Raw genomic sequence first — 60,948 nt, 5'->3', positions numbered from 1 at the left:
TCAGCGAGTTTCCAAAAGACTCAGCTTCAAAGTCATCTAGTTAACTTGACTCAGCCAAGTTATTGAGTCCACTCACCGAGTTTTACTCCGTGACTCGGACCAACTTGTTCCTCTCAAGTTGAGCTGGGTTCATATTGGCCTGATTCAGCCAAGTTGGCAATGACTTGTCCAAGTAATTCATGGTGTCCAATCAGATCAGTCCGTCTTAGCCTTTTCAAAAAGCGGTTGCCATTGCGTTCAAAAACACGGGCAATGTCAAATATAGCCGGTGCGTGTGAGATGCGCAGGACTTATTGTGAATCCACCATGCGCGGTCATTTGCCCATCAAGTTCTGAGTTAGGCTGGGCTTGTAAGGGTCACATGGTGAAAGTATAGGCCCAATTGCTGCAGGGATGAATGTGATGAGGTCGATCACCATCTTCTTCAAGGATAACTACTCCGAATCAGAATCAACGCAGCTTCTCTGACTCCTTGCGGAGACTTCTTGAATCTGCGAGATAAAAACAGGGAAGATAGAAAATAAATTCTATAAAATTCTTAATTTGATTGATTTATAAATAAATGGGTTTACACCCCTTTAAATAGGGATATTAAGTTTTAGAATTAAATTACAACTGAAAATCTTAAAATTCACAACTTACTTTTTATAAATGGTCGTGATTCCTATTAGCGCGCATGGTTTTCGGCTAAAAATAGTATCTTATTTGGCCAAATTATGATGTTCTCCTGGTTATTCTAATCACTTTTAATGTTGGGTGAACTCGTAAAATTCAACGGATGAAGAATTAAACTAAAACTTACTATAAATAGAGAAAATGAAATTAAAATAGGATTCGACTGTCCATCTAATGGTATTTGGAAAACTCGGCACATGCAACCCAATATCATATATGGTATGTCCGATAGTTTATTTTAATTTGCGAGATACGTCCATTTTAGGTTATGACAGTTTGGATCACCTCCCCTTTTGATTGGGCCTTTTCTGATCCATTTTGGTCATGAAACTGTCCGCGAACTGCTCTACATTACTCTTGAGTCAAGTTGGTGTTAGATTGGCCTGGTTAAGATGAGTTAGTGGTGAATCATGATGGTGTCGAATCGGATCTGGGTCAACTTGAGTCTTAAAACCATGGGTGGCATCAGCCTGGCTGGGCCATCAAGTGTAAGCTCCGGCCGTGGTCCAATATGAGTAAGGTCTAGGCGTGTAAGAGGCACACGGTCAAAGTATAGACTTGATTCTAAAGTAAGCGGGTATATCAAGCCCGACCCGAAACCCCGAGAAGACACCTATTTATGATATTAATGATAGCAGGCTTGGGATGGGCGATGGTATACAATCTAAACCGTTGATACGATGAGAATCATGGAAGAGACATGCCCCAAAATATCACTCAGGTTGGATGATCCTAACCGTCCACCGGCGATGTATAGATAAGCTTGTCAAGAAAAAGATAATGTAAAAAACAGCCTGGAAAGAAGGCCATATGTTTGATGGCTAGAATCCTCGTATCAGATAGATATTTGGAACATCCCCCATCTATAATAAGCCCCATCATTTCAACCGTCTGGATCACCTGATTATCAGCCCCACCTGTATCAAGTAAACTCATTAGGGCAGTAGGGTGTTTCTTTGAATTTTTTGCATGGAGGATTTTTATAACACGTGGCGTGCATCTTCGCAGACCATGTCACGAGTATTGAAGTGGACGTGGATTTCGAAGTTCCTGCACTGGGAACTTAGGTGGGGCCACTGTGATGTTTGTGGGAAATCCTTCCCATCCATTCGTTTTGTGAGTTTATTTTAGTACCGTTGCCAAAAATGAATCGTATGCAAAGCTAAAGTGAGCCATATTAAAGGAAAATATGGTTAGGAAAATTTCTACTAATGGTTCAACAGTGATGTTTAGATGCCATTCATAACGTTGATAACGTCATTCTTATTTGGATGAAACGGAAACAAAAATAATAGCATGAATCAAAACTTCTGTGGCCCCACAAATATTTTAACTGTGGATGTCTAATTATCATGTTTTCGGCTCACTTGAACTATTAAAATGAACTCACAGAAGGGACGGACGGTAAGGATTTTTCACAAACATCACAGTGGGCCCCACCTGAGTTCTAATTCAGTAACTTCCTGCACAATGCTTTCGCAGGAAATCCGCGTCCTATTGAAGTCTGACACGTAAGCTCATGGCCACCACGAGGATTTCCTGCGAAAGGCTTTCGCGGCAGGTTCCTGCGCTGGAACCCAAGTGGAGCCCACCGTCATGTTTGTATGTAATTCACTCTGTCTATCCGTTTTGTGAGCTCATTTTAAGCCATGAGATCAAATTGAGCATGATCCACGACTCAAGCGGGCCGGAAAAGGAAAAGGTAGTTGGAGAAATTTCTGCCGTTGAAACCTTACTGGGTTCTACAGTGATGTTTACATGCCATCCATACCGTTAATAACGTCATTCCTAATGGTATGAACTGAAAAAAAAATATTAGAATGGTTCAGAACTCATGTGACCCATGAATGTTTCAACTGTCAAAATTCAATTCTAACATTTTCGGCCCACTTGAGAATTGGGTACCGTTCATTTTTGGTCTCATGTCCTAAAATGAACTCACAAAATGTATAGACGGATAGGATTTCTCAAAATCATCACAGTGAGCCCCACCTTAGTTGTGAAAGGCTTTCGCAGGAAATCCGCGTCCGGCCACTGTTATAATCTGAGAATTGGCCGTAGTCCGTCATCTTTGAATGTATGTATGGTTGTAAACAATTTGAAATTTAAGAGTACGTTAGCTGTCCATCGCAGTCTTTGACAACCAGCTGCATCGCACTCCCAATGGAGAATGTACCAAAACTCTTTCACACTGGAGAATCCCATCAACCAACATTGAGACTTTTTGTGCCTACGGTGGAAAATCCCAGCGGTTTACTTTTCGGTCAATCGCTTCTCTTCATGACCGTCTATTTTTTGTAAACTACAGATTGGACGGTTATGAGTGTTTTCATCAAGGAGTTCACGGACGGCAGAGAGCAGACCATCAATAGTCTGGTTTTTCGTGTAAGACTTTCTTCTAGGTGAGTCTACATGATCATTTACTTCAAATGGTCAAACCCATTCACCATTGAATTGTTTGGACTCAATACCGGTGGGCACGATAACAGCTGATGAGGTCGGGTGCGGACGTAGCTAGCGACGGACGGTCCAGGAGTTTTATGGGGCCTACTGTGATATATATGGTTTATCTAAGCCGTCCATCCATTTTTAAATATTATTTTACTATACCGAACTCAAAAAGATGCAGATCAGAGGCTCTTTGGAACACACCACACTGACAATGACCTCCACCGTTGAAACCTTCCTATGGCCCACCATGATGTTTATTTTCCATCCAACTTATTCATAAGGTCATGTGGACCTGGATGAAGGGACAACATAAATTTCAACATGATCCAAAACTTCTGTGGGCCCCATGAGGTCAGTGGTACGCATTCAATCTTTAATGTTTCCTATGGTGTGGTCCACTTGAGCATTCGATCTACCTCAATTTTGGATTCCTCAATTAAAATGAATTTTTAAAATAAATGGACAGCATGGATAAAACATATACATCACGGTGGACCCACAGAGCCCTTGACAAGATCGTCCGTCTCTAGCGAGCTCGTCGTGCGGGTAGTACTCAATCATGGAAACGGATTGGCTACTCCCCCTGCCACCAGCCAATGGCTGATGGTCGGTGCTCTGTGGGCCCCACCATGCTGTATGTGTTTCATCCATTCCGTCAATATATTTTTCTAGATCATTTTAAGTATGAGACAAAAAATGAGATATATCTCAATCTTAAGTGGACCACATTACGGTAAACAGTGTTGAATGACCGTGGACCATTAAAAACCTTCTGAGGGTGATAAAAGTTTTGGATCAAGCTGATTTTTGTTTTTTCCCTTCATCTGGGCCTTTATGACTTAATAAACAGATTGGATGTCAAATAATCAGTACATTGGGCCTTAGGAGGATTTTAATGGTGGATAACCAATCACTATTGTTTTCCTGTAGTGTGGTCGACCTGAAACTTATATCCCCTTCATTTTTTTTGTTAAAGCCCGAAAATGATCTCTAAAAATGGATGGACGGAATGGATGAAACACATACATCATTGCGGGGCCCACAGAGCACCGACCACCAGCCACCGGCTGGTGTAAGGGGGAGTAGCCAATCCGTTCCCCTCAATCACCACCCGCTCAGGTTAGATACATGGGGATAAAATGTCAAAGAGATTTACAGTAGGTCAGATATATAACATAAGGGGGCGTGCATGTGGACTTTATTACATGGGATAAAATGTCAAAGAGATTACGGTGTTACTGTAAACAGATGTACTGTTACTGTATAGAGACTTTGGAAGATTAGTTAGTTACAAGGGGTTGAACTAATGCAGCCTTCTAAAAATAAAATCTTAATCATCCACTAATGTAATATATGCATTTTGGGATGATCATATGTCAGGATTTTCCCTCAATTTTTCATGCCTTGTGACTTACTTGAGTTTTTGATTAGCCTCTTAACGTGAGAGTGAAATGGGTGACTGATACGCATCATGGAGAACCTGCTTGGCTTAGCCTAAAAGGCTGGAGAACGTTAAATGAGACCTAGACTCACCCAAGACTGCACCATTGTTGTGGGTTTTACCTTGACGTATGTATTATGTACTCACGCTGTTTATCCATTTTTCCATATCATTTTAGAGTATTATCCTAAATGATGCAAATCCAATTATCAAGTGGACCACACCATATGAAACATTGGTGATTGACTATTAATGGGCTACAAAAGTTTTAGAACAAGATGATATTTGTTTTTTTTTTACATTTATCTAGGCTCATGTGACCTTATCAACATATTGTAAGAATTCTTTAAGGTGGGCCTTATTGATCAACGATTTAGATTATCCCAAGGGTTGGATACTATTGGACTCCAATAAGTTATGATGCATCTAAATTCATATAAGGGATGCTATGCGAAACATTAAGGTATGCCCTAAGAAGTTTTTAATGATAGAACGTTTAATCACCATTGTTTCACATGATGATCTGCATTTTTATTTTTTTTTTGGGGCTCATGCCATAAAATGACTTGTAAAAATGGATCCATGGAGTGGATATGGAATACATGCATGAAGGTGGCCCTGCCCTGCTATAAGGGCCACACCCTCTCGCGTGACGCCCGGGTCTCACCTGATTCGCTCCCGTAAAAGGCAATCCACGTCCGCCAATAGTCTACCTGGGTCCCACTTATCAGAAATGGATATCGGTTTAGTGTACCAAGATGGGAAACGTGGCGGATCTTGACCACAACGATTTCCCTATTCTGGTCAAACAGCCTGGAACCAGACCCGTTCTTCTTTTTTCATAATAAACCAGACCCGTTCAATCAAAGAAAGCTTTTTACTATTCTCAGGTAGAGAGAGCTTCCACGTATTGGATTTATAAGAAAAATATCGCCTTACTTGGGATTTTGCTTAGCCATCCCATCACCCGTCCAGCGTCCGTTCCTTCAAATAAACGATCAGGATCTCAAAATCATATCAACAGTCCATCTCACTGAACAGTGCGCCCCACTCGTTTAAACCCAAACAATGGGAAACCTATTGTACAACCTTCTCTTGGGAATTGTGTATTAATACCTCTGATGTGAGATGGGAGAAGTGGGCCGAGAACCCACCTCTCTTAGGGGGGCGCGGATTGGATACTGACAAGGTCAGTAGCCAAATGGCTACTGAAGTGACGTCGCCAAGCTCTGGGGACCTCACCATGATGCATGTGTTGTATCCATACCGTCCAACCATTTTTAGAGATCATTTTATGACATTATAAAGAGAATGAGATAGATCTAAGGTTCAAGTGGACCGCACCCCGGAAAATAGTTGGGACAGTGACATCCACCGTTCAAAACTTCTTAGGGGCCACAGTAGTTTCCGATGAAGCTGATATTTTTGTTTTCGCTTCATCTATCTCTATGTTAACTTATGAATAGGATGGATCTCAAAAATACATCACTGTGGGCCCTGTAAATGTTTCAACGGTGGGTGTGACGGCTCCCACGGTTTTCTATGGTGGGTCCACTTGAAATTTAGATCTATCTAATTCTCTTTTTAATGCCATAAAACGTTCTCTAAAAATGGTTGGACGGTATGGATACAACACATGCATCATGGTGGGGTCCCAAGAGCTTGGTGACGTCACTTCAGTAGCGGTTTGGCTGCTGACCTTGTCAGTATCCAATGCGCGCCCCTCTTAGGGCCTGTTTGGACAGGAGTAGATTGGTTAGATACGCATGGTATATTCCCATGCAACTAATGTTACTCCATTAGAGATCCGTTAACGGATCTTTCTCCGTTTTCGCGGTGCACCCACTCGGCCACGAAATCAGATTGTCATACTGAGTAAATTCAGTTGGGCCCACTGTGAATTTATGTGATTTATACACACCTTTCATCCGTTTTCCATCTAATTTTAGGCATTGAGCCCAAAAGTGAAGCTTATAAAAATCTCAAGTGGCCCATACCACAGGAGACAGTGGAAATAATGATTTCCACCGTTGAGACCTTTCCAAGCCCCACATTGATGTTTATTTTTCATCCAAACTGTTCAAAGGATCAAAAAACATGTATGAAGGTAAAAAAACAAATATAGTCTTGATCCAAAACTTCTGTGACCCCCAAGAATTTTTCAACAGTATAACTTCAATTCACACTGTTTCTTTTGGTGTGGTCAATTTTTGCCTTTTATATGCTTAGGTTTTGAGCTAAGGCCCTAAAATTATCCTGTAAAATGGATGGACAGATAGATAGCATACATAAATCACGGTGATTAGGATGTAAGGCGGGTTTGCGTTGTCAGGAGACTGGATAGAGAGGAAGATAATGAGGACGCTACGGAGTGAGTAAAGTTCAGAGAGAGAGAGAGAGAGAGAGAGAGAAGAAAAAAAAAAACATGAAAATGGAGTTTACCCGTGTGTGGCTGAGTACGATCACGGCCGAAATGGAAAAACATCTGCTAATGGATATTCGTTGGAAGAGCATTCATTACAAGGCAACAGCCGATTGGTATCTAACAAATGGTGTTTTGCCACGTCACTTCAGTAACCTTTTGGCTACTGAAGCGTTCAGTATCCAATCCGCTCACTGTTTAGACAGTGGTATTAAGTTGTATTAAATAAGATTGCATTACTAATTACACTTTAAAATTCGAAAGGGCATGTTTGGAAGGAGTGTAAGATAGGATTAAAATTAACTTTATAGGCTCGGGAAAATAAGCCTTGTGTTGGAAGGTGTGAGATGGGATTACTAATCCCATGAATGATAGATTTTTGCTTCATTCAGGTTCAATCCAAATGCAATTTAAAAGTAAATATTAAGATTTATTTTTTAATGCATACATTCCAAATATAGTATTAAAAAACATGGGATAAACCCAATCCAAGGACAGTACTTTACGCATGCATTTATTGTAACTTTTACAATTCCATCCACCTTAATCTTACCTAATGCAGTTGGCCAAACAAGCCCTTAATCAATCATCTCTCTCTCTCTCTCTCTCTCTCTCTCTCTCTCTCTCTCTCTCTCTCTCTCTCTCTTCGTATGGACTTTAATTTGGATAAGGAAAGTTGGAGTCTTATAAGATTTTATGCGGCATTAAGGCCCGTTTAGATCATAAGTTGTCTAACATAAGCTACTTATGTCATAAGTAACTTATCTTAATTTCTGTTTATTAAGAAAATAAGTGTATTTGGTAAACAACAAACTTAAAAAATTAGTCGAAATAATTAAGTACTCTTAAGTTCAAAAAATATATATATACTTATAACTCATTATAAACCGAACTTACTTATCTATTGTTGTAAGTAGAAAAAGTAACTTATTCGGTGGTATCCAAACAAGCATTAATGAGAATTTTAAAATATACACGAACATTGGTTTAATTTTGAAAATTTGTATGCTTAACTGATGGCCTGGATATCTCTCTCCAAAGCTCATTGTTTGGCATTCTTTTTCTCTGTTTTTCTGAGAAATTCTCCTGATTTTTCTCTTCGTTCTTCTCGCTCCACCTTTGCCCCACTTTGAAGTGGATTGCGGCCTACCTGCACCTGGACAACGATCCATCCATGCACTGGCTATGTGGGGCCCACCAATATGTATGGGTTTTATCCATGCCGTAAAAATGAGACAGATCTAAGACTCAAGTGGATCACAACACAGGAAGCAGCAGAGATAATGAGACTCACTGTTAAAACCTTCATAGCAGCCACCGTAATATTTATTTGCCATCCAATCTGTTTATAATGTCGTATAGATCTGGATTAAAGGAAAACAAAAATATCAACTTAATCCAAAAATTTTGCAGCACCCAAGAAGTTTTTAATGGTGGTTGTTCAATCCCTACTGTGTGGTCCACTTGAGAGGTGGATCTGCCTCCCTTTTGGGTTTATAACTTAAAATAATAGGACAAAATGGATGGACGGACTGGATAAAACCCATATATAATGTTGGGTCCCCATAGTCTTGGCTGGACGGATAATCGTATAGGGGCAGGACGCAATCCGCTTCCATTGCACTCACCACTTACCTATTACTTTGAAAAGCAGGAGACGGTGGGACACATGACACACACTTCTTCTGCTTCTTCTTTTTGTGTAGCTAATAAGGAGAAATGGTCGACTCAAGTGAACTTTCACATACAGCTGCTTTCCCAGGAACTTTTGTCACTTGAGTAGAACATCCGAGCCGTGCAAGAGGTGGGCCAGACCATGAAGATCGCCTGGGGTGAAAATCAAACAGGTCATATCATCAAGATAAATAGGTCAAATGCAGCCCATCTTTGGTACAGCTGGTGTTTCCACACATGAAAAGCTAGCAGGAAAGATGGAGCTGTATGTGGAAGTTCAAATACAAATACAATGCCTGTAAACAACAGTAGAGAATAAAATCATTAGGTAGATCCGAAAAGATAGACATTCGAAATCATTACATGTGACAAAGTAAACGCACAAAAGTCTTTCTTAAAAGTTAGGCCGACTTGAGTAATGCCTGACCTGCGTGGGACAAATATGCATCAGATCCGTCCATCATGGTGTGCCATGAAATTTTCACTAAATATCTTAAAATCAGTCAAATCCAACGGTTAGGTGGTCCACGCCATAAGGAGCAGTGCAACATCATGCCTAAAATTGTAAAATTACATGGTGTGGCCCAAAGAGTCTTGGGATGTTCTGATCTTTGGGGAATACATTCATCCTGATGTGGCTCGTCAGGTGAGCGGATTGGATAGTATATAGACATGATGGTGGAACCCGCACATAAATCTGGACGATTTTAATGGTGGGACTTCCCATCTCAAGAGGGCGGCGCACCTGATGGATGGTGTGGATCTCATCCACATGAAGTCGTTCCTTTGACATGTCAGCAAGGATAGGACACGGGTGGGTGGGCGGTGGGCCACACCGAGGACAGCAAATTTCTAACCTTGGCTATTGAATATGATTGTTGACCATTTCCACTTCAACAAATCAGTTTGTAGGCTACTGATACAAATTTCCAATTTGTGTGGCTTTTCGTCCACTGGTGTGGCCACAGGCCGAATGGTTCCTATCACTCCCCAACTTGCACACCTTTCAAATACAGATGAGAGCATGGCAAGGCACTTGCATCTACACAGGATTTGAGTGGAGCTGTACACGAACTGAGTTAGCTCGGTTGACTTGCTCGTTTCGACTCAGAAAGGCTCGTTTCGACTCGGCTCAAAACTGGATTTGAGCCAAGTCAAGCTGATTTTTTGAGCTCAAAAACGTTTTGAGCCGAGTCCAAACTAGACTGAGCTCGACTTGACTTGATTCAGATCTTGACTCAAACTTGACAAACTTTGAATTGATTCGGCTCGGATCGGGTTCACTTAAATATTTATATTTAAATAAATTATATATTATATACATTATAGTATATATTATATATTATATACATTTAAAACCCTAAAATCTAACTTCGAACTCAGCTTGTAGGTTCAAACTCGAATTCGGCTCAAAAGATCGCACTCAAGCTTAGCTCGAATTCGGCTCGAGTTGGCCCGAGCTGCTAACTGAACCAAGCTAAGTTAGCCTGTCTAGTTCAAAGATTGAGCCAAACCAAGTACTGCTCGGGCCAAGCTCAACTCATTCGACTCATGTACAGCTCTAGATTTGAACAGGTTACCAGCCTTAAGATAGATCATTCAATGGCAGAACCTACGATATGAATGCGTGAGTTAATATCAATTTAGGGCCCGTTTGGATGCACTTCCTCAAAAGGGCATTTCAATTTTCCGTGGATGCAGCGAAAACCAATTTGCTTAATCAATGTTTTAGCACCTATTTTGTCAAGTGAGAGATGAGATAGGGTTTGCTAAGTGCATAGAATGACACAACATCATCTGCCATTTGGGTGAAAATGGCATTTAGGCCTCAAACACCCCTTTGGAGGGTGCATCCAAATGGGGCCTTAGTTAATTGTAACTGTGTACTAGATATTATATTTCTTTTTTATAAGGATTAAAAATAATCGTGATAACCAACAATCATGATCTCTACCCATGATTACAATTAATACTAAAATGAGATGAACTCATTCTTAAGCGGGGCACCAAACAGTCGTGAGGGTCTGAGAAGAAAGTAAATGGGTCGATTTGGAATATTTGAAATGTTCATTCACAGATGAATTCCAGACCAAACACTTGAATGGAATTCTACGTTTCAAGGTAAGAACCATATTTCACAATTTTATTTTATTTTAATAAAAACAAACTATCCATGTTTCCTAGTTCTCCCTTCCACTTGCAGGAAAATCAGCATGCTTGCATCCCACATCAAGATACCAGTGTGTGTTTGGATGCAATCTCAATTCGCATTTCCATCATTGCTCAAATAAAGTGGAAGGTACCTAGTTGTAATTCCTCAGCATTCTGGAGCTTTTCTAATAAATTTATATTTACCCATCAAAAGAACAAAATAAATAAAAGAATGTGTCTGAACAATTGCTGTTGTTTCTTTCAATTTGGTATAAAGAAATTTGAGGGCTACTCCCTAGCTAAGCATCATTAGTTCTGTTGTCTCCAATTGACTAAACTGACCATTTGCAATTCAATTCGCTTGTCCATCCAAACATACCCCAAGATTCACATGCTTCCCTCCTAGTCTTTTTGCCAATCCCCACTATTACATTCTCGTAAGGACCCCCAAATTTTTATGTTTATTTTAAACAAAAGGGCCTCTACTTGAATGGATAATCATGATAAAGGGTCAATTGAAACCCCGTATCTCAGCTGGCATGACTGGACATGCAGTTGCCCTCTTTTCACTTTATGGAATGTATGCTTTACTAATTACAGCAGTGTCTGGAGATGCACTGAAAATATCACTGGGTTTGGCTGGCCAGAATATCCATGAGCAGCTTTTTGGAGGAGAGCGCCTGATAGCACTTCGATGAATGTGATCAATGGGCTTTCCCCATGTTCTAATTTGATGATGACCTTGGTTCTTGGACAATAAGATATAAGATCAATGGACCTGTGAACAAACAGCCAGTGAGACCAGCGGGAACTAGAAGTTTCCAAAACATACCCTAAATCAGCCACAACTGCTAAAATTGAGTGAACAAATTTCTGTAACACTCATGACAGAGTGATTCTTATTATATCAGTAGGGTCTTCTGAATAGGGATAATTTTTTGGGTCAGGAATCATTTCAGGATGGGACCCACTAGATGAACAGCCTAGATAACAAAAAGATGGGCCTCCTATACATTTTTCTGGTCAAAATAAATGCACTGTTCATTTGATCAAGCATTTTATATTTCCCCCTGGCTTCAAACCATAAAATGTCAGGTAGACAATGGAATATAACAACAATCTTTAAATGATGGATGACAGATAGGAATGAAAAACAAAAAAAGGGGGTAATATCTTACCCGAAATTTCTCACACATTAGAAGCTGTAAATGCTCCCATCCGATCCATCACCAAATTCACAACCTACATGCTCCTGTGGTGTACTACATGTTCCTCTGCATGATGGTGAGAAGAGCACTCATTGTACCTCGATAGTTTCTCACAGTTCTTTTGGATTTAGTCCAATCTTGTCCTAATCATACTTTGATCGTTTCTCACCTCCTCCCCTATCCCGGCCTCGTTTTAGATTTTGTTCTGTCTCATACTTTCCATGCCGTTTCTCATTCTCTCCCCTATTCCAATCTTCTCTAGAATTTTGTTTGGTCTCATCCCCACCATACCTTAAAGGCTTCTCACTTCCTCCTCGCCTATTCCGGTCTTCTTTTGGATTTGTTTCTGATTCAAGCCTTCCCAACCGTTTCTCATCCACTCTCCTATCCCGATCTTCCTTTGGATTCATTAGATCTCTTTCCTCATTGTACCTTGAGCGCTTCTCACTTCCTTGCCTTTCCCGATCTTCTTTTGGATTGGGTCTGTCTTCATCCTCATTGTACCTTGAGCGTTTCTCACTTCCTTGCCTATTCCAATCGTCTTTTGGATTCGTTTTATCTCTATCCTCACTGTACCTTGAGCGCTTCTCATTTCCGAGCCTTTCCCTATCTTCTTTTGGATTGGGTTTGTCTTCATCCTGATCATACCTTGAGCGTTTATCACTTCCTTGCCTATCCCGACCTTCTTTAGCGTCTGGTTCAGTCTCATGCCTTCGTGGCCCTTTCTCATTTGCTTGCCTATCCCGGTTTTCTTTTGCATATGGTTCCTTTTCATATTTCTCCAATCGCTTCTCAATTTCTCTTCTATCCTGATCTTTTAAATTTGGTTCGCTCCGCTTTGGGTGGCTTCTCCTGTCCCCATCATTGCCCTCTGCTCTGGACCTCCATCCATCTTTATCAGCTGAACTTAACTTTGATTCCTCTTCTCTGACTTTAGTACCCGGTGCATAATCTGAGGCGACATGATCTGGTTTTCTGTTCCTCTTCGATGGACCCTCGTACTTGTCATGATCCCATCTTGAACCGCTGTCCTTGGCACCCCAACCTGTGTTTGCGCTTCTCTGGATTGCAAAAGTACAAAGCAGGATCAGCATCTTCACCGATAACTCAATTAAAATTATCACATAGTAGATTATACATTGCCTCATATAATGAAGATAAGACTGGGGATAAACCCATGAAACAGAAAAGGGAACAAAAACAAGAGTGAAGAAATCAGGTCAAATCTACAATTGCCTGCTGATGGATTATGAGAATTTGAATCCACTCAGTTGATCTTTCCCTTATATATCAATATCTAATCGAGGTATGACATCAGAGGTGCCTCCTTGGGTACCGCCATGACTTGTTGGGACAAGCTCAGTGAACTAATGTCTGCAAGTTATTGAAAGTAGTGTTACAGATTTTTAAAGATCGTGAGAAAGAGAGAGAAGGAGAGACGGATTTTTAAAGATCGCGCGCATGTGCGTGGAAGGGAGGGAGATTGGAACATAAGAAGATGCCATAAGGAAATTGTATAAACATTTGCCTTGCCCAGTGCACAGTGCAAAGCAAAAGCTCCAAAAATGGCATAGATTATGAGAAAGATCTTGTTGTTAATGTTGCTGACCCCAATTAACTGATATAAGGCTTAGATAATGATGAACTCACTGTTAATGTTGCACACATCTTACAGACGAATGTTAATTTGCAAAAAGACCTAGCATTGATTTTTCGACCAAAAGGCAGACATTAGATGATGTCAACATAAAGTTGCCTCATAAGTCATACCCTACCAATCAGGTTTGAGTTCTCTCAAACTCTACCTACTAATAACATTTTATTATTTAAGTGAATGCTGTAATGGCTTGTCACCATCCAAACAGAGATAGTGAAATTCTTAGTACTACAGACTTGGGCAGAAAATTACATAATTACAAAATGAAGAAAACCCTGAGAATCAAAACCACGAACAGGGGAAAACAAGCTGAAGAAACTATGTGAAACCTTATCCTTAAGCAGATGAATGCTTAGGTGCATGGACATTGCACATCCTGAACGCATGAGGTTGACTTCAAAAAACAGGGAAATGGAGTGTCATAGCGAATCTACCAAGTACATATTGTCTGCACATTCCAGTATCTTGACAAGTCCAGGAAGGAACGGGAACTCAAATGGATTTCTATAAGGCATACATTGACAAAGACATGAACTGCAAACACGTCTGCTGGATCAATGCAAAAATTACTTCTTTTTTTTTGGTACCTGCAACTGAAGGCCTGCATGGAAATTATGCAACAAACAATGGATTTCATGGGTATAGCAGACCAAGAGAAGTCACTCTATCCTTCTTCCCACTACTAGCTTCAAGGAGATAATGCTCCTGCAAGCATCAAGGAGATGGCACTCCAGCCAGAATAATTAAGACAATGATGGTGGTGCTGAATCATTATTCCAAATGGATAGGATATAGCGGTTTAAGGATTTAGTCTCTAGTTCCAGCTCTCATCCAACCACACAAAACACAAACACTTGTCAGATATCAGAAATTGTTTACTTATGCAAGCTTAAAGTGGATCAATCACTAAAGGTCCATGAGCCACTGAACATTCTCCCCTCAAACAATCCACCAATGGCTGCAACTCAACAGTGCTTTCAATCCATGTTCCCTCATCGCCAGCACCAGAACATTGTTAGCAATAATTGATTCAACCACAATTGTGTTTTCTTAGCCTCTTTTTTCCACTGGAGTCATTGGTGAGTTCTGTACAATATCCTATACCCCATCTTTCTTTTATTTTTCTAAAATACTTAAATGTTATGAAATATGATTTGATTCATTCAAACGATCATAGACTAGTAATCATGGTTTGATTCGTTTAAACGATTTGGAATTATGGTTTGATTCCGTTCGATGGTCTTGTCGAATTTGAGTGGTTACTTTGGAATGATTAAATTGATTCATTAGAATGTTTGAGTGAATGTGAGTTTTAAGGAGTCATGTCCTAACCATCCAAGCATTGAATATATGCAGTAACTTTAAAATTAGTTTTATTCCCTTGTATTGAAATTGGTTCTAGAAACTTTAAGTATGAGACAAATGTATTAGAAAATCAGTTTGAGTTTATGCCATGGAGGTCTACCACTAAAACGATTTTCCTACATAGACAATTGATAGAGAAATATATAGAGAGGAGAAGGATCTCCACACAGTCCCTACTCCCTAGAGAGTTAATCTAGTGGATGTTGGAAAGAAAAGGAATTTCAAGTAGACACATTGACATCCTTAAAAATAAAAATAAATAAATAAATAAAGATACATTGACATGGTTAAGGATATGTACGAGGAGCAACAACAAATTTGAGGACCACTAGTGGAGAGACAAGTGAATTCCCAATTATCGTGTAGCTTGCACAAAGGGTGGCATTGAGCCCCATACCTTTTCACATTGGTTATGGACGAGTTAACAAGGCATTTGCAAGAATAGATCCAATCGTGCATGTCGTTTGCAGATAACACAGTTTTGATTGACAAGACAAGGGAGGACGCAGACACAAAGCTAGATTTATGGAATGCTGCTTTAGAATCTAAAGGATTTAATATTACTTGGACTAAAGCAAAACATATGGAGTGCACAGGAGCGAGACACAAAATTAGTTAAGATTGTTGACCAAGAAGTTTCCCAAAATAACCACTTTTGATACCTTGGGCTGATGATTCATGAGAGCATAGAGATTGAGAAGGATGTTGCTCATAGAATTCAAGCGGGGAGGAAGAAATAGATATGTACCTCTGGAGTTTTATGTGATCTTTGTGTGCTACTCAAGCTAAAAGGGGAATTTCATAGGACGGCTATAAGACCAACCATGCTTTATGGGATAGAATGTTGGGCAGTTAAGGAACAACAAGTTCATGGGATGAGTGTAGTTGAAATGAGGATGTTGAGATGGATGAGTGACAAGCAAGGAAGAGACAAATAGCATAGAGATTGCAAACTTGGCCTTGTTGGGAAAATGGTGGTGGAGATTTGGGATAGAGGTAGAATCCTTATGGAGAGAGACGATAGCAATAAAATATGGCTGTGAGGAAGGTGGTTGGTAGACAAGAGACTCGTCTCTATACAGAGCGTCTAGTATGTGGAAATGCGTAATGAGTGTGAAAGCGAAATTCAAGGAAGGTTGGGTTCTCGATTGAAAATGGGGGGAAAGTCTAATTTTGGAAGGATGCATGGATAGGAGAGACCCCACTCTAGAATGAGTTTCCAAGATTTGCATGTATGGCAATGGACAATGACATCATTGTCTCTTGATGTTCGTCAGTAAGTGGAAACATGATGGTGTAGGCACCTCCGTGCCGAAGGGACTTGACGGAGGAAGAAATCAAAGAGCTAGTGTAGCTCTAGGCAAAATTCATCTTGAGATAATCAGAAAAGACTTAATGACCTATGGGGTCTAACTAAAGTTATGGCCCTTGATAGAGTGGAATGGCGGAACATGATTCATGTAGCCAACCCCAATTAGTTGGGATAAGGCTTAGATGATGATGATAATGATTGACATTGGTTCTAGAGCTAAAACTCTTAACAAGGTAAATCAATATGTATCTATATGTACAATGTTTGATATAAAATACATTTAAAAAGTGCGAAGAGTTCCCAGGTGTACACCTAGGCATCCCCTAGTGCCTTGGGCATTCTAAGGGTGCTTACACCTTGAGGCACCTGATCCTTTAACTGCATTGATAATATCATGATAAGAATACCAAGCTATGGAATCATGAGTTATAAATTTCTTACTTGCTCATCATGAGAAAATTTGCATGCAGCTCCACGGTTACAATCCCCTCTTTGAAAAGCACGGCATACACCACGAGCCTCCCTCTTTTGTTGTTCCTTCTCTTCATCTTCTTCCTCTTTCTTTTTGTACTTAGTAACATGATCAACCCTCACAATGCGGTCAAGAAGCTTTGCTCCATTCAAATTATCTGCAGGAGAGATCAAAATGAGCAGCTTTTTATTTTTTTGAGATCTTACAAAAGGAAAGGGAGGTGACATGGACTTCTTCCACCTTTTTTGTTAATTAATTAATAAGATATACAAAACCAGAAGAATAAATAAATATCATATGAAGACTAACCTACAGCAAGAATAGTACTCCTTTGGTCCTCATATGCAAGAAAGGCGAAGCCTTTGGATTTACCAGTGCCTTTATCTCTTACAAGATTAACATCAACTATCTCCCCATACCTGTTATTCAAAGAACGAACGGATGAAGGAAAAAAAAAAAGAACGAACGGAGGTGAGTACCCAAAAGCCCTTATCTAGTAATAGATAGTGAGATCACAACCATTTGGTTACAGATGGCAGCCTATTTGGAAACAAATAGGAAGATAACAATATAGACAATTACATCATGTGTGCTTCAGTCAGTGAAAGGATATGCAGTTTTTATAATAGATAGAGAATTGGTTAGCACTTCCTTCAGCACCATTGATATAAGATTGCACTTATAAGATGAAATGCATAACATGTGGCCCTTGACATTTATATGGTCATGAAATATGATTTTTTTTTTTTTTTCCCGATTGAATGCCCTAGACTCATTATCATGATTTTGATTCATCTGAATGGCTTTGAGTTGCAATTTAATTCCTTTTGATGGTTTTGTAGAATTTGAATGGCTTAGTTGGAATGGCTAGTTGATTCACTGGAATGTTTTAGTGGATGTGACTTTGACGGGGTGGGGTCCATTATCTATGTCTGTAACATACTCAATAACTTAAAATTAGTTCTATTTCCTTGGATTAAAATTACTTAAGGAATCTTTCAAAAGGAATTTAAAATTAGTTATGGACCGAAGAAGTTAAATCAATCAATCAATCAATATCAATCAATATGGACCTATGTGTACCATGTATGATATGAAATGCATAAAAAATAAAAAAGTGCCCAGTCCCCTAGCGCTTCAGGCAATCCAGGGCACCTTGAATGCACTTAAGTGTCTTTAACTACACTGACCCTACATGTAGCATGGAATCAACAGACGGTGAAAAGAAATATCCAATGTTCCAAATTCAATGTTAGATGTGCGGCCCACCTGCTCAGTGGACCAGCCCTATTTTGGGTTATGACCTGCCTGATGAGCAGCATTTGCAATCATCTACTATTGCTGATTGTGTTTATTTCATAGCAGAAGATTCAAAATTCCAACTTTGCCGCTGATACAATTCCGAATTCATAATCTTTCGCGATGTAAAGAAATCAAATATCTCTACAGGGAATTAAAGTTACGCTTGCAACTCCGGGCTCCAATAATTTCGAGCAAACGCCCAAAATCCAAAACTCTCAATTCTCAACCTATAATTCGCGTGTTGCCAAGATCGAAGGAACTTACTGAGAAAAAACTGCAAGGAGGTCGCCCTCAGTAAGATCAAAGGGAATGCCACCGACGTATACATAAGCGGAATCCTTGTATTTGGCATGCCAAGAAGCATCTTCGGAGATACCTAATGACGCTTCCGTGGAATTGATTTTCTGTATGCGTTTCACCAGCGTCAGCGGATTCATCGCAAGATCGAAGCTTGTATGCGCGGAGAGAAAATCGAAACCCTAGGAATCGATCAGTGGAATTCCAACGATCGTAACAACTGAAAGCTCGATTGAAGTGGGGATGGTTAAAATAGAAACTAGAAATCTGATGGAAATGCTAGCATCAGGAGAGATACGCTCTCGTTTGGATGCGGCGGCTCCGGCCGAGTCGAACGGGCTTATCCGCCCCACCGAGAATGAACATGCGAGTGCGCAGATTCGGTGAGGCAAGGGTTACAACAGTTAGGTGGGTGAGGCGCCGACCGTGGGGCCACCTCGATGTACATCCACGCCGTCCATCCGTTTTTTTGGATCATTTTTGGGCATGGCTATGAAAATAAGCAGATTTCAATCTTAGGTGGATCACATAGTGTAAGGATTGAATTCTCACCGTTAAAAGCTGCATGGAAGCCATAAAAGTTTTGGATAATTTCAACAAGTTAGAAGGCAAATTAACATTAAAGTGGAGCTTAGTAAGTTTTCAATGGCAGGTGTTCGAGTCCTTACCTCAGTGGTAGACTTTGAGAGTTTCAACATTAGGTTTTGGGTTTGATACCCATAGGTGGGGAAATCCCACTAGGGCATGTGTGGGTGTGTGTCTGGTGCGTGTGTAAAAGTTTTTTTTTTTTTTTTTTTTTAAATAAAATAAAAATCAATGGCAGGTGTTCAGATGCCACTTTTTCCCTATGGTGAGGCCTACTTAAGATTTGGATCTGCCTCATTTTGCATCCCCTATGGTGAGGCTTACTTAAGATTTGGATCTACCTCATTTTTTAGGCACGCCCTAAAATGATAGGGCAAAATACATAGATGGCGAGGATATACAATAGATACAGAGGCGTCAATAGGGCTAGGCTCGGGCCTGAAAATTCAAAATTTTGAATAGAGTTGGCCCAACGCTCAGCTCAAAACGGATCAAAATCCGGGCAAGACCTATCAGGCCTAGCCCATTCACAATCCTAAATAGATACGTTGAGGTGGGCTCCACAGTTTGAGCCTCAACTACTAAGTTGTCACATGGGGGTGTTACAGCATAGTTAAGGCCGGGCCAACCTCTATCCAAGTTCAGCCCGCATTCTTCAATGCAAGTCCAAACTTAACCTTAACTTGTCCAGCTCAAACCTTGCTGTAGAGCTGGGCATCGAGTTGAGTCGGATTGATTTAGAGCTGACCCGACTCGATTCGGTTTTGAAATAGATCTAACCGAATTTGACCTGATTCGGTACCAAGTCCAGCGTGCATGACTAAATCCGAGTCTGAGTCTGGCCTGGACTAATTCTGACCGAGTCTGATCCAATCACAAGTACTAAGTTAGGTCGAGTCAATACCAAGTCGGGGTGGGTGTAGTGGGTATCCACAGGCTAAAATCACAACTCAAAACTTAGATTCACTTACCAGAATTTCAACCTCTTTATCAACTCAAAACCTAGTTTTTTTATTATGTATGTACGTGTTGAGTCAGTACTGAGTTGGATTTTGGGTCGAGTTGAATCGAATTATTGGGTGACTCGAACCGAGTTCAGATTAGATAAAGTCAACTAAATTCAAATCGGCTCACCCACTGGTTCGGATCGAGTCGGATCTAAACGAGTCGGACGAATCGAGTTTTCTGAGTCGAGTTGTCTCGTGCCAGCTCTACTCATTGGTAATACATACACAGGCCTGACTTAAGCTCAAAATCGAAAGGAAGAGAGAGAGAGAGAGAGAGAGAGAGAGAGAGAGAGAGAGGTGCAGCTACAATTAGGGTTAGAAATCCAAGATGGGACAACAATGCCTTGGCCGGCATCAAAAGGGAGAGAGACAGAGAGACGGAGGGAGCAGCTTGACTGCCACGCTTGTCAGTGACGACAATTGCCCCGGGGGTTGGCATCATGGCTTGCGAATTCTATAGCTCCCTGGCAGTGGAGCCCCAGTGGAGAAGAGAGAAAGGAGTGCCCTTTAGAACCTGATCTGGTCCAATTCGGCTCCATTTTATAACAGGCTTTAATGTTTAAGCCCGAGCCTCTCCCTCAGGCTTCATATAATCCACGCCAGAAGCCCTATATGCCAACCCAGCCCATTGAAACCCCTACTGCCATAGGCATCAGGACTAGCTAACTTCTGATAACTGACGGCCATCTCAGAATGTCTTGACCAAGGCTTTGATATTAGTTCTATATCATTTAAAGTTGGGCGGTGGTGACTCTTCCAACATACACATGACATACTTGTAAGGCAATCTTCATTGTCTAAATCACTTAGCCAATTGTAAATGAAGCATAACCTAAAATTTTCAAGTAAGAATACAATATTCATTGAATGGTTAGGATTGATTTGATTGAATGATTTTACATGTTTGCTTTGTCCATAGTGGGACCCACAATTTGGATGATCTTTGCATTAATGGCGATGGGACCCATATGGCTAGGTAGGTGGGTTAAAGGTTTTTGACCTATAAATAATTTATGAATCTCTATCCATCAATGCGTCACCCACAAACTAAAAGGTATGAATTTATTTGAAATACTATAGAAGTAGTCAGTTTTTAGGAGATCCACCAAAGGATAGCATTTATATGAAAAAGAAAAAAGAAAATAAAAAATCTCTAAAAAAATTCATAGAATGTGACTAGCTTGAGTAAATGGAATGAAAATCCATTCCATTTAGATGAGGTATATTTTATTAGAATAATGATTATTTTATTATTTTTGTTGATGTTTTTGGATTATTACAGTCTTATTTGAATCATTGAAATCTTGAATTGATCTTGTACTCATCCATATATTCAACTAAATGATGGAATATTAATGATTTGACTCAAATTCGGTGTCTTGTGCACTAAAGGAGGTAGGACCTCCTTCAAAAAGGATTAAGCACTGCTTTTAAAGCTAGGACCATGTCATGGTCGGTGTGTCATTTTCTTAACTGCTCTTTCTTTTTCTCCATGACATGTTCACTTCATTAATGTACTTGATCAAAACTTTTAGACTTTTTATAGGTGGGCCACGTATTAAAGAAGAGCTAGGATCAAACACACGTGTGTGAGAGCGATCTCCTGGTCATCTGATCACTGGGGCCAAACTTGCTCGATGCGAGGAATCAGTTGATAATCCCAGTTGGCGCTTGAAACACCTTGCTTGGATAAGAGGTCAACGGAAGATCTGCTTGATTTTGGTCTGATGATATACTCAGTGCTCTCATCTTTTTTGCTTATAAAGGTGGGCCTTGTGATTCGTTAATCCAAGCCGTTGGCAGAGTGTGCAAGTATATCATCGTACTTCATTTTCCAGAATCAGTGATCCCATATACACATGCACACACCAAAAAAAAAATAATAATAAAAAAAAAAAAATGGGGCAATCTTAATCTTTTAATTTACGAATTGCAAATAGAGTTGGGCATCGAGTCAAGTCGGACCGAGTTAGGGCTGACTCGACTCGATTCGGTTTTGAAATAGGCCTCAACCAAACTTGATACCGAGTCCAGCATGCTTAACTCGATCCGAGTCCAGTCTGGCCTAGACTGATTCGAACCAAGTTTGATTTGGTTAGAAGTACTGAGTTGGGTCGAGTTAATTAGCACCGAGTTGGATTGAGAGATGAGGGAGGGAGAGACTAAGAGAGTGGAGAGGAGAGAGAAGGGGAGGAGGGTAAAGGTGGTGGGTGGTTGCTGGGCTTGGAGGATGAGGGAGGGAGGGAGAGATTTTGAGATTGGGTCGGGATAGGGTGCGGCAAGTAAGGTTAGAGAGTCAAGTTTCGGATCGAGTTGGATCTAACTAGATAGAGTTTCAAGTCGAGTTACTAGGTAAATCAAACTTGACTCGATTTGAATTTAGATTAGGCAAAGCCTACTCGGTTCGGACCAACTCATGCACCCATTCAGTTTGGGTTGAGTTGGATGAGTTGAGTTAGTCAGATTAAGTCGTCCAGTGCCCACCTCTAATTGCAAATGGACAGGTGAAAAATCGAGAATCTCAACAGGATCCAATGTTTATATGAAAAAGAAAAGACAAAAAGAAAGAAAGAAAGAAAAACGCTTAATACGGTGGTTACTTGGTGAGATTACATTCCACACAAAATAGAAAATGACCAAAATAAATAATAGTTGGATCATCAACTTTTCCAAAGGTGAAATGGCTCATTTGAGAAATGTTAACCTCATTCTTAGTTGCGATATAAACTGATATTAATGATATAATAATACAAAATCAAAATGCTAAGAAGTTTGATTAACAAGCTAATGTAGGGATTATCCAGAATTTCCACCATGAATATATGAGTTCAGGAGGGTCTCACGGCCACCACCCAGCAGTTTGTTTGGCCATCCCAGAAATAATACATTATAAAATAAAATCAAAGCCATTTCAAAATGATTTTGAAGTTTCAACGTTCAATGTTTGATGAGATGGGCATTTGGGCAATGTTGGCTGAACAAGATGCCAAGGGACCATTTAAGGGTTTCCTGTAATAGAGTGGATTCAGTCAGGCTGTGTTAATACAGAATTCGGTTGTTTTAAGGCATGAGCTAAAAATGAAGTAGATCCAAATCATGGTTGGACCATATCATAAGAATTAGTGACCGTTAAACGCCCACCATTAGAAACTTTTTAGGCCCCTGTAATATTTATTTGCATGTAATGGGCTACCATACACTCACCATGCCAATCTAAAAGATAATATTAACCATTTGATTAATGACCTTTAATATTGATGATCAAGATTGTTACACAAAATAGTTTGAATCAAGAATTTTATCAATCTATTTGTTAGGGCCCTCAATTTTAAAGGGGCACTTTTGTTAAGCAATCTTAACCGTTCCATCCATGGCTTGGAAAATAAAGATGGCTATAAAAAATCAGGCCAAATCAAGGATGGATCGAATAATCCCATCATTGATTTTTTTTTTGTTTGCATTATAGTCCACAAAATAAGTCATGGAGTGAATAGACCGCTGGGATAGATCGATTGGACTGTCCAAGTGAACGGATGTGACTAGGAGCACTATAATTTATAAAATACTTTCTTTGAAGTATTTCTAATTATATAATCATGCTTTTTGTTTGTTTTTTTTCTCTTTCACATCCTTGCTCCATTATCTTGACAAGAGACTCTTAATTCTTATTTCAACCATCCACTAATTAAATTAGAAAAGTGATTGGGTGCCTTCACAGGCACGTAATTTTCGCGTATTCACACCTGTAACCCATCGATTCACTTCCACGGGTGAATTTTGAGCCGTTGGATGGAGCCTGTTTAGCTGTGGGTTCAATGTCTCTTTCTGACTGTCCATTTTTTACCTGCAAATTCAAACACACGGTTGTAGAAGGCACCAAATCAGCACTCATAAAATTTAATATAATTTTTCATTTATCTTGGATCCAACATGGACCCAAATTTTGGACGGTTATCATTTATCTTAGATCCAACATAGACCCGAAATTTGGACAGTTCCGTTCGAGCTGTAACCTGTGCAATTTTTAGTGTGTGCATTTAGTGAATTTCTGCGGCAGCCGTGGAACATGTGAACAATGGCACACGTGTGCAGTATCCTGAACGATCATTAGGTGGCCTGGACCTGGCCGAATACGTATGAAGTCGAGCCAGCTCGGGCAGGACATTTTTGAATTTTAGCTGAGGGCTGATACAAAAACTAATTGAGCCATGCACGTGAGCCCTGGCTCAGCGCAAGGTAGTACGTTGTCAGGCTGGTCAGATTGGGCTGGTTACCGGGCCCATTGCCAACCTGTCTATCCCATACAGGGAGCGGATTAGGTGTTATCCGTGAAACACCGTAGTTGGTATTAATCTTACCGTGTGGAGCCCACGTTGATTTATTTTTTATATATACACGCCATCCATCCGTTTTTACCTATCATTTTAGGACGTTTTCCCAAAATTTAAGCAGATAAAAATATCAGGTGGATCACACCAATAAAAAAAAGAAGTGAATGGATATTAATTTTTTTATTTTTTGTGGGCCACAAAAGTTTTGAACCAATTTTATATTTATAATTTCCCTACATCTATATCTTTTTGACCTTATCAACGGGTTGGATGAAAAATAAACATTACTGTGGGCATTACCGTGGGCCCTTGAAAGTTTTTAATGGCGGGTGTTCAATCACCACTGTTTCCTCTGGTATGGTCCACATGAGATTTGGATCTTCTTAATGTTTGGGAAAATGTACTAAAATGGGATGAAAAAACGGATGGACGGCATGGATATAAAACATATCATTAAGGTGGGCCACATTGTAAGTGCAACTAAGGTGGGTGTTACCCGTGTAACACCTAATCCACTCCCTCCTCTACAGGGCGCGGCGTCCGTGGATCCCTGGATCAACCGAGGTGGGTGGATTCTTGGCTGTGGGGCCCACGCGATCCATCTTCCTTACATCCATACCGTCCATCTGTTTTGAAAGAATGTTTTAAGGCAAAATGAAGCACATTCAAATCTTACGTGGACCACACCACCGGAAACGGTGGTGATTAACTACCCACCATTAAAAGCTTTTGGGAGCCACCAACTTTTTTTTAAACCATCCAACCTGTTGATAAGGTCACAAAGACCTGGATGAAAGCACCACACAAATATCAGCTCGATCCGAAACTTTCCTGGCCCACAATAAATTTTTAAACTTTTATTAGTCAATCACCACCGTCTCACTTGTCCAAAAAGTATCACGCGGCAGGAAAGAAAATCTCCCCCAGTCCATATAACTAACGAGCGCCCTTGTTGCATGTGGCCCTGATATCCCACACGTGTGATGTATCGGCACGTGCTGCGAGTGACCTCATCGTGCGCTATGGTTGGAAGTCCGAAGCATTTCTTCTTTTTTACAAAATCTCGCTGGGCGCGAAACATCTCACCTCGCGATTGACAGGCTACGACAGGCCGAAAGCCGCAGAGGAGCCCCATCCAGGGCTGAAAAATGGGCTCCACCTGATCTTGAAAACTGACAAAAAAAAAAGAAAAAAAAAGAAAAAAAGCACGCTCCATTGCTTTTCTTCCACTTCTCCTCGTCCCCACCTTTCCCTTTCGTTTTATTTTCTCCCTCTCTTTTTTCTCCTTCACTTTTAAAAAGCAGAGAATGCATTCATGAGTTCATGAGACCCTATCTAGGTTTTTCTCCTTCTCTCTTTTTGTTCTTATCCTTTCGATCCAACACCCTTCATCATCTCTGCATTTGATCGATCATCCGTCAAAACTCGAATCGACTGATTCTCAACCGAAAAGGTAGTTATATTTCACTTTTTTCAGTTATTTCTTACTCTTCTTCTTCGTGGCATATCGGTCTTGAGTTTTTTTTTCGTACCTTGAAGAGAATTGAATTTTAGATTTTCAATTCGGTGAAAAGATATGATATTTCAGCTTCAGATGAGTCTGTGTATGTTTTTCTTTTTTCTGTTCCTTTAAAAAAATTTGTTTTTGAATCTCTTATAGCGGCAATGTCACGTGCACAGAGGCTTTGTAGGTATATATGTATGTATGTACATACATGCATTCAAAGATCGTGAATTTGTTCATTTAAACATTCATATGTGCACATAGACACGTAATTCTGGGTAAACACAGTCAAATAGAGATGCAGGAAAGACGCAATCCATGACTCGAACTATAGGTTTTTTGTTTGAGCTGGTACTTCTGTACTAGTGGGTCCCTGCGCAATCAAGGCTGTTCAAAATACTGAGGAACTGGACAAATAGCTGTGATCATTAGTAGAGGGGACCACCAGATGGATGATCCTCATCACTGGAAGGTGGCCCTTACCAGTACAGAATGCTGGCCCAAACAAAAATGCTGTTAATTGGAGCAAGGGAAGATCATCTGAACAAGGCATGCATACTCAGAAACACAGCACACTGTGTAAGTAATATAACGATCATCTTGGATGAACACCATCCTTTCTTTGCCACGAGAATTTCTGTCTCAGATGATCTGTGATGTTGGCTAAATGCTTTATATGCTAGTTTTTTTAAGGTGTCTACTCTTGATGTTTAGGCAATTAAGCATTTTCTGTGGAGTTTTTTTTTTTTTTTAAATTTTATTTTTTGGTAATTCCAAATTTGTGGAGAGAAGTGGAAAATACAGTAGAATCCTACCTGTTTTGTAACGGATGAGCCCTGGACTTGAAACCAGCAAAGATCCACTTCCCCAGTTAGTGATGTTATCTGACAGTGCAATGTTTCTATAGGTTGATAAACCTCCTTTAGGATCATAGTCAAGTGTAAGATTTGCATGGACCCGTACTCAGTTTTTTGGTCTTGGTCACATGAGAATCATTTTTTTAAAATGGCGCATGAAATTAAAGTTTCATACAGACTACTTCATGTGAAAGTAAAAATCTCCCAGTTAAATCATAAAAATCCCTGATGTTGGTGGACCCTGCGTTGTTCGTTAAAGTTCAACTGGACAACCCATGGAACAATATACTGTGCTGCAGCAAGAATTACTAGAAGCTGTGTCCAACTCATCGCTAGTGCCACAATATCAGACCCCAAAAAATGACGGAGTGAATGAAGCAACCCCCTCACTCACTACCCTTCTTAGATCCAACAAGATAAAGATAGCATATTGCATGATCGTTAATCCTAAAAAGGTTGATAATTCTGTGTTAGTCCACCCACTCATAATTGCTTTGTTCTTAAAGCTGTGTTCTGTGATGATAATATCTAGCATTCCCACACAAAGTGAGTTGCTCCTTGATTTTGCATTAGCATATGAGAGAAAGCTATGATGGTGGTGATGATGGATTCGAAGCTTTTGGGGCATACCAGTAATGAGTGTATATTGTCTGGACAACAGAGAAGATAAATTTTGCTTAGAGCCTGGAACAGCAGGTCTTGCAGAGAGCAATGTCACTATTTAGTAAGGATGTGGATGCAGCTTTCCAGGGTGCAGGAGTAAAGGCGTATCCTTTGTAGCTGTTTCATTTTGTTAATATAACGTCATGGTTTTTCTTTACCTTTCCTTGCATTCTTGGCCGCAAGTTTTACACTTCTTGCAGCTGAAAACAAATATTATCCCCTTTATACATTGTGCAGCGACATGATCTCTCAAAAACATTTTCTGTTATTTTCAATAGAAATGCATTTGTTTGTTGTTGTTGTTAATATGATAATAAACTCACAAAAGGGGCATTTTTGGTATCAGACAGAGTAGAGATAATGCATTGCTGAGATCAGCATGGCAAAATAGAATTTAAAATTCAGTATATTCACATTAAACAACTCGGCTTACTAATTTTTTGTATGGTTAAGAAGCTTTAATTGGTGCTTGGGTTGTTGCAAAGTTGCAACAATAGCAAAAATAGCAAAATCTCTTCTTTTCTTGTTTTGTTGCCACATTTATTTTCACTTTTTGCTGGTCTTTTTCTTTTTCATTTAAAACTGTGGACTCGCCTCACTCAATTGTTTTAGGGGAATGGTTCCATAACAAAGGAATGATGGAGCAGAATAAAGCTTCACCTGTAAAATTCCTAGAGAACTGATCTATTATAGGCAATTGCACTGCAACTTGTAGTGCTGTGCCATCACCCTATTAAGTACTAATATGGCTCTTGTGCAGTCTGTACCATGAAAAGAGTAAACCCCACCATGAAGATCATCCTTCTCGAACATCCAGCTGATCCCCTAACTAGGTGGGTCGTGCCTGTATGTTGAGTAAGACTATCAATTGTCCATTCATTCAAACGTTGTGGCCCAACTGATGAGTGCTCCGCCCGATTTTTACATCAGGTCACTATTTTAAATATCGACGATATCAGCCGATATATCCCACGATATATCTTGTATCCCACCAGTGTGATGCGAAATGCACAAGTAGTGCGATATATCTCACATGTTCGATCTAGTAAGCATTTTCGAATTTCGATGCTCTTATTTTCGGATTGTGTTCAAACATCACATCAAACATGTCTGTAACCTAATCTAGTGATTCTTCTTTTGCTTTTGAATGTATTGCTTGTGTTTCCACATGTCTTCTTACATTTATAAATTATATGAATAGACATTGAATATGCTTGCATCAATTTAGTTAGACAACGCATAGATTAGGACCCCATACAAAGAAAACATGTTATGTGTACTTGTTTTTTGTAATGTTTTGATTTATAAGTGTGTATTGATGTTTTTTATAACAATCACCGAAGTTTCATCGAAAAATTCAACCAATTTCCCAATGTTTCCCCATGTTTCCAACAATAGCGATACATTTCACAATACAACTGATATATCCCATGCGATAACTGATACGTATCCGTATCCCAAGAATGCAATACGTAACGCAATACCGATATTTCGAACACTGCATCAGGTGATCTTCATGTTGGGACCTGCCTTTCAGGATATGAATTCCCTACATGAGTGGTATGTTGGTGGGAAAGATGGCATGACACCACAAATTGTGGTGAATTTGCCTGTAGATGATCAGTTCTCTAATTCTTAAAATGTGGTTGCGTTTTCATGTGCTCATTTTAAGTCTCAATGTTAAAAAAGAATGCAGTTTCAAGAGCAATGGAACTTGGGCGAAGTAGAAACTAATGTTACTTCAAACGGTATTTTGTTGCCCTGTCATAGTTAGAAATCTATTGAATACAGTATAATATTTGCTGGGGGTTGGAAATCCTTTTAAAATCAAATGACTTTACACTCCCCCCCCTCCCCCCATACACACACACACACACACACCCACCTATCAACTTGCTGTATTCAGTTTATTTTATCGATAAAATAGTAATTATCCAGCTTAGTTCAAGTGCTGCAGATGGAAGGGCATCGGTGTCTAATCCTATGGTTATGGTAGATGAGGGGAAAGAATGGTTTTTGTTGAGATCAGTCTGGTTGTCATCCCAACATCTCATCTCTGTCCCTATTCTGACACCTTCATCATTGGAGGTGCTATATCACTTGATCTCAACGCAAAATCCATTGAAACATGCTGGTCCACACCACCCAAATTGTGGGGCACATTATTGGTGGAGCCTATCTCTAAAATCACACTGAATAAGCAGTCTTAACCATTCAATTGATTACTATCAAATGGATGGTTAGAAGTAAAATAATAAGTGGTCCAAATTCCAAGTGCAAACTCAAATGGTACTATCATGTCCTCTTTGTAAATTCTAGGTATTCTCCATCCACAAATAGGTTGGCAATGTGGATGGTCTTAACCACCAAACAATTGTCATGTTTGGTTGGAGAGTCACCACCAGATTTGGAAGGACTGTATCTTCTACATTTTCTGCATGTGTATGTGCATGATAACTAGATACTTCAAATAGGTAATGAATCTGTATTGCCGTGTCATGGAATTTTCTTTTTAAGCATGAAAGTGGTATCCTACGCCATATCCATATCACATGCTTGCCATGTCTGGGTAGAACACATGTGTGTATTATGCCTTTCAATGCATACTTTTTTCCTGATGTTTGAACTCCCACTACGTAGTAATATACTCGAACGATCCATGTTTCTTGTCAATGCTTTTTCTTATTTTCTTCAGGCCATCCTTAACTCTTATTTTGTTCATAGAGGACTGGAAATCTGGTGTGTGGAGAACCTTCGGTTGGTTCCAGTTCCTAAGTCATCACATGGCAAGTTTTTTTCTGGAAGTTCATATTTGATCTTGAGTGTAAGTCATTTACAGGTTCAGCATCTCAACTATTCAGCAATATTTTAAAGTTTTAAAAACATTACTTTCTGACTCGAACTTTTTCTTTTTCTTTTTTGGGGTACCATCTAAGCAAAGGTGCTTTGAACTAATGAAAGTTTACTAACTGAGTAGTGGTGCCTAGTAATATTCATTGAACTTTGGTTCTTGTATTCTGATGGTGGTTTTTAATTTGACCGTTTCTTGTTACCACCAAGGTAGACAGTTATGCTTAAAAGTGGACTTTCTCAGCATGATATACATTATTGGTTGGGAAAGGATGCAAAGGAGGTATTTTTTTTTCCTCTTCACATTTTGATTCTCTATCTTTTTCTTGAAGGTTTGAAGTTTCTCTTTTGTTAAATGTCAAATGTTGGCAGATTGACTCAGCCCTGGTATCAGATAAAGCAGTTGAGTTAGATGCAGCATTGGGCTCCCATGCTGTCCAATATAGGGAAGTACAAGGTTGCGAAACAGAGAAGTTCTTGTCATACTTTAAGCCTTGTATCATACCCATTGAAGGAGTTTTCTCTTCAGAAGTGGGAACTTTGGACAGTCAGACATATAAAGTTTGCTTGTTAACATGCAAGGGGGACCATGCTGTTTATGTTAGAGAAGTAAGCATTATACGATTGAACATTTTGAGGTTCCATGTATTTGATTTATTTTCATTCTTTCATACTTTGTCAAATGCGTCGGATATCTGATTTTTATTTTATTTTTTGGGCCAAAATCCTGCTTGACTTCATGTTCCATGAGGACCCTGACATATGTGGCCACTCATGTCACATATATATGTGTGTTCTTTTTTGACATTGTTTATATTTATAAAAAGGATCAATCTTCGGTTTTTTGTAGGGCAAATATGTATGTAACACAATATTTTTCAATACCTATCATAAAATGGCGACATTTGTCATGTCAAACTCCTTGCGTCTGTTTCTAATTCTGCCACATGCATCCTAGTAACAGAGGCTACTATTGACTGCTATTTGCATCTGACCAGGTACCCTTCTCTCGGTCCTCTTTGAACCACAATGATGTATTTATACTTGACACAGAGTCAAAAATTTATCTCTTTAGTGGGTGCAATTCCAGCATGCCAGAAAGAGCAAAAGCTTTGGAGGTTGTTCAATATATCAAAGATAACAAGCACGGTGGGAGGTGTGAAGTGGCAACCATAGGTAATTTGGTAGCTCAATTTATAGTTTTAAATGGACGGGTATGCCACAAATTCTAACCGTTTCATCACTACAGAGGATGGGAAGTTTGTTGGTGATTCTGATGTTGGGGAGTTCTGGAGCTTATTCGGTGGCTATGCTCCCATCACCCGCGATTCACCTTGTGCAGTTCAGAATGAATCTTCAATTCCATCTGCAAAGCTATTTTGGTGAGCTTTCGAGCTGGATGATTTTGTATTGAGTTTGCCTATCCCGACCCCCTTCCAATTCTAATTTGACTTGATTTGTTTGTAAAACCTACATACTATTTGTTTTTCACCTGGAATGGTTGATGGATTTTTTATTTTTTTCCCCTTTATCCATAGGATGGATAAAGGAAAAGCATGCTCAATTGAGGAAACCTCATTAATTAAAGAGATGCTGAGTACAGACAGATGTTATATGTTAGATTGTGATATCGAGATTTTTGTTTGGATGGGAAGAAACACATCTATCACCGAGCGAAAGACGTCTATTTCAGCAATAGAGGTGAGAAATTGACTTGTGCATCTATATTTCGTCGTGTTTATGTTTACCTCATGTTTATACAGTGAATGACTGTTCTGTATTTGCCTGTGCACATGCATGATGAGTGTTTCTACATGTGCATTTATGTTCCAATGCACATGCAGATATTTCAGGCAGATGTAATGGGTCTATTTTAGTTGAGTGACTTGAGTCTTATGACACATTTATGCTTTAATGTTGAATCTGCTGCAGAGAGCCTGTGTGTACATGGCAAATGCTTTTAAGCTTTACAGACTGTAACACATACCAAGGCTTGTATTTTTCACATTGCACTTATCATGCGTCTATGCATGGCAAACATGCCAATTTGCATGTTTACATGCTGCTGTAATTCTTGGTTATATGCCTGTTTTTGGTGATGTGGACAGAAGGCACATTTGCTTCCATGTAATAAAGTGTGTGACTGTTCCTGCATTTGCCTTTTGCAAGCACAGTGCAAGTCCTTAGATGCATGTGTTTGTTCATGCTTCCCACCTTGATCTGTTAGGACTTTTCTTATATTGGAAGAATTCTTCTTCTGACTTACCTGCTTACCTGCCTGCTATTTCTCAGGATATTGTGGCTTCTCAGGGAAGGTCAACAAGCACACATATAACTTTCTTGACAGAAGGATCTGAAACTGCCACATTTAGATCATATTTTGATGTCTGGGCTCAAAGTACAGTTTCCAATTTGTATGAAGAAGGGAGAGGGAAAGTAGCAGGTTTCTCCCTTGCCACAAAATTAATAAAATCTTGAAAAGCTCAGGTAGTTTTGTTCCTCAGGATGATGTATTCTCAATGTATTGGTCACCTTATTTTACAGCCATATTTAAGCATCAGGGTTATGATGTGAAGGAATTTCCTGAAGACGATTGTCAACCTTTTATAGATTGCAGTGGCATTCTTAAAGTAACTTCTTTTCCTCAGAAAATTCTGGAATCTATGGTTCTAGATATGAATTAATGTCAAGCGATATCTCATTTCACAATGGTCCTTTGATTCTGAACTTTTTCAGGTCTGGCGAGTAGATTGTCATGTTGCCGCCGTCGTTCCAGTTGCAGAACAGGGTAAGCTTTTCAGCGGAGATTGCTTTGTTGTGCAGTACACTTATCCTGGTGATGAGAAAGATGAGCATCTGTTTTATGCGTGGCTGGGATGTAACAGCACTATGGTAATGCATACAGCTCATACAAGATCTATCTTTTTCTTGATCAATGGCCTAACAAATTGGTATCTTGGAAATAACTGAATGTGGGTTGTGTTTTCTGTGGAATGCTTGTTACCTCATTGAATATCCTTGACAAGCCAATGAATTAACACAATTGTTTTCTTCCTTCCTAACATCAGTAAATTCCAAGTATAGTGGATCAGAATACGAAGATGCATCCAATGCACAGATATCAAATTTTTAACTAAACTTGCTAATGTTTATTAACTTTAACTTGGCCACAAATGTTGACACTAAGGTCTTCCCTGGTCCATGTGAGAATTTTTAACAAACGTATACTGCCAAACTAATAAAATATATAGCACCGAGGTAAAATTGTGGAGAAAAAGCATATGTTAGATAAAATTTCTTATGCATGCTGTAGTGCGATTTTCTTTTCGTCTCTCTATGAGCCTCCCGTTCGTTGGATGTGCTGGTAGAGACAGTGTAGTATGTGTGAGTGATCTGGGGTTCAATCCCTAGTAGTATACCTTTGAAAAAGAAAAAGAAAAAAAGAAGACTCTATGAGCACCTCCCTGTATTTGTGTAATCCAAATCTTTTGAAGATCTATGATGGAAGCGTTCATGTTTCCAAAACCAAGGCACGCGTTGTTAAGGTAATATGCCACATGGGTAGCAGAGACATGGTCAACCTAGGAGTATAAATGAAGAAACTCATTGTGACTTTTTAATGAGAACTAGAGAAATACGAAATATGCACATACAGTTTGTTTCTGCTAATGGGCAATTATTTGAATAAGATTCTTAGAAGAGTAGGAATAATTGTCATTTGAGAGAGAGAGAAAGCGGGGGTGTGGGGGAGTGGGAGGGGGTCGTCCTTTGGTCTGTGATTCGCTTTGAATTCTATTTGATTTTTATTTTTTTTTCACGAATACTGTATTTTGATACAGGAAGATAGAGTTGATGCAATCTCCCTTATGAGTGCTATGGTTGATTCAATCAAGGCCCATCCAGTTCTGGTTTGTATTCTAGATTGGCGAAGTTTTCTTCTTTTTCACAATTTTTAGTAATTATATTTTATGAATGCCTCCCGAGTTACCTTCTCATGAATGCCATTAATTCAATGATTGTTATCACATTATATTTCTCATTTGACTTTCTAGTGTTGCACTGTTCTGTAATCTTAACAATATGGTTTTCCTTCTGAATCACTGCATTGATTTTCCTTCTATTCCAGGCTCAAATTTTTGACGGTAAGGAGCCACTTCAGTTCTTCTCGATTTTCCAGACATTGATTGTTTTCAAGGTGTGTACTATAAGCATCATGCACTAGATACACTAGTTTAATTTTGTAACAGATTATTTGTCTTTTGGACTAATAAATATAAAAATTACATATTGGGCATGCTTCTGTTTTTGTTATTTTACATTTCATGTAGGGCGGGATGAGTTCCAGTTATAAGAGATTCATATCAGAAAATGGAATTTCTGATGAAACTTATGATGAAAATAAGGCGGCTCTGTTTCGTGTTCAAGGATCAGGTCCTGAAAATATGCAAGCCATCCAAGTTGATCTTGTAAGTTGAAACTTGAGACCTTGTGTCTGAAATGAGAATGATAATGATTTGCTTTTGGAAATGTAAAGAAGAAACCAGAAAAAAAAAAAAAAAAAAACTAAAAAAGTTCCATTTGGACAGCCTTGTCCTGATAGGTCTCATGTCCATGGTTTGTCATCAACCATTATTCGGACAGTGGAAATTAGTCCAATAAAACCAAAGATAGTGTCCAAAAAACTAGCTTTAGTGTAGATTGGACAAATCTAGAGTTGGTTTTAGCCCATTTTCTATTAAATATATCTTTCGTAAACATGCATAGCATATGTGCCACATGAGACACGTGTGTGTGCCATAAGTGAGACTGCTCATCTTGAGACCACTCATCTTCAATCACCCACATGTGCCACATTCGACCTTCAAGCGCCCCCACATGTGTCATATGTGTCAATACCCATGTGTACATATGCCACACATGTTGCACATGCCACTGTGTGTGTTCAAGAGATCAACATGTGCCACCCATGCATCTTTAAGTAACCCACGTCTCAAATATTCGAATATTAATCTACAAGTGTACCGCATGTCCACACGTGCCAATGCGCCTAATGTGTACAAGAGCTACATATGCTAGTTCAAGTAGGGTCTTTGACAAATAGTGGGCAATACAACAAAATAGTCCATCCATACTGTTGTTCTCACCAAACATGGTAAGAGCTTCTAATCCAAATAATAAATATGATAAATGCTTGCAAAATATGGTGGAAAGCATGCATCTTTTTGTTGGAAACTGAACGGTTGCAAACTATGCTTGCAACTTATGATGAAAACCATATGATTTAGGGTGCGTTTGGTGGCAGCAAATATCATGACATTTCATGATTAATCGTCTAATTTGGTGCAAAATATGGAATCTGAAGGCTTCCCTTTGGATTCCTTATTTGGATGATTAAATTATCAAATATCGGTCTACTGTAAAAAGCTTTGATTTCTACTGGAAGTTAAAAATGTTTTTATATCACAACCTAAGTATCAAGCTCAACCGCAGCTTGAGTATCATGTAATTCCTCTTCTTTCAGATTGTTGGGATTTAGACCCCCTAACAAACCCAGATCAAGCTAGGCATTAGAAATTCTGTTCTAATACCACTGCCAATCTGTGTGCTCTACAGAAGCACGTACAATGAAGATAGAACAATTGAATAAAGAAGAATAACCAATAAGGCAATCACACACAGAACACAACGGTATTTTTTCTGTGGAAAACCCTTGCGGAAAAAACCACGGCACAAAGCGACAGAGGTACACTATAATCAAAACCTTAGAGTTTACAGATTCACCTTCTTAGACTACAGGATCACCCAATCTCCCCTTGCGATGTACACCTCTAGGAAACCCTAGATTGCTTGAGAAAATTCCTTCCTAAGCCCTTACAAGTGTAGAAACCCTCTCACCTCACAAAATGCTAGCCCTTAGAGAGAAAACACTCATCAGTACAAGCCCTAATTCAAAATTAGGCTTAAATAGACATCTATATTTATTGATTTCAAATTCAATATTCTGAAATCCTGGCAATATGCATTGGAATTCGGAATTACATTGCATGTCAAGGGGGTACAAAGACAATTGACTGTTTTTGACACTCCTGACTAATACGTATGTTTGCCTATTTGGTTACATTCCCAATCTGGAAACATGAACCAAAGCACAACGATTGACCAGGAAAAGTTTGCTTCACTTCTGATGTTTTTGTACTAGTTGATTATGATTTATAACATCAAAGCTAATCACTATTGAGTATTGACAATGAACCTCAGGTCTCGGGTTCACTCAATTCATCGTATTGTTACATTTTGCAAGCTGGAGCCTCTATCTTCACTTGGTCAGGGAATCTTTCTTCCCCAAGAGATCATGACCTTCTTGACAGGATGCTGGACCAAATATATGTATGTAGCTATCTCATTCAGATTCTGATACTCTGCATTTTATTTTTCCCCCCTTGCCTAAAGGGAACTAAATAGTAATGGTCCTTAAGGATATGTGCTTACATGCATTGTCTCATTGAATCATGTTTTTCAAACTGTTTCAATTTAGTGTTCAATCCTGTTGGACGTGGACCCCATGCGATGGGGCCACCAAAGCACCCACATGCATGGTGAGTCAAAGATGGGTTGCATGAATCAGCCACTAAATATATTATCTAGGATGTTGGCTGACGTGAATGATTCTTGCCTTAATGATGGGCAAGATTTCATCTTGCAATTGCTAAGGGCTCCTTGCTGTTAAAACTGACATTCAGAACCGGAGTGAAAGAGGTCGCATAGATTCAAAAAAATCATATCTCGTGTATGAGGGTAGGCTGACCTTCGTTCGTCATTGCGTGGGCCATCCATCTTGGCCAGAGTTGCTAGAGGGGTGGAATCTTTTGCCGTTCTCTTGTTGAACACGTTGATTGGGAGTTTGTTCAGGTCATCACTGCAAGGCTAATGTGATATGTCGCCCGGTTCGAGTTTGCTCCCTCCACATTGGTGTTCATGTGATTGGACACTAGATATAGCCACAATTGACAAATCTTGTTGCTTAATCATAGATGGTAATTGTGTCATGACCCTGGTGTTTCAGGTTCCACACCAGCTCTCCTGACACACAAGAGGGGGAAAAAGAAGAAGAAAGAAAGAAAGAAAAGAAGAAAGAAAAAACTGTTAAGTTCACCATATCAATGAGGACAAATAATAGTAAAATGATAAGTAGAGAAATGAATATAATGGCTTTTACAAATGCCATTGCTTGGAATCTACATAACTTAAAGACACGAGTAGAGTTTCCTGTTTCAAAGAACGAGTCACCAGATATAGAAAGTCTGGATAAGCTGCCATGCTGAGACATCTGTACAGTTTACTTGCATCAAAAGATACAAAATTACATGAAGTACTTCATAGAAGCGTAATATTGAAAAGTGTATTGGGATTAATGGAAAGGTATTAGAACTGTCAATCTGGTGCATAAATTACCCCAGCAAGCAATAGGCAGGATATCAGGGAGCTGTCAATAATAGGAAAGGGGGCGGTGGTGTTTTGTAGAGACATTGGCTGTCCCAGTATTTTTGTAGGTAAGGCAGTTCCAGCTCCCAATAAAGACCATGCAGCTGCCTTTGTAGGGAATCAAAGCTGAAAGAATCACCAGATCTTCAGTTTCAGTAACAGAATTTGTGTTTCCGGTATCTGGATACCACGCAGAAGTCAAGGTGTTCTTCAATAGCAGCCTTAACTTCTGGGCACAAAGCAGTTTTCTGGAGGCAATATTCATACTGATATTATATGGATTCTAACTGAGAACATATGTTTCACTTCAATTTGTCTTCTTCATTGCAATCCAATTTGATTTCCATTTATTGACTTCTTTAACAGCCCACGCGACAAGCTATATCAGTAAGGGAAGGCAGTGAACCTGACAGTTTCTGGGATGCAATTGGTGGTAAGGCAGAATATCCAAGGGAAAAAGAGATTAAAGCATATGAAGAAGATCCGCATCTGTTTACCTGTACCTTTACTGAAGGTGGGCATCATTTCTTCTCATATGTAATTTTTACTATCAAAAGATAACGTGGTTCACCTCAGCTATAATCGTCTCTAGCAAACATTGCTAACAACAGCTTGTGGTTCGTTTGCTCCTTGATCGCGTTCTCATATTTTCAGGTGATTTCAAGGTACTCTTCACATACACAATACACATCTATTGACTTTCATGGGCATTCATTCATATTTCAGCAAGAACTGATCCACACCGTAGAATCCATGTGTCTCTATATGCTTATAAAATCCAGTAAGTTGGCTACCCCATTATCATCTCTCGAATTATGACCAATCTACGTCAAATTCAGCTGCCATATCTAAAACCTACTCAAGAATGATAGAGCATATCCAAGGTCCATCCTCTTTGTCAAAGCCTGTTTAATCACTCCAAGAGAATAACCCTATGCAATAAGAAGACCTGGCAAGATTGATGGAAGTTAGTGTGTTTAACCAAGAAGTTTCCAGTTTGTGTGTGGATGAAGATATGTATTTCTAAAAGTAACAGGCATTTTCATAGTTCCTGAGGAAAGGGAAATGTGGTAGATGTCATAATGTGAAGCTACATCATTACTAATTAGCTTCAAAATGAGAGACTACAAGATACGTATCTTCAATCCTTAACAAAATATCCAGATGGCTGATTGGCTCCGGGAACGTTAAGTTTTGGCTCCAAAACTGGACAGGAAAGGGCCTTCTTTTAGGTGCAGCCACCTCTCCTCCGCAGCCTCCTCTTAGAGACATGCTTGTCTCCGAATTCTGGGATCCATCCGGTACCTGGAACCTCACCCAAGCAGGAAACCTCCTGCCCCCTCAGGCCATCCAAGCTATCACAGAATGCGGTATAGTGTTCACAGACAGAGAGGATAAGCTCAGCTGGAACCTCTCCCCGGATGGCAAATTCTCTCTCAAATCAGCATGGGCCAACCTCCGCTCATCACGGCCTAAACAAAGATGGGCTATCTGGGCCTGGAACCAGTACATTCCTCCCAAGATAGCCATTTTCTGCTGGAAGGTAATGCACATGGTAGTTCCTGTTGATGCGGCTGTCCAACGCGTTGGGATTAGTCTTGCCTCCAAATGTTCTTGCTGTGATTACCTCACCTCTCCCGGCGTCGATCCTTCCATCCGACCTCCTCTCCGGTAGACTGCAACCGCAAGCCCGCAGCCCAACATTCCAAACGCCCTAGCATCTACGTCTCATCCCCAGCAAACCTGCCCTTTTCTCCCTCGAAATGCAGCACTTGACTCCCCACCCAGCATTCTCCCTGCTTAGCAAATAGCTGCTGATCTGTGCCAATCTCCCCCATCTCCTTCCCGGCATCTTGGGCCCAGCCCCCTCTCCTCTCCCACCTGTACAGCCGGTCCAGGCAGGCAACCATGCTGGCCTCCCCTATCGACCGTGGCCAGTGGCCCCCTCCACAGCATCAACCGTCCATCCAGCCCCACTCCTCCTCAAGCATCAACCACTACCCAGCAGGAGCCTCACCCATGCCCTCCCCATGCTCCAAACAACCTTCGGCCTCCACCCCTCCTCAGCAGCAGCCACTCCCACCAGCTCCACCCATTCAGACCCCATCTTGGGTCCTAGGCTACACAACCCCTAGCCCAACTTGCCAGATTCCCCTCCCCCCCCCAACCACACTCCTTCTTCCAGCCCCAATTTCTCCCATCAATAACGCTATCTTCAGCCCCCAGCCTCATGCCAAAGATATTCACCACCTCTTCTCCCACAACAAGATTGCGTCTAAGGTCTGGACCCACTTCACCACCCTCTTCCAAATGCCTCTCAGCCAAAACCAGTCTATTTACGCTATAATTCACCAATGGTCCTCAGCTGCCTCAACGTCTTCTCTGCGTCGACTTCTCATTGGTTTGGCCCCAGCTATCATTGTATGGGAAATCTGGATTGGCAGGAATGGAGCTAGATTTGATAACAAGACTTTTAAGGCCGATGCCACCATCATCAGAATATCTAACCGACTCATTGAGATAGGTTCGCTCCTCCCTGATATCGACCACTCAAGATGGCAAGAGCTAGTCCTCGGAGGCTCTCAAGCAACTCATTCTGCTCCTCCCTCTTCCATGATTGCCTCTGTTGTCAAGTGGGTCAAGCCTCCTAAGAATTGGATCAAGCTGAACGTTGATGGCTTTGCCAAGAGAAACCCTGTAGCAGGGGGTGGGGGAGGCGTGTGCCGCGGCTATTGGGGTAATATGATCTTTGCCTTCCACAACCAGTTTGGTCAGGTCTCCAACATGGTGGCAGAAGGCCATGCCATGGCTGACGGCATCCATTTGTGCAAAGTAATGGGGTTCTCCTCCATTATTGTTGAAACGGACTCCCGTACTCTATTCGATGTGGCCTCCTCCTCCTCTTGTGGCTGGAATCTCTGGTACCTCCTTGGTTACATACACCAGCAATCCCAGCCCCTGAACCTTCGCTATTCCCATACGCTCCATGAAGGCAACTCTGTGGCAGACGGTCTTGCTAACCTAGCCAGCAGTGGCTCCTTTGATAGACTGTATCTCAGGCCATTAGATCTTCCCCGTCTCATTAGAGGTAACCTTGTCCTGGACAAAGCTGGTATGGGCTGTGTTAGACATCGTAAAATCAAGAAAGAAGTTGGGTCAATCACTCCTTCCCGTCCAACCAACCCCTCTCTACCTCCTTTTCATCTGATCCTGCTAAAGAGACTGCCCTCCTCTAGTCTCTCCCTCCCTGCTGTGGCTTCTCTTCTCTTCTATACCTTTGTATTTGATTTCGGTATATGATAGTTGGGGCCCGATTGTGTTTTCCTGTCAGTCGTGGCCCCGTCCGAAAGGATGTACATTGTCTCATCAATACAAATATACAAAGTTTTGAAAAAAATAAATAAAAAAAATCCTTACAAAATAAACACAATAAACTGTTCTTGTTCTTTATGCATGAGAGCAAAATAATGTATGTAATCAACAAGTAAACGTAATACCAAATCTCCTTCTATGTCTCATTATTGTCTCTTTAATTTCAAGACTATTGTTTTCTGTGATAAAGTTCCCCTATGATCAGGCATCTAGCAATATCCTTTCATCTTACTTTAAAAAAAAAAATAAAAAAATTCAGGTGAAAGAGATCTTCAACTTCACTCAAGATGACTTGACTACTGAAGAAGTATTAGTGTTAGATTGCCACAGTGAAATCTATGTCTGGATTGGGCAACATGCAAATATCAAATCTAAGCAGCAAGGCCTCACTCTAGGCAAGGTATTACAGCTTATTGGCCTTCCATCATATGTTTCTGTTTTTGTCATATGCATTATGAATTTGCCAGCTTTGGCGGGGGAATGATATTTCTTGTTCTTTCAGTATATAAATTCTAATGTGCATATATTGTAATGAAGTGATCCTCTAAACTAGCACTCATCTTACATGTTTTCCTTTCTCCACCCATGCATATTTGTCCTTTTCTTATTCCTTTTTGCTTGTAACTTGCAGAGATACCTTGAGGCAGACATTCTTCTAGAAGGACCGTCTTTAGAGACTGCTATATATGTTGTTACAGAAGGACATGAACCACCCTTTTTCACTCGGTTCTTTGCATGGGATCCGTCAAGGGCATATGTAAGTGTATCATTTCCCATCATTCCATTATACCAATCTGGGTTCTTTATATTCAGTGGTGATAATCGTCTTTCATTTGACATGGCAACTATTCTTTTTCGGTCAATAAGAAGAGGTGCAGGTTTATGAAGAGAAATTGCTGAAATTTCCTTAGATCCTGTTATAGATGTTTATTGATTACTTTTGCTCATGCAATTAGACTTTAGTTGGTTGATGTCATTGCAGATGCATGGGAACTCATTTGAGAGAAAGCTTGCTATTTTGAAAGGATTGGCACCAGAATTGCAAGTAAGTCATCAACTTTACTTCCTTCCAATTTTCTTCAGGTTTCTGATTAAACTGTCGACTTTCTCACAGAATAAAACATGAATAGATATGAGGTGAGCATTGTCCCACAAAAAAATAGATTTCTACTTGATATTCGAACAAGTCCGTAAAAATGGAATCCATGAGAATTCATCTTTGAATAGTGCTCATGGAAATCATCATTGAAATTACAATTTTTTTTTTTTTTTTCATTCTTTCCCAATATCCATACAAGGCCCTGAGGTTAGACTGCAGTGAAATGAACAGGAATTCATATTTCAGGTGGATTTCTAATGGCTTGTAACTTTCAAGCATTTGGATGAGCAATTATAGGATCTCCATAATGGTTTGTTTGATTTTTATTAGTGTCTTTCTTGGATCCAAAAACACAGTGGTGCCCCAACCTGCTGTTCAGCATAATGGTATGAACATGGTCTGCTTATGCATGTAGCAAAAGGTGACATGTCATTATCACTGTGATCCTCATTATTATAAAAAGTTACAGGTTACCTTCATTTCTGTGTGGCAAAATTGCAAAAATGAATGCATCAATTTTATGTCTTCATCCATCTCTATTCAAAATTTCCCTTTTCAACGTTCATGAATCATACTTGCAAAATTGGAAAGGGGGGGAGCATGAAATATATGTGTCCCCAGTTTGATAAAGGGGATATTTTCTATGTATGCTTTAATAAGCAAATCAACATTTTGTGCAGACACCTCAAAGAAGTTCACAGTATGGAACGCGCCACTCAGAATCCACACCAAATGGTTCAAGAAGCAGGTCTCTCAGTTCCAGTGGGTTTCATTCAAGAACTGGATCTCCTGCATCCCGCGCTTTCTCCCCAGGTATTGATGCTCCAAACGGTCGCCGCTTGTCCAGCCCAACTCCAGTTGCTCGAAAACTCTTTCCAGGAGCAACTCCTGATCGTAGTGCTGGTAACGAAGCCTCCACAGCTTTGCACCAAAAGAATACTCAATTGTCTCGATTTCTCAAATGCAGAGGTACATATTTTATATAATGCCTCACTTGAATGATGCCTGGCCTGGGTCCTTTTCCTGTCAGGTTACATGCTTGCTGGTATCAGACATGTGTAAGGGTGTCAGACAGACAGCAAACCTAACATGCCAAAATGTCATGCAGTTATATCATATATGATGAAAGGTCAAGCAATAATTAAAATATACAGGAGAGGGTACTTGGATAAATAAAAGTACACTACAACTACATGAACCCGATGTAATTAATACCAAAAAGCAAGGAAAAAGGTAAGCTAAGGGCATGTTGGGTATGTGGAATCCATGGAAAAAGAAAGGAATTTTTTTTTTTTTTTATCTAATGATGATTCTCATGAGAACTATAAAAATATGGATTCTAATTTTGAGTTCTTGTTTTGGTAGCAAGTGGAAATCTCATATTCCTTTCACAATACTCACCTAGTTTCTTGTTCATGAATCCAAATTATGGAAAAGTGTAATGATTTCTGGATGGAATCTATCATTTTCTTTGCTTTCCAAAGATCAGAAATCATGACATCAAAGGAAAACCTTTTTCCTTTTCCATTGTTTGGCATGGAATTCATGGTTTCCAAACATGGCCTAGGTTTTGCCCAGAAACTGGGTCACATTGTCTGATATGTCTACTAATTTCTTTTTAATTGGAATGTCCTCGTCACATGTCCAGACTAATTACTTGTGTGGCTTGATAAGAAGTTGGTGTTTGTTTTTAAATATATTTCCTTTGCAGATGAATCACTAGGATCTTCCCCAGTGACAGAGGAGCAGAATTCCAGTTTGGAGAAATTCAGAGCCATGACGATTCCAGGTGATGAAGGAAGTGAAACTGATAGTAAACTCAAAACCTTCCCTTATGATCGCCTAAAAGTGACTTCAGACAATCCAATAACAGGAATAGACATGACCAAACGAGAGGTATGTTCATATACACTCGTCTAAATATTTAGAGAGGGGAAGCACTATTTACACTCTTGACTTCTAGCAGCAATCTTTTCTTTTCTACTTTGGGTTATATGACAATAAGATTTTGTACTATAACCAAAAGTAGAATGAGTGGGTGCCACTCTAGCAGTTGTTTTTCGTTTCTCATCTTCCTCCTCCTCCTCTCTCTCTCTCTCTCTCTCTCTCTCTCTCTCTCTTTTCCCCCATTCTCATATTGCTTTTTGTTTGAAACAAAAATCTGTGCCAGCTGCTTTCCCCTTTTCTTGTTTCTTTGCTGGCAAGCTTGCTGCAGCATCTAACTGAACTCTTCAAACTCATGCTACAATTGGCCTGCTTGCTGTTGAGCTTGTTAAAGGTTGTTGCATCTCTTATTCAGTCATTAAAAATTCTTATGGTATGTAGGCATATCTGTCAGATGAAGAGTTTCAAGAGAAGTTTGGAATGACCAAGAAAGCCTTCTATGAATTGCCCAAATGGAGACGGGACAAGCTCAAGATGGCAGTTAGTCTTTTCTAAAGTATATGATATCAGCGTTAACTTAATTGTAACCAACGTCAGTGCGGAGGCTTCCATTGAGAACTAAGTGGCCTGCTTCGTAGGAAGTTGGATGTTCTAGTATTCTGGTTTTTAGATGAGAGATACATGATTCAGGGCGGTTAAAAATTAGTAGTTTCACTTTTCATTTGGTGTTCTGAACCGAAGACGTGGCAAAATGGTCCATGACTTGTTGGGTGGGTCCACAGTAGATCGGAAATGAATAACTTATACTGGCCAGATGCTTAAGGACTACAAATGGAAAGCATGAAGGCTTTTCTTGAAATGGCCAGCGTTGAATGAGAAAGGTCCATGGACTGGACAGGTAAGATGATTCATTTCATAAGATTTTCTAATGAGGCCTATCCATGCCGGTTGTCACCCATCAAACATTTTGAATCATGGACTGTTGCATGACTAGTTCAATCCTAGATGCAGAGTACTAGATAAGGAAATTGGTGTCATGCATTCAGGTTAGAATTCCACTTCGATAAAATATTATCTTCAAGGATAATTAACCATACTCTTCTAATGAAAGGATCAGATGTTCTGTTGACCGTATGACACTGCAAACTATCTAAATGCTAGATGCCTGTTAAACATGGCGAGATGCATCCTCTATAAAATGGAATGCTGCTGGAATGTTTGCTGAAGAATGCAGCCTGCATAGCTTCCCAAAAAGGTTTGAGAAGGTCTCAATCAAATTCACTAAGCTCCTGCCAGTTTGGGAAGATCAAACACCTTTTGCATTTTGCAGGTCCAGTTATGATTTTTGTATTCTAATGTTGATGACGGCTCTTCAAATCTTACTTTGGATGTGGTTTGTTTCTATGAATTTCTTAGAGAAAAGCTTATTCTCTCTTTACAGTCTGACTAGATAAGAATCAGAATATGATCTTAGACTTCAGCCTTTGCACAATATATTTACTTATTTCCGGCAAGTGGTTTTCAGTAATCCAGACTGTTGGTCCCAACTATAAATGGGCCATGCCACAAGGATCTCCTGGATAGGATGATCCGAACATTTCAAAGTGGGTAACAATAGATTGTTGAGAATATAAATGGGTTAATTGTCCACACTCAACTCAAAAAAGGTGCAGGATTGGCATTTGGGATCTTCCAATCTTGGAGATTTCTTTTAGGGGCACAATGCACTGATGGTGGCATGCAAAACCCTGTGATCTGTTTAATGAAACATGGGCTCCACTAGATGGAATTGGAAGCCCTAGGGCAAGGATCTCCAGTAGATTATTATCATTAAGCTATGTGAGGAAGGATGAAGCATCTCCATCACATAATGAGTGGGTGATGGTTTTTGGTGCTACTATTCCTTCCGAAATGACAAGGCCATTATTTCATCAATAACTCTTAATGATCATCAACTTCGTCATTGGCATGAAAGAAACAAGGTTGCAGCTTAAGCTGGACAGGACTAGGGGTTGTCCAGGCCTGGTCTGTCTGCCAAGGACAATAAGTGGTCTGGCTTGCCTTTTAAGTATCTGGGCCCAATCACATACTAGCCAGCTATTGATTGATGGGGGTTAAATCATTTGGGCCCGGCTTACCTATCATGTCTTTGCACATCCGAACCTGGATTAGTTAGGGTTTGTTTGAGCCCTTGTGATATTTCTTTCAAATACTGAACGAACTATCTTGTGGACTGTTCAGGCCGTTGGCTTGTTTTCTCCCATGCAGATCAACTTGGCTTACCATTCCTTTGTCAAATTCTCTCTTTTATATCAGTGGTCAGACACACTAGTAATTTAATGGTGTGGCAGTATGGGTGCTGGTCTTTGTGATTCAAGTCATATGGACCATCCAAATGATGGACTACATTATGGATGGAGCACTGCTAAAAAAAAAAAATGGCACTGAAAGATACCAGTGTAAATTTGGGCTGCTGACAGTGATTTGATGTTCTCCATTTGGATGGTTCAGATTGTCCAACTTGCAAATTTTGAACTATGCCCCATCCAAATTGGGGCCCTGTTTGGCAAGTCCAGATTGCTATTCAATATTCATGCATGAAGCATGTAGATTGATTGGGTAAAACAGTTGGATTTCAGCTTTTTCCTAATTTAAAACAGGCATTTGTAAAACATAAAAAGAACTGAGAAATCAATGCATGTTAATCCGTAACAGCGAAACACATTTAGATTGATCATGGAACTGAACGAGGCAGCCATGGCTCACTGGCAAACTGGTTGTGTAACCAATAGAAATTTACTTTATATTGTCCACATGCATTGATTATTGATAATCCTCCATCCCTGCCCGCATCTGCTGCTTTTGAATATCCCCTCAATTGGCTTATTATTTATTTAATTTCGTGAGTATGCAGGATGATTTTAAGAAGAAAAATGCAGGAGCCACAACACGCAACAAAAGATGAATAGATGAATCACACCAAACCAAGTCTTCTATTCCAATCTTCACCAATTTTTTAAAAATTGGAAGTAAAATGAAAAATCCATCCTTGCAAGGAGAGATGAAGAGGTTAATCACACCAAATGTGCTAAACTGGAGCATGTGTGCCAGGTCCGTCAACATGAATGTATCCCTGGTCAACCCATCAGGCGGGCTGCACATGTATGTTGAATATATGGCATTGGTAGTTTCCTTTCTAACAATGCACTTCCATCATACAAATGAGGCCAAATCTTGCACAATCGATTGCCTTGATTTATGGCCACCCCGTGTTCAAAATAGGCCACAACTAACGAATGTTGCAGATCTTGCACGTCTGTTGACTTTGCCATTACAAATTGTCATTGCATCTTCTCTTTCAGAAAACTTCTCTAAATCTACCAATTGCAAGTTCCTTGCTCTGTTACAGAAAATCTGTAAGGCTATAGCAGTGCTGCAGAAAATCTGTAAGTTCACATCAATGTTGCAGAAAATCTGTATGTTTATAATCAATGTTATGTGGAATGAAACAAGAGCAATGCTCACCTCAGCAACTTCAGTTTTCCATAACGACTGGAAGACCACTGTAGTTTTGGATTCTAATAAGAAATAGAGACACAGAAACAAATATAAGGGAGAGCTGAAGCTAACTCCCACAGATTTCAAGGTACAAAAACTTCCAAGTCTGCGTAGAGATGCAAGTTCATAATTAGTGATGGTGCTACAAAATAAGTTCAGTATATACCGGTCCTGCTAACACAATAAAAGCCCAGGAGGACCGCATCTGTCAACATATGTTATAGAAATCAAGAAAGCTAGAACTGCATGTTCCATTGGCCCACCCCTTTCCGGAAATGAGGCATATCTTTCTATTCCAGCTGCTTCTCAATTTCACAGGTAAATCAATGGATTGAGCACTACAACCATAGGGGTGCAAAAATCAACTAACAAATATCAGATGATCACCTGCCTCGCTGGCTGGCAGGGGAGGATCGACCTCCTCTCTCACTACCAACATCGTCGTCGATTTCACTACCTTCCAAACAGTGTATATTGTTACTGACACTCTGCTCAGAGCTGGCGTTGCTGCTCGTGGCAAGAGGAGAGTCCAAAATACTGGCTGTCCTGCTTTTGGTCGGTCCCGATCTCACACTGTACATGGAGGAAGCTGGAATGTTCGTCATCAATGGGCGTAAACTACCAGGATTACTCCGTCTAATATCCTGCTCAGAAGAATACCATAGTAATCAAAATACAGGAAACTATGGATACAGAATAAGCCATTCTTGAGACTGAGTTTGGGCAAGCAAAACAAAGAAAGATGAATATACCATATGCCTCAGAGCCATATCTAAGGATTTCTTCGACAGATTTCTTCCAAAGCCTGAACTATCGGGTGAAGACAATGATTTCCCTGCCGAATTATTATGGAAAGATCGTGGGTGGTCATCTTGTTTTGGAGGTGCCAATCTTCTCATGTTTATCACCCTTTCAACCATCTTGTTTCCAATTACAACAGGGCTCACGCTGTCACTAGTACCATTCGAATATGATCGGTTTGTCACTGGGACAGAGCTTCCACTGCTGTGGATGCTACCATTTGGAGTCCTTCCTCTTAGTGGTGAGCATGACTGCCTTCTTGGTCTACCATTAGAAACAGCCTCAACAGAAGATGATCTCGAACTCGGTGCCCCAGGTCTGCCCCTTGAAGCTGACACCGGCCTTTCAGGCATTGATGTCCTTAAATTTGGGGGAGCATCAAGTGAGAAACCAGGCATCTCTGAAGGCTTCCATGGTCTTGACTTCACGGTTGGAGAAGTGCCACGAGATGGCACAGGGTTTTTCGAAGCGGAAGGGGCTGATTTGGTAACTGAAGATGACCTGACAGGTGGGATGGAACTGCTGGGTGCACTAGATGGGGTTGATGGGCGTCTAGTAGGTGTGGCAGACCTTGATGAAGACTTGGATGCAGTTAAAGAGGGCCAGGCTGTCGGTGTAGATGATGAAGACTTGGATGCAGTTAAAGAGGGCCGGGCTGTCGGTGTAGATGATCTTGCTGAAGGAGCTATAGGCTTTGATGAAGGTATGGTGGCCCTAGAAGGTACAGTGGCTCTTGATGTAGGTGTGGAGGGTCTGGAGGGTCTATTTGTGGCAAGTAATGTGGGGCGTCCAGTTGGTGTCGCAGGTCGTGATGCAACTGAACCCGGGCCTCCAGATGACGAAGGCCGACGTGTACCCAAATTGGAAGATGTCAAGGAAGATGATGATGTTGGCTGTCTAGATACTAAGTTTCCTCTTGATGAAGGCTCCATTTGAGGATTTGCCAACTACACATGAAATGTAGATTTAAAGATGAAAAGGCATATAACAACTTAATAAGCACAATACATAAAGTCTCGAGTATCGACTAGGAAGAAAAAGTAGATTTGGCAATCTCATCAGAATGATCACTCACTAAACAAACTGAATTGTGAAACAGTTTCAGGCGTTCAGCAAACTGAACTAACCAAATTGTACTTCGCCAACAGATGAAAATGAGATACCCTCAGTGGGAGGGATGGCTAAAACCAAACAGAAAGGATCTGTCAAATCCAATACCTTTATCACTTCCAAAAGACGGTTTCTATGCTAGCGATAGCTCAGTGGTTTTAATCAAGTTGTTGATGATCATAATCTGGTATCAACAATTAGAGTTGACCCAATGACATCAAGTGAATATTCAATATTCATATTTCATTGTGAGATAAAAAAAATGAAGTTATGTTCATCGAAAGAAGAGATTCACAGAATTTGTGGTACCAGAATGTAAAGAAAGATGCAAAAGCAAAAAATCTGTTAAAAGTAATAAAAGCACCTTGTGTTTGCAAAATTTACAGAAAGGATTTTATAGAAACAAGAAATACCACAACATCAAATGCCTATCTGCCATTGGGGAAGCATTGCTCCTTGGGAACTAGTCAACTAGTTGCTCATTCACACCGTCACCAAATTGAATAACAAAACTCTAGCCTGTTTGTAACGTAAAAGCACTATCATTACGATTTTACAATATTTGTTTAAACATATAATCCAACGGTCGAATGTAAACGAAATAGGAGACAGGTAAAGAAATTTGTAATCATTACAAATTTTCATTATACTAAAATGGCAATCTCCTATCCAAACATGCACAGGTGTATTTTTCTTGTTGATTTTTGACATTTCAGTAATAGAAGTATCATCATTACGATTTTACCATGCCTATCCAAACATGGGAATTTTCGGTCAAATTACCTGTTTTCCAAGAGATGAGTATTGTAATTTATAACCATTGCACTTTTACAATGAATTGCTGATGGGATTCGCAATCCAAACGGGCCCTAAAATTTCTACTGGGAATTATAGGATCCTAAGGCATATCAACACATAGTGATTTCCCACCCTGCGTCCTATTCATTGCATTGATTTTTTTTTTTTTTTTAATTTTTTGAAAGGTGAAATTTTATTAAGCAACAAGCAAAAGGGGCACACAGGCAAAACAGACTAACAACGGCAAAAGACAAGAAAACAGAAAAGTAAAAAACCTAGTAAAAAAAATTAGAGAAAACCTAAAGGATATAAATACAACAACAATCCACGCCATGTCTGGAACAACCATTGCACTTTACAATGAATTGCTGATGTGATTCGCAATCCAAACAAGCCCTAAAATTTCTACTGGGAATTATAGGATCCTAAGGCATATCAACACATAGTGATTTCCCACCCTTCGTCCCATTCATTGCATTGATTTTATTTTTTTTTTGAAAGGTGAAATTTTATTAAGCAAAAAGCAAAAGGGGCACACAGGCAAAACAGACTAACAACAGCAAAAGACAAGAAAACAGAAAAGTAAAAAACCTAGAAAAAAAAATTTAGAGAAAACCTAAAGGGTATAAATACAACAACAATCAGTGCCATGTCTGGAACAACCCTCAAAAAACATTACGGGTCCAATCCCGCATAAATTGGAGAACCCTAGAGAAAACCCCTGCTTCCGCTCCTCTTGTTGCGGAAACATTGACCAATCCTTTTATCCCATAAAGACCATAATACCGCTAACAAGGCTACACACCATCTCCTCCTCCCCAGCTTTCCCCCATCTGAGGCATGCCAAGCCAGAAGAAGGTTGTCAATAGATTGCGGCATAACCCAATGGACCGATGCACGATCTAGGATCCCGTTCCATACACCTGGCAAAGGAGCAGTGGAGTAGGTGATTGATAGTCTCAGCTTGATTATAGCACATACCAATCCCCTATTCATTGCTTTAATGAGAACCAAAAATCATCTATGCCCTTGCAGAATACAGGTGAAGCTCCCAGAACAGAGCAGTCTACTGGAAACATGCAGAAAAGGCAAAAAGGTAGTGTTTGCCTATTTCAACAGGGAAATAACAACATGCAGGAGAGAGCACAAGAAATAAAGAAATGCTATATTTTGATAGATTCATGAATAAGAAATCATAAGACTTCAGGAAATACTAAACTACACACAAAATACAACATGAAAAAGATCCATGCACAAAATGTAGAAACATACATTTTGATAACATTATAGAATGAAAGTTCATGAAAAGCCTATCTACTAGGTAAAAGGAACAAAACCATACTTAAGATTAAAAGGTTGGCCCTAGGAGACCAACCCTTTCCTTGAGAACGTATAATAGCATATGTGGAGCTCTAAATGTTAAGAAACAATAACATCGGTTTGCAACCAATTCTTTATTGCCCAAGCTCAGACAAGGGCATTTTCTAATGTCTCTACAGTTACGTTCAACTAAATAAATATCCAAGTGTAACATGCAGGGCTGTCGCAATAAATTAATTGCACAAGACAGCTGCCTGAAAACAACAAGAAAAGCAAAATACACCAAGAAGACAGATTCATAGCTATCCCATTAGAGATGCTGTCACAGAACTTTGTAGCATTCAAGTAATGCAATTGCAAGGATTGATAGCTAAGAATCCACAAGTCATACTGAGGGCTCACCCTAGACTTCAGTGCAGTTGGACGAGCTTTGGGGGTTACAATCTGACCCAGGGTGGATTTGTTTGACTCCACTTCCAGAGAAGGAAAAAGCGGAGTACCAGGTGGCGTAAGAAGCCTGGAATCAGAAAAGAATCCTTGGTAAGTCTCAATCCATACTCATTTGTTTAACCTCACTCACATCATGCATTAGCCACCAATAAAATTGCAAATAAAATCTTCCAGTTCCAACGCAGATGCTTCTTGAACAGGCACACATGTGAAAGCAAAAAATCAAGATGCTTAACAAATAACAATGATTAAAACAGGCAGAATATACTTTCCATCTTGAAAGGAAGTAAATTTCTGTTTTACAAGGAAAAAAACAGAGAAATGAATTTCTCAATCAATTTCACAACAATATTTCCGGAAGAACTAATGCAAAAGAGAATCGTTATTGAGAAGATTGTTCTATTTTTTTTTTTTTTTTGAAAGGTAAGATTGTTCTTATAATAATTTGTGATATAAGAAAATTCAACATTGCTAATTTGTAGTAGTGCAAATTATATAAAAAGGAATTGATTTTCTTGAGGTTTCAGGCCAGGGAAACACAAAACTCATACTACTAACCCATTCACTCCGGGCTACCTACAGGAATTCTTAACTCAACGATGACATTCAACAACCCTTACTCATAAATCCAGGATCAAGCTATCCTTTTCCTATCAGTTGTAGCAGCCACAAGCCATTTCAACCGTTCTATACATTACATGGGGTGACATGATGCTTCAAGCATAATTCCTTATAAATCATTCCAAGCACCAAAACTCCCAACATTTATGCTTATCAATAGCCCTTGACCTTGAGTCAAAAATTGAAATACGAAAAGATTTCACATCCACCAAAGTTGGTTGATGCCTCAAACATTTTAAAAACTTGTTTCTCCTTGTTTCAACTATTAGAGGAACAAAAAACGATCTCAAATGTTTGTTGCAAGTATCTTGCTATGCTACTTGATGAACCCAAGGAAACCATCCTTATCCGACCAAAGTGCATAATTAGCTTCCACATCAGTGTTTACATGCACAAGACAATTGGTATAGCTGAAGATCTAATAATTGCTGGGAAACAATCACCGTTTCCAACATAGATGACATCAAAAGAAGTTAATCAGCACACTTCTGTCTACATCCATGGATGTACGTTCCAGTTATTGTGTTCAGGGTTTAGTCTCACATTGGTTTCTTGTTACAGGTAACTCTATTCGCTATCCTTAGGAATTTAGGTTCTTGAGTTGATGTGCTCCATTCTAGTCAAGATGTAGCATCTTCGATTCTCTGGAGTTCTATTTTTACTGCAGTTCCTGTATGATATTTTTGAATGATTTTTTTTTGAACTGCAATAATAGTATTGAAAGAAAGGCCGAAGCCAAAAGAATACAAACATAAAAGAAAACAGATTACAGATCTAACCAAATGACTAAAAACTATGGTGGATTGACAGCTTTTGAAGCTTTCGCCCATTCCTTTACATGCAATTTAGCCAAACTGAAAACCTCTGAAGCTTGCCTTTTTGTTAACAAGCCTGGGTGTATTGGACTATACAAACCCACAATGGGTGATATAGGCCTGTCTCAGCTTCTCCCCCCCCCTGTAAATTCTGAGAAAATTTTCCGGAAATAAAGAAAATTGTAAAATGCCTAAATCTATTTTATATATATATATATATAAATATATAACATGCTTTCAATGGAGAATCAGACCATTCCCTGACAAGAATGTTGATTGTTAGCTTCACCGCCTAAAAGTCAAGCAAATATGCCCTAACCAAACACAAACCAAGCATGGTTTTGGTGGATTAGATCCACTATATCGAAATATATAAAATAAGGATGGAAAAAAGTGGAAAGCAGTGGACTGATGGCTTACCCCTTCTTCCTATTCCCCCCACCCCCCAAATGGTCTATTTTGCTTGGATTAATCAACCCCCACCAATATCTTATGCTTTGATCCCCAAAATAGGCATGGATGTAGTAACAAATTGAGTTTCTCCGCTTCCCTTATAGTTTGAGTGAGGAAAGAAGTGGGAAATGAAAAAGGCCTTTTCTTTTGTGATGGACCAGTTCACCCTGTATCACATAACAGGCCGGCAGGATATGGCCATATAATAACCAATTTTTAAAACCATGTGCATGCATCTCTAGATCACCTATGTGAAAAGCACTATGAGATGGGAATTGTAGCTGTAGGGAGGGAAAAAACCACATAAACACCCCCAAGCAAGCTTTTCCACGTATGTCTCATTGTTGAGTTGTGGCAAATTCAATTGACATCTTTAAAAAGGATGACATGCTTGCTATAGAAGAGGCAAACATGAAGTGTTGCCCCTCACAAAGTTTGCCTTGCACAAGAGGTTTGGGCGGATGGTCTTCACCACAGGTTTGCTCCCTATCGGTGAGGGTTCGATTCCCCTCCTTGGCTTTACCCGATACACGTGGTTGTGGGTGATTGCGCGTATCCGCAGGGATTAGTCTCACTTCAAAAAAGAGGTGGCGACACCCTGTGTCTTCAAAAAAAAAAAAAAAGTTTGCCTTGCACAAGAAACAAACTATGCCCAAAAGTGATTCTAGTGCAGTACATGATGCAAACAACACGTTCCAACAAAGAATCTTGTACCAAGGTACTGCTTCAGAACCTCATTCCTGCTTTTGTTCCAGAACTTATCTTGCACCCATCTTCAACTGCTGTGATTAATGATTCTACCAAATCAATCTATTTTCTACTCATATGCAACTTTCATTCTAAACTAAATATTACTAGTTATACATACACAATCCATAAAAACCTTATCACTATATTAAATATGGATGCATGCTTTACATTTAACTCTATAGTACACAACTAGAGGGCTGTCGAAAATTGTCTTCACAGCTTCTTTACACCACCAGTTTTAATTCCTCTGTATACGAATTTTCTGAAACTTTTGGTGGTAAAAGTGCTGCAATACATGGTATGCATGTCCATCTCCAATACTTTGCAAGTAGTTTTGTTTGATTCTACAGTGTTTTTTAAAAAAAAAATTTATTATTATTATTTTTTTAAATAATGTGCGTTACAGTTTGCAACTCAACTTTACAACAAAAAATCTGCCAGAACTCTTAATGTTAGGGGAAATCTGGGCGATCTGATTCCCAGGCCGATAAGATGCTGCTGCCAAATTATAAGATAAGAATGACACCTCAGTTGTGATTGGGGAAGGAAAGGGTGGGAAATGCTAACATGCTTGATGGGTTCTTCCCAAGTACCAAATGTACTGACTGCACTTTGGAAGCCCTGCTAACCACAACTTGGTGGTGTGCCCAAATAATCCTTATCATCAATGTTTTTCAGCATTCCTTAATAAGTAGATGAGATGCTGTGACATTACCAATCATAATCATTTTTCTCGCCGTCGGAGTTTAGGAAGTCATCAGAAGCAGTTTTACGTGGTGTTGATGACACTATCTTGAATATGGGAGAACCCCCTGGTTTCGACCCTGTTATCCAGAAGCATTTGCAAGTTAGAAGATGGAAAAGATCTACTACTTTGTGGATAAGTCCAGTTTTACAAGATTGATAACACTAATTAACAATAGGTGATTTTGATACACACAATTCCAAATGCAGCCATACATGTCAAAATGGCACGTGTTTGGGACATCCAAGCCGTGCATCAGGTGGCCCCCACCTCATAGATGAACTAACCTAAAAAGCAGGCCGGTCTACCCATCATGTGGGCTACACTTGTATGCTTAATGTACACCAGATAGAAACTTGCTACCGAACATCTATTCGTGTGTGTCCTACACCATATCTGATGAGTAGACTGGCCCAACGTAGGGAGTAGGTCATCTACATGGAGGGGTCCACCTCAGGAACATGTATGCCGTAGATAGAAAAATTACAAAGGAGATTCAAACGTTGCACTGTCGAAAATGAAATTCGAATAAAAAAGAATATCTGAGTTCTGAAGCTATCACTCTCTGGACATTGACATCCGATTCATAGAAAACTAATAAAGAAACCAAAAAAATAAAATAAAATGATGATGCGAAATAGCAATTTGGCAGCATTTTCAAAACCTAAGGCCTGGAAAGAACTAAATCTAACCCCAAGAAGTCTGAATGTTACACTGGGAACCATCGGAGCGCATACCTAAAGGAGGATCGAAATCTTCAGAGGTGTGGAGGAGAAGCAAGCTATTCCGCTCCTTCTCGCGCTTCCGCATCTCGAGAAACAACGCAAGATCCTCTTCCTTGTCCTTCATCACAGCTCCAAGGCTCCTCCCTTGCCTCTGCTGCTGTACGGGCGCTTGCATTTTCGACTCTGCAGCCCTGAAACTCCGATTCATCGCTATACGGCAACGAAAACGACAGCGAAAAATAGCGATTTCCTGATCTAAACCCTAACTCTCAACCACTCCATTAGATCTGGAAACGAGCTGCCAAACTCTCATTTTCTACAACGAGACTCCGTCAGACTTCATCGCGACCGTTCGATTGATCCGGACGCCAGAGAGAGAGAGAGAGAGGGAGAGAGAGAGTGGAGGCGAAAATAGCTGAAAATGGAAGGGCATTTCAGAGAGAGAGAGGAGAAAGGGGGCAATCACGAGATCAGGAGCTCCTTTGCTTTGATTTATTGACGCGACAGCACATCTCCCTCTCTTTCTCTCTCTCAAACACTAGTTACGCTACGTTTCTGGATTATACTGAAGGGAAACTAGCGTCAAATGCCCCCGGTTCCATGGATAACTACTGTAATGCCACTGTAGATTTTTTTATTGGGAAGACGCTTGCGTAGCTCGCGTAGGTACCACCGGGGTCACTTTCTCCGTAAACGGGTTAACGTGCTTGAACTCTACCGCGTCCATCAATTCCATCACCCCATTTTTTTGTTCTGGATTAAGAAAAGTCGGGATGATTCAACCGTAAACACACGTGTTTCAACGGTAAACACACCTGTCTACTCTACAGGATTAAATGGTATGGAATTGTATTCGATGGGTTTTGCCCAATAATCATTGCATGTCGGAAATACGATGGTATTTTAATTATCAATCCATGTTTAGGATAAAATTGTTGATATGAAAAAAATATTGGATTAAGAAAAATCTTGTTTGGTTGACCGTGGAATTATAATCAACTAATTAAATTTATAATTAATGTTGGGCACCTGTATAGATAAATACGTATGTCAATGTAAGACCCTTCAAAATTTATAAAAATCTTAATTAAGACCAAATGTAATTCCATTCCACTGAATCCCAACCATCACTACCCTCCCCAAAAGCTTGATGGAATTTAGACGGATTAAATACAATTACATCCCACTTTATCTCATTTAATACCATGCGCCAAACAAGTTCGTTTAGATACCATCAAATAAGTTAGGTTTATGATCAAATTATAAATACATTTTCTAAAAAAAATTTGAAGTTACTTAATCACTTCAGTTTTAAAAGTAAAAAATCAAGATAAGCTTTTCTTAAATAACTTATAATCTAAATGCTACTTAAATTCACATGGAATAACTCACCTGCATTTGAAATCTTCATGTGATTAGACACATCATGCCAATGGATTGAATTCCATGTAAACTCAACCATAGGCCCGTCCTACCTGTCTTTAGTCTTCAAATGCCTAAATTCCAAACCAAGGGGATTTAAAGTCAAGGATAATTTTAAATTCTTTAGCTATATTTAGCAACTTGTATATGGAATTACTAATAATTCAAAAATACTAATGCATTGAAATTATGTAGCATATTTACAAGAGTTTGAATGTAATTACTAAATTAATATTAATATCGTTAATGAGGGGACATATGTAATGTTTGATATGGTGATTGTAATAAACAAATTAAAATATATACGTTAACAAAAAATGATAAAATTTCATATTTCGGATTGACCACAGCATAGAATCACAACTGAACCACTAACTTTTTTAATCATTGATTTATAGGGCTAATTTATGGACGCCTCAAATCATTCCATTAATATAATTTTAGTTATGTAGTTAATAATGAATTAATAGCTTAATGACAACTATATATGTTACACATCCCACTCTCTTTCTTTCAAAAATAAACAAAAAAGGAAGATAATTGATAATCTCCCTAAAAAGAGAGAATGCAAAATCAGCATGAGAGATGATTGACAATTCCCTTAATTTCAAATACATCCCTTCCATGCTTCCAAATGACTTTTGGATTCTGAAAACCCTTGAATGCCATCAAATCCTCCCAATCTATGCAGCCAAAGGAGACTTGATTCGCTCCACACGCTTGCCTCGGTGATGCAGACACTTGCTAATTTTGGACGTTGTTAGGACACGTGGCAATATCAAACTTTTATGCTTTTCAAATGGGTGGGGACAATGTTTTAAAAAGCAACCTGTTTTACTCACGTGGACTACAGTGTCCCTAGTAAACTGAAACTATTAGTTTAAAGAATTTTCTGGCCGTCCATTAGTCCAGAAATGAAGCAGATTCATTTTTCAGGTGGACCATACTAGCAGTGATTGATCATTAATGTGCTGAAAAACATTGGGATCAAGCCAATATATGTTTTTTTTCCCTTCGCTCAGGCTTACGTAATCTTATCAGCAGGTTGGATGGAAAATAAACTTCATGGGAACTTTACTATAGCCTCTCTGAAGTTTTTAATAATAAAGTGTTCAATCACCACTGTTTCTTATAATATGGACCACCTGAAATTTGTGTTTTTTATTTTTTACGCTCATTCCCTAAAATGATCTTAGAAAAAGGGATGGAAGACATGGATATTAGATAACAGGTGTTCCAAAATGGTAACGGTGATCATAATGACTACCACCATTATCGTTATAACACTGGGCCGTAACAGCCATTATAGCCCTCGTATCAACAGTTACGGCTTTTTTCATTTTTTTGAAAAAATTGTTATAAAATCGTTATGGACTGTTATGAGGCCGCTACGATCATTTTGACACATCGACCTGCAATGCATAACGGTTATTACCGTTATCACTGCGTAGCGGCTGTTGTGTAACCAAATTTGAATGCCATTACATATTTCAAGTTGGGCCGGACAATAATGACAACACCTTCTAAGGGTGAGGTCGGGGCCTGAAATGCACTTTTAAAATTTTATATAACCAAGCTACCCTTCCATGGCATTTCAAGCACAAATTTGATGGTTAGGATCATTTACTAGGATCATATCTCAGAATCAACCTAACATAACATGAATATAGGTTTTTTTATTTTTATTTTCCACAAATGGCCCCACCTTGTACCGCTTAAGAAATTCGAGGGCGATTTTGAAAAACGCTTCAGTGGGCTAATAAGTGCATGGGGACCTTTCAATGCACTAGTTGCAGTTGGGAAATGTGTACAGTCCACATCATCAATCTGGACGGTTCATTTGGTCCAATTATTGATTAGGTGGTTCTCACCATCCAACCAATGGCATGAAGAAATGATTGAATGCCATTTTTTTGCCAAGAGATAGGTGGGATCATCAAAGCCAATCATACTTTGGAGGGGCATTTCTTGGAGAATAAATGCGGACCACTTGATGGGTGTCTCCTAAAATGAACACAGAAAGGGCCAAGTTAAGGACGGCTAGAATCATCTACTTTGTGTGATTTCACACTGAGGCCTAGGAAGCACACGGCTAGAATCATCTACTTTGTGTGATTTCACACTGAGGCCTAGGAAGAGTGTGCTGGACCCATGGACGGTCCAGATCAATGATCTGATATATCGGAATGCAAATGCAGCTATAGGCTGCTTGATGGTTGGCCCAGGGCCGAAAAGAAAAAAAAACAACAACAGCAGCCGCATACTTTAGGACACCTACTAGGAAATTGCGTGGAATTTTTAGAGTGAAATGACAGAATTGGCCTCAGCTTCCTTTAGCCATTAACCAAAAAAAGTCACTTTAAACCATTAAAGCATAGCTTATTAATGAAATGGTGGATAAGTGTATGGACCTATTCATGCCCGTATTTTAGTCTGGGCTCGTTGGCATCCAAACTACCTACATGCACCATCCATTAGGTCCAGTGCACTCTCCCTGCGGAGTGCCTTGAAAAATTCCTGCTAATCAGTTGATCGTAACCGTCTAATTAGTGACATACAAAATGGATGTAGAATTTTGTTCTTGGAAGATAGAATCAGTCATGCATGTATAGAACCATCTGATTGCTGTGATTTTTCTCTTAATAGCCGAAGAAGTGGGACCAGATCTAATGGATGGTTCTCATAGGTGATTTGAATATCCAAAGTCCAAAATCAACGATATACATTGTGCACTGTAAGGTTTTCGTAAATCAAGGCCGCTGGATCATTACTCAACATAGATCACGTTAGATCACGTGTTGTCACATCATCAGTGGCAGTGAAATGCAGAAAACTATGGTGCGATGGATGAGTCAGTCAAATCTCACCTCATCATCACACCACCACCAATGGGTGGCTCAGCAACCTAATCGCATCCCATAAGGTACGCCGATTTCATGCCAAAAAGCCTTTCGCAGTAGGGTCGTTCGAACCTACGTGGGGCTACTGTGATGTTTGCGATAAATTCACCTGTTCATCCGTTTTGTGAGCCCATTTGAAGACATTAGGATAAAACATGATTGGGATGTGGTACTCAAGTAGGTCGAAAACCTGGCATCCTCGGTTGAAATATTTATGAGACCATAGAAGTTTTGAATCTAGATTATATTTGTGTTATGAACGGTATCAATGGCATGTAAACATTATTGTCAACTCAGGGAGGTTGCAGCCGTGTGAATTTCACTACCCACCTTTTTCTATCGTGCGGCCCACTTGATTCGTTGATCTTTCTCAATTTTAGCCTTACCTTCTAAAGTAATTAGCTCACGCAACGGATGGA

The 60,948-nt window shown here is 39.8% G+C and overlaps 3 protein-coding genes across 11 annotated transcripts; 1 reads left to right on the top strand and 2 right to left on the bottom strand.

Moving 5' to 3' along the window:
- Window positions 1-11,858: 11,858 nt before the first annotated feature.
- LOC131252559 (zinc finger CCCH domain-containing protein 25) lies at window positions 11,859-18,813 on the bottom strand. Its single transcript, XM_058253167.1, has 4 exons — window positions 18,395-18,813; window positions 17,138-17,247; window positions 16,798-16,985; window positions 11,859-13,083 (listed from the first exon to the last, which is right to left on the bottom strand). The coding sequence occupies exons 1-4, from the start codon at window positions 18,565-18,567 to the stop codon at window positions 12,166-12,168; spliced, it is 1,389 nt and encodes a 462-aa protein (XP_058109150.1). The 5' UTR covers window positions 18,568-18,813; the 3' UTR covers window positions 11,859-12,165.
- Window positions 18,814-25,581: 6,768 nt separating this feature from the next.
- On the top strand, window positions 25,582-44,780 carry LOC131252557 (villin-1). Of its 9 annotated transcripts, none has more exons than XM_058253157.1 (23): window positions 25,591-25,803; window positions 27,373-27,478; window positions 30,099-30,198; window positions 30,439-30,507; window positions 30,597-30,833; window positions 31,223-31,400; window positions 31,474-31,606; window positions 31,763-31,925; window positions 32,517-32,667; window positions 32,769-32,854; window positions 32,961-33,116; window positions 34,064-34,132; window positions 34,351-34,419; window positions 34,553-34,690; window positions 36,483-36,611; window positions 38,073-38,220; window positions 38,299-38,360; window positions 41,338-41,478; window positions 41,710-41,835; window positions 42,061-42,123; window positions 42,858-43,146; window positions 43,889-44,073; window positions 44,503-44,780. In XM_058253157.1, exons 2-23 carry the CDS (start codon window positions 27,423-27,425, stop codon window positions 44,614-44,616), a joined length of 2,862 nt encoding a protein of 953 aa, XP_058109140.1. In that variant the 5' UTR covers window positions 25,591-25,803; window positions 27,373-27,422; the 3' UTR covers window positions 44,617-44,780. The 9 variants fall into 9 exon arrangements, with proteins under 9 accessions (XP_058109148.1, XP_058109147.1, XP_058109144.1 ...); XM_058253160.1 differs by lacking the exon at window positions 38,299-38,360 and adding an exon at window positions 38,361-38,371 and having other exon boundaries at window positions 27,285-27,478; XM_058253156.1 differs by having other exon boundaries at window positions 27,285-27,478.
- A 2,802-nt stretch (window positions 44,781-47,582) lies between these two features.
- LOC131252558 (uncharacterized) lies at window positions 47,583-56,749 on the bottom strand. The gene is made up of 5 exons (XM_058253166.1): window positions 56,220-56,749; window positions 55,453-55,561; window positions 52,051-52,165; window positions 48,372-49,367; window positions 47,583-48,263 (listed from the first exon to the last, which is right to left on the bottom strand). The coding sequence occupies exons 1-5, from the start codon at window positions 56,413-56,415 to the stop codon at window positions 48,003-48,005; spliced, it is 1,677 nt and encodes a 558-aa protein (XP_058109149.1). The 5' UTR covers window positions 56,416-56,749; the 3' UTR covers window positions 47,583-48,002.
- Between the last annotated feature and the right edge of the window lie 4,199 nt (window positions 56,750-60,948).

Source organism: Magnolia sinica, chromosome 8 (genome assembly GCF_029962835.1).
Source record: "Magnolia sinica isolate HGM2019 chromosome 8, MsV1, whole genome shotgun sequence".
NCBI lineage: Eukaryota > Viridiplantae > Streptophyta > Magnoliopsida > Magnoliales > Magnoliaceae > Magnolia > Magnolia sinica.
The sequence above is the reverse complement of the archived record's forward strand: the minus strand, read 5'-3'. Positions and strand labels throughout refer to the sequence as shown.

Coding starts and splice junctions, on each gene's coding strand:
- LOC131252559 (XM_058253167.1), bottom strand. CDS start 18,567: ATGAATCCGCTGACGCTGGTGAAACGCATACAGAAAATCAATTCCACG. Junction 16,986..17,137: donor GAGTACTATTCTTGCTGTAG/GTTAGTCTTCAT, acceptor TCTCTCCTGCAG/ATAATTTGAATGGAGCAAAG. Junction 13,084..16,797: donor AATTTTCTCATGATGAGCAA/GTAAGAAATTTA, acceptor TTTGCAATCCAG/AGAAGCGCAAACACAGGTTG.
- LOC131252557 (XM_058253157.1), top strand. CDS start 27,423: ATGTCACTATTTAGTAAGGATGTGGATGCAGCTTTCCAGGGTGCAGGA. Junction 32,668..32,768: donor AGGGAGAGGGAAAGTAGCAG/GTTTCTCCCTTG, acceptor CTTATTTTACAG/CCATATTTAAGCATCAGGGT. Junction 36,612..38,072: donor GGATGCTGGACCAAATATAT/GTATGTAGCTAT, acceptor CTTCTTTAACAG/CCCACGCGACAAGCTATATC.
- LOC131252558 (XM_058253166.1), bottom strand. CDS start 56,415: ATGAATCGGAGTTTCAGGGCTGCAGAGTCGAAAATGCAAGCGCCCGTA. Junction 52,166..55,452: donor GAGAAAAATGATTATGATTG/GTAATGTCACAG, acceptor TTCTGATTCCAG/GCTTCTTACGCCACCTGGTA. Junction 48,264..48,371: donor ATATGGCTCTGAGGCATATG/GTATATTCATCT, acceptor TCTTCTGAGCAG/GATATTAGACGGAGTAATCC.